The sequence below is a fragment of the Papaver somniferum genome, chromosome 7 (assembly GCF_003573695.1).
Source record: "Papaver somniferum cultivar HN1 chromosome 7, ASM357369v1, whole genome shotgun sequence".
Classification (NCBI taxonomy): domain Eukaryota; kingdom Viridiplantae; phylum Streptophyta; class Magnoliopsida; order Ranunculales; family Papaveraceae; genus Papaver; species Papaver somniferum.
Window position 1 is genome coordinate 38,623,788 of NC_039364.1, and position 72,089 is coordinate 38,695,876.

Below are 72,089 nucleotides of genomic sequence, written 5' to 3' on the forward strand. Positions count from 1 at the left end.
CAATGGCACTGTCAATGATTCCAACTCTGCTTTCTAGTTAGCTCTTGATCAATACATACATGTGTGTGGTTCATTACCCCTTTATTCAGCATCTTCGATACTTCCCCCCATCTCATGAGCACCTTAGCAGTCCCATACTTCGAAGTTGTGAAGAAAGAAATGCCTACTACATACCACATGTCTGACCGTGATTTTGCTCTCTGGCAGTGCAACAAAATAAAGCATGCTCAAGATTACCTCTTGACTTGCCCCATTAGTGGGCTCAACCAAAGCATTGGACCTCGCCAATTAAGTGCAGTCTTATGTTATCGTTAGGCATCCCACTTTTTGAGGCAGGCAATTTATGTTCAAGTTGTAACCGAGAGATGAACATCTATGGTGATCATGCCCTTCATTGTGCTAGTGATGTAGGTCTAAAATTTCGCCATGATCTTGTACGAGATACTTTAGTTGATGCTTGTTATCGTGCATGTGTCCCGACGAGAAAACAAGTGGCTTTAGGCCTCCTTGACGACAATGGCTCTGCTTTACACCCAGCTGACATTCTTGTCCACAATTGGGAGTCTGACAAAGACACTTGCTTTGATGTCACTGATGTTTCGCCATTTAATGGTGGTGGTGTCTGTTCTTTTAAACCAGGTGGTGTTATATCCAACGCAGTCACTCGCAAATGCAGAAAATACTTAGACAAATGCAATTCCCATGGTTATGGTTTTGGTGTTTTGGCCTTCTCTACCCTAGGTGAACTAGGAGATGATATGAAGGTGTTCCTGAAAACATTAAAGAATTGCCTCGCGTGTCATGACTACAAAGTTAAAATTGGCAATTTTTGTTTCATAGGATATGACTTGTCATTCAGAAGGGTGTAGGAGCCCAGCTTATTGCTAGGCTCCCTACTAGCTCCTTGTAATCATGAATTTTGTTAAGTTTGAAATTTATTTTTTGAACAAAAAAAAACAGAAAAATTTGAGGAAATTGAAGATGATCTTTGAAAAATCTGTTTGAAGATTAAGATTAGCAAACAAAATAAACATCAGTTTTTGATTTCTTTCAATTATTGTGTAAGGTCTATTGATGAATAAAACTATCTATTTATGAATAAAATTATTACTTTATAATTTTTCTTGTGATAGTTTTTCGATTATATAGCCTGTGCTTAAATGCTTTATTTTATTGCTATGTGTATGGGATGTTTGATTTCGGTTTTCATAACCTTAATATTCGATCTCATATGATGTGTGAACCCTTATGGTTTGTGTGGCTTTTTGATTTAGCGGTATTAAGTTCTGGCCCATGTTGGTAGGCTTTATCAAAGGATCATAAGGTGTTCCAATTGAAACTCATATGTGAAAAAGTCACAATATGTTGAATTCTTGTTTAACATAAAAGCATATGTGTTTCGGGTTTTCAACTTTTGCTATTTGCATTAGTTAAAACCGTTTCAAGCTTTCTCTGGTAAAGGTTGATGTTGTTGTTGTTGTTGTTTTGTTCTTGCGAGAGGATGACAACATAACGGGGGAGAATTCTAACTTGAACTTGCGCTTAATGATGTATCTTTGTGGGGAGAAGAGGATGCGGAATTTGAGGTAACGAATTTGTTGTTTTTTTCCTGTTTAAGAAAAGCATGAGTTTATTGCATATATTTTGCTTTTGCTTAACAAAATTCGGTACAATTGATGTTTATTCCATTATGTGTGTATGTATGGATGATGTGTATGTGTGATTCAATTGTTTCCGCTTACGAAAATCTGGTTTGATATCTTTCTTTGTTGTTTGGTATCAATTGTTTTAGACTTAATGAAATTTCGGTGCAATTACGGTGCTTTAATGTCTATGTTTATTTCAATTGCTTCCGGTTAAGAAAAACTGTTTTGATATCTTTCTTTGGTATAAATGGTTTTAGACTTAACGAAATTTCGGTGCAATTGTGGTGCTTTAATGTCTATGTTTATTTCAATTGCTTCCGCTTAAGAAAAATAATTGTGCAAGTCAATTTAGTCGGTTTGTATGTATTGTTTATGGCTTAACAAAATACGGGATCATTTGTTTAGTCCAATTCAATTTCGGATAAGATAAACTAATTTAATTTTGATCTTAGTTAGGCTTATCAAAGTAAAGGATTCGGTTATTCAAGTCTAATCGAATGCATTGACAAGAAATATTAGTTAACTAACCTAGTATTTGTCTTGTCTAAAGTGAAAGGTCTAAATTATTGTCTGAATAATTAGTGCCTGATGAGAAAAATAAAGTTAATTCTGATCTTTATTTTGGTCTTATCGAAACAAGCGATTGTACTTGTGCAATCGGTTTAGCAAGGGAACCAAGTTTTCTTAGTCAATTTGTTAAACTATTAAAACCAAATTACTTGTAGTTTCGGTTTTGATATTGGTTATCTAAAATGGTATGTGAAACCTTCGTGCTTAACTCTTATAGGTTGTACAATTCTTTTAGATTGTAAGATCCTTTCGGTTTTTGATATTTGCTCGTACCTTTGTCATTTTGTGACAAAAAGGGGGAGAAATATATGGAGTAAACAGAGTGATTTGTAATCACTTAGGAAAGGACAATTGTGCTTAAACGTTATATCTAACGAAAGAGTAAAGCATTATCTAAGGGGGAGAAACATATCATATGATGATTGTAGTTATTTGGACTATAAAGGGAAATAAAAAAGATGTGCGGATTGAAAATCTACCTATCTCACCTTTAGGGGGAGTATTAGCTTTGTTATTTAAATGTCTTCAACGACATTTATAGATTGAATATATGCAGGGTACTGTGCTGTTGAAACTTGGAATCAAACGTATGTATAATGAAATTTTGTAATTTTTTATCCATATGATTGTAAGAGTTTTGTCACTAAAATTGACAAATGGGGAGATTGTTAGAGCATAGCTCGGTTGAACCCACCAAGCGTTGGTATGTCAAGTTTGGTTGTCATATTTAGTGAATCAAAACTCAATTAAAGAGTCGCTTGATTATGTACTAGAGACAACTTCGTATAGATTAGGCTAGAAAGATTAGCATAATGAGACATACAAGTATTACTCGAAGACTTGAAGAATGTGAATAAGTAACAAGCTATATCGATGACATCATCCTTCCTCTTGAGGTTAGTAATATTTTGACTTGAACTGTTTCATTCCCAACGTATATGTCAAGTCGTGTTATATTGAAACATAAATACGAAGCTGTGAATGATTATACTCTAGTAGACATAGTGTTAAGGAATTACAATACGAAGTATAACGCTTATCTTTTGAACTTCGTATATAAGACATCGACATAATCGTATGAATGCTATTGTGATTATGTGTATGGGTATGGGTGAAGATTTCATCCTAGGAAACAATGTTTACATTCGTTTAAAGGAAGTACATTCATGAACTTGTTTTATGAATCGAAAGTGAAATCTATATGCTTATTGGTATTGTTATTCATTGCATATCTTTGGATTACCAATATGTGTGATTAGTAGAACCGATCATAATTTATTATGTATCTTGGTAAAACTATTCACAGTGCCTGACTTATGTATTGGTATGACTTTTATTAGTGTAACCGACCCTAGGTAATCACCTAAGATGGTATGATCGATATTTGTAATTGGTGTGACCGATCCTAATAATTGGTGTAACCGATCCTAGTAATTGGTGTGACCGATCACAAAAGATGTGTAATCGATCCTTGTAATTGGTGTAACCGATCCTCGTAATTGGTGTAACCAATCCTGGTAACTGGTGTGACCGATCACAAGTAATACCATGAGAATATGGTAACCGGTCCTGATAATTGATGTAACCAATTTGGTAACTGATGTAACCGGTCCCAATAACCATATTAAGGTAGAACCGATCCTTGTGTTTGGTATAACCGTAAACCCATGATTAGTGTGTTGATTTGATCAATCGCATAGTTCTTGGAAATCAGATGAACCGGTTTTAAACTTATTTGGAAGTGTGGTGTAATCGGTTCCAAGATTGTAAATATGAAAGAGGATTTACAAAGAAATAAGATGTCGACATACTTTGAACATGTTCAATAACTCTTATCTTTTATTATTCAAACATATTCCTTAATAACTCAAGGAGATCCCGGACCGAAATAAGTTGAGAATCTTTTAATTAAGGTTGTTAATTTTATATGCTTTTAATTACCAGCAATTAAAATGCATATCTCTGGAAAATAAAAATTGGTAATGTGTATTTACTAATTGGATATTTTCTAGTAGGATTTCGGTTAATATTAGACAGAGCATTTCTAGGAATTATGAAAACCGAATTTGGAAATATATTGCATATCTTGAGAATATTTTCGGTTTTTGAAATTCCTTGGTGTCCAAACTTTCTTGGTCTATAAATACCCTAGTTTTCATTTCGAGCAAACTATCCTAAGAGCCAGCAAACTAAGTTGTTGTGTTGTTACTGGTGGAGTCGTCTATTCGGAGAGGAAAGTACCCTAATTAGGCGAAATCTCTTACGACCGCTCGTTTAAAGACTTCTTTGGGCTCAAGAAGCTCTACGAGTACCGTTGGTGGGAAACTAGATAATTGCAATATTATTAGTTTTCGATTTGATTTGATTGACTAACGCTTGTTGAACTTTGATTGCACCTAGTTTGTTTATTCTTGAGAATCTTCTCTTCTGATATAAGATTCACTCAAACTAGATCGACGGGATCTTTAGAACTGTTCAAAAGGATCATGATACCAATAATATCATTGGGGGAACGAACTCCACTGATAAAATGTGAGGTCAGCTTCGAAATATATGCAACTTTTCCTGCTACCTATTCCAGGTTGAGCCCAAAAATATTGATGAATCTCTAAGTGATCCATCCTGGGTCAATGCTATGCATGATGAGTTAAATCAATTCAAGAGTTAAGAGGTTTGGAATCTTGCCCCTTGTTGTACCAATATAAATATTGTAGGTACCAAATGGATATTGAAGAACAAGCCAGATGATTTCGAAATGGTGATTCAGAATAAGTCAAAACTTTTCTCTCAAGGTTATTCCCAGTTCGAAGGGACTGATTTTGACGAGACGTTCGATGTTGTGGCACGTTTTGAGTCCATACGTTTGTTGTTAGCTCATGTTTGTTTTTTCAATATTAAGCTATATCATATGGACCTTAAATCTGCATTCGTAAATGATTGTCTTAAGGATAAGGTTTATGTTTCCCAACCTAAAGGATTTCAAAGTCCAAAAATTCCCGATCAAATCTTGAAGCTCAATCATGCATTATATGGATTAAAACAAGCTCCACGAGCATGGTTATGGATGAAACAAATGCTTACTGGTTATGGAATAAATTGGAACTATGAAGATCTTTTGTGATAACTCAAGTGCGATTTGAATCACTGAGAATCTCGTTGTGAACTCAAGAACAAAGAACATTTACATAAGATATCACTTCATCAGAGATCTCTTTGAGAACGATGTTGTCAAAATTGAGTTTGTACCTTCTGAACGAAAATTGGCTAATATTCTCTCCTCTCAGTGATTGAATGTTTCACGACCTTTGAAAACGTATTAGCATTGTTCTAGTTCATTAATACGAGCTGGTTTTATTGCCCTTGAACTTATTTATGTACTTTGGGAAATACAATTTGAGTTTTAGTAAAAGGAATTGTCGCCGTTCTTATCTTTTTTTCTTTTGTGTTCGGTATAGCGTGGTGGTTTCTTAATATTTGTATGATCCCTTACTTCAGTCTCTTTCATATTTAAAGGAATATAATTATCATCTTTAAATGTTGAGTCGTGCTCCAAGGAGATTTTCATACGTTCAACAGTTTACGTGACCAATTGAACCTGTAAGTATGATTATCATCATATTTTTCTTCTTCGCACCATTATTAAGTCATAATGGACTTGGTGCTAACACATCGCTAATAGTGAGTCTAAATATAATGACTCGATTTGGGTACCAACAATTTTTATGTTCTTAATATTGAGTTCTCCCTGCCAACCTAACTCATAATAAAGAGACGAGAACATGATCCATGGGAATTCTTACTTAATAAGCTAAGAAGAATATGCGCTAAAATCAACCCATTTTATTATAATGTTGGTATTTAAAATTATAAGGAAATTGAACTTAAGTTACAACACAATATATCATAGGCATTCTAAGGAACATCATTCACCTTAGTCTTACACGAAAACTCCTCTTACAAGAATTGTTTTCGTAAAGTTATTTCAAGGATTACTACAATTTCAGTTCCTGCGTTGGTTATCCATGATTGTGTATACTACTTCTGCTAAATGTTTTCCGAGGAACATGTTTCCTAGTGATCTTCCATCCACTATCATTGTCTAAAAATACTAGTGTATGGTGTTAAGATCAGTTAAAAATCCCTTTTACTTGAAAGGGTCATTGTGTTGTTTTCTTGAGAATGATATCAAATGGGGGAGAGTTCAATTTTAACTTGTGCTAATTGATATATTTTTGTGGGGAGTGCGGCTGTGGAATATTAGGAGATAATTGTACCTTTATCTCTCCTTAATAAAGACGTTAAGTTACTTGGTGAAATCGTCTAAAATAAAAGGTTGGCACGTTATCTCTAGTATCGATAAATCTTTTGTGTAGTTCATTACGGTCTCTTGTTTTATTTATTTTGTTGACAAAAAGGTGGAGAATTATTTAGTTGTATTCTACTAAGACATATGGTTTTTTTTGAGCATTATGTAGGGGGTATTATAAGCTATAGGTTTCGCCTATTAAGTAAAAGAGATTAGGAAAGTCTAAGGGGGAGAATAAATCATTGTAGTGTCGTATCAAAGTTTTGGTACAATTGGACTTCGAGGAAGGTAACAATATTATGCACCGATATAATGACCATTGATTATATTGACTTTGTCATTATAGAAAGTACTAAACGAGTATTCTCATAAGTTTTTATCGCTACATATTTTCAATAAGAAAGGTGTTGAAACGATCATACGCAGAACCATATAAAAACTTGAAGAACGAAGAATTCAAGATGTTGTTAAAGATTCAAGAAAATGAAGCATCATGTATTTTGAGCTGAAAGGTTTATTTATTTTGGATGCATATATATTGATAATCTTATCAATAAAATTCGCAATGGGGGAGATTGTTAGAGCACTGCTTGGTCGAACTCGCAAGTTTTGGTATCTCAAGCTTGTTATCAGTGTTAGACGCACAAAACTATATATTGATTTCTAGTCTGATAAAGGCAAGTCTCAGACTAGGATTAGATCATGGTAGTTAAGTATCATACATCACTGAATAACCCTCAAAGCTTGAAGACCGAATATCAAACAAAGATATCTGGAGAACTTCATCGACAAAGAGGTATGTGAAGACTGAACCATCCTATTTAATCACGACATTTATCTTGTAAGATTATGTCGTATACTTTAGTAAATTTAATATTTCAAAGAAGAAATTTCGAATCAAGCTTGTCTTGATAAATCTCTCGAAATATGATTCAAGAAACGGATTTCATAGATCCTTAGCAATCTTTCTTCAGAACAATTTATTGGCTATGACCTATTTTTGTTTCATGTTGATCATTTGGAAATTTCCCAAGCAATGACATTTATATTTATGGCGATTGGGAATGTTTCGAATTGTTTAAAGAGAGTTTTTAGAACTTACTGAAACATTCTGGACAAAGGGTAGGTATGCGTACCCTAGTGCTCTGAGTTACGGGATCGGATAGCTAAGCATACTCAGTACTCGTGCCTTAAGGTTATGAGTTCGATAATGAGAGGGTGGGGGTACGCATACCCAGTACGTGTATCCCTAGGATATGAGTTCGTGAATGGATACGGGTATACATACCCGTACGCTTACCCCAACCGTCTGAGTTCACACACTGGCCCATACCCAGTAAGCATATGCTCATAAACTATTTTCTCAAGTACGTTTGGCATTGCTAAAACTTTCATAAACACTAAGACAACTTTGTTCATCAAATCACTTTGTGTTTGTGAAAAATTATTTAAGTCTTGAGTGTTAACGAACATGAATTATGCTTGAAAGTTCAAAAGGCATTTTTCCCATATGAACAATCATCGCACACGGTTTCAGAACCCTGGACAATAATGTATATTCTTCTGCGTAATTTCACGGCAAACTTATCACATGGTTACATGAATTTCTAATAATTTCATCTAAACGGAGAAAGTGTTTGCTTGGATCTTAATTTATCTTAGATTGATTTCAACGCTACCTAGATCCTTGAAATATATAAATAGAGAGACTTATGCAACAAGATTTCTTAATCCCCGACGGTTCTGAGTCCTAGTTGCTTGCTAGAGTCGTCCTCTAAAAACCTAGGTTTTCTTTGAGAAACATAATTAGGTTACAACTTAAAGACTTCCCTAAGGGATTCGAGAAGCCAGGTCCGACTATCTTTTACCTGATAATTCGTGTATCCTGATCTTATTCTTAGATCTTCGAGGTTCCAGTTATCTCATTTTAGGAATGAGATAGATAGAAATCGCAAAGTTCTCTTCCTCTCATACTTTGTGATTCCCCAAGATAGTTATCTAATCTCTTCTTCGATTTGTTTAGATTGTTCATGAGGGGTGGTTAGTAATCTAGGATTCTCAACTAACTGAGTGCAAGTATTCCGGATTCGTGAGTTTGCTAGACTTTTTCTATTGTGAAAAAAAGTCCTCACTTAGTGAAAAGGAAAAGGTACCAAGTACACTGCCAACTTTTTTGTTTTGCAACCTGTATGGACAAAACTCAATGCAATTTTAAGCATACCAACTTAATTATCCTTGATTATATGTATATGGAGTTTATACCTCTATCTTTTCTCACTCAGTATGTATAGACAAATGATTCCGTGAACCTGATTGTTAAGAAGAGTACTTGGACGATACCAAAAATCAATATCCAAGATTAATCTAGTCGCATCGAAATAATCCAATCGGAATTCTGCCAAGTAATAAACTTTTTATTTATCTTTAAATATACGAATTCTATAAGAAACAAGTCTCGTAATCGATCACAATTAGATGGACGTACCTACTAAGATTGAATAGTACTATTTGGGTAAATACAATTATAAAGATAAAAAATATAATGCGGAAAAGCAAAAACACAAGACATCATAAGTTTTTTTAACGAGGAAACCGCAACTGCAGAAAAACCCCAGGACCTTGTCCAGATTTGAACACAAAACTATATTAAGCCGCTATAGACAGTAGCCTACTATCATACTTCGGACTGCGATGTAGTTGAGACCGAACCCACCCTCCAAACGGTTCAGTTACAGTCGCGCTCCTTACTTTCCTTGAACCTTGCAAGGCTCTAAGCAATTGATTCTATTATCTGAGCTCTTACATCCTAAGAGTTGTTTCAACCTAAGTGAAGACTTTTGATACCAATATGCCTCTAACAGATAAGCCTATTTGATTTCCCTTTAGATCAAATATCAAGGATTTGAAATATGTTTGCAATAGAGAAATCTAGAAAACCTCATAACTTTAGCCTTACGGTTCACAAACCGTTCCACCAACAGTCCCAATAAAATTAAGCAGATGCTTCGGTTCATGAATAGGGTTCGCCAACCTTCCCTGTATTTATGAAACTCAGATACCTATGGTTTGCGAATTGGTTCGCCAACCTACCCCGAGTAGAAATATCAGAAGTTATGAATTTTTCTCTTATGATGTTTGGAATATTCACAAATTATAAAATCAATTGTATGAGCGCTTTTCATATGACCCACTAATTAATTCTCAAACAATAAATTGTGTCGAACTAATATTGTTAAGGACTTTTGAACATCTATGCTTGAGTCACAGTTCAAGATTTTTAACAAGGCAAACTTGACTTGAATTTTTTCTTTGTAACTCTACTAGAAGTCATACTATATAGTCTCAAAAGATAGAATGGTAAGATAAGTAAAATAGAATAATTCAGTCTTCACATACCTGATAAAAGAAGTTCTCCAAATGCCTTCGTAAATCTTCAGTCTTCGAGGATGATATTTGATACTTAACTATCAAATTCTAACCTAGTCCGAGACTTATATTTGTAGACTAGAAATCAAGATATAGTTTTGATCATCTAACATTAACAACAAGCTTGAGATAGCAAAACTTGTGGGTTCAACCGAATATTGCTCTTACACTTAGGTTGAAGCAACTCTTAGGCTATAAGGATGTCAGCTAAGAGAATCAATTGTGCAGAGCCTTGCGAGGTTCAAGAGACGTAAAGAGCACGACTGCAGCTGAATTGCTTGGAGGGTTAATTTGGTCTCAACTATATTTCAGTTCGAAGTATGATAGCAAGCTAGTGTTAGTAGCGGCTTAATACATTTTGGTGTTCAAAATTGGACGAAGTCCCAGGATTTTTCTACATGTGCAGTTTTCCTTGTTAAAAAAATAATCTTGGGGTGTGTATGCTTTTTACTTTTCACATCTTTTAATTGTTAAAAGTATTAAACAGGTTCATACTTCTATTAAACGAAAAAGTTGGTGGTGTACTTGGTACCCTTACTTTTTCAAAAATCATCAACCCGTGTCGCATCTGGGTATTTGGTACAACATTTTTGCAATGTCCGCAGAAGAAACAGGGAACCCGAGAAATCATGAAGTCACACAATTCCTAAGTCAGGTAATGCACACTAACCGCAGTAGATTGAATGGTGAAACTGCTGATGAAGTGGTACACAGAACTTTAGCTATACAACAACTATCTAACGGAAAACGTTTCATTTACGAATCTTATTTCAACCTCCTTAAAGTGCTTCACAGATTCAACTTATTTTTCGTCCTATATGCTGCTTTATCAGTCGGCCGCTGAAGCAGGACTTTAATTAACGAATTTTATAATTTAGTTTTAACTGATAAATTAGTTTTGACCCAATGTAGTTTTCTTTAATCTAATGTAGTTTTCTTTAAAATAAGAAAGTTCAAATTAGTTCTGATGACACATTGATTGTGCAAATACAACGACATTTTCATTGATTAATCATATGACAACATAACACCCAACTAAAATATAAAACGACGGTGAACTAGTTCATACACTTAATCAGTACACTCCAACATAAAACAAATAATACATTTCCAAAAGTGCTTTTCGTATGTGTCTTCTTCGGTAGAAGTGTGCATGTAGAAGTTGCAACCAGGGTTTGGGCATCCAAAAATTATTTGTGGACAATGCTTTTTTTAGTGATCTTCTTCTCCACAGTGGTCATACTGTAAGTTCTTCAACTTGGCTTTAAGTTTCAAGTTTTTACAATATTGTTGCCTTTTCATCTTTTTTATCCCTGATCACATCATCTAGCATTCGTGGTTTTTCAGACAGTTAGGATCCTAACATTGTAAATACATGATCTTCTCCGGTTGTGATTTAATGACTATTCTGATGCCTGAACAACCTACTTGTGGACACTTAAATACATCCAAGGGCATTGCATCATATTACAGTCATGCATGAAACATAATAGACAAACCTCCTTTGCTTTTGTACATAATATTTATTTTTCTTCGCTTTTAGAAAACATGGTTGATGGTGTTGGTTGAGAATGATTTCAGTATGTTGAGTTTAGAATAAAAAAATTTATATGTGGTATTCTATAGCCATCAATTTTCAAAACATATCTATTATAAATTTAACGACAATTTTCAAAATATAAACGTTCGGACGATGCTCGGCTCAATTTGAACCGGTCGTCTTAATCTTATACTACGACAAACCATTTTTCCACTGCCGAAAACTGGGTTTGCCCATCTAGGCCAATTGTAGAAATTGACGTTTAGTCCCAAAGTCATTGGACTTTGGACGCTCTAGTCCAAGCCTCGGAGGCCTAGTACTGGTTAGTCTTATTTTTGAAACGCGCGAATAGTTTAGTCCAGATTTTTACGAGTTAGTCCAAATTTCTGCCGATTTAGAAAATGCGGTTTTTTCTTATTTCCATAATTATCCTTTTGATGTTTTCTCATTCATTTTTTAGATATTGGATTTTTCGGAGAGATAAATGGAGACAGAGGCGATTGGATTTCTTCATTTCTTCTTCTTCTTCTTCTTCCTCTTCCTCCTCCTTCTTCTTCCTCCTCCTTTTTCTTCTATTTTCATTTTCTAAGGTTTGATATGTTCATCTTCGACTTAGTTTATTCAACTTCATTTAGTCCTCAATCTCTCATTCAATTTACGAAGATCACAAATTTTGTGTTGTTTAATTTCGCTCATATGTAAATCTCAAGAGTGAATTTAGTTACAATTAACCGAAAGAGTTGAACGAAGAAGATATGATTGCATCTGTTAATAAAAGTAAGTTCCATATCTAATTCAACTCTTTCAGGTTTAGGTTCTGGTTTACTTTTTATGTGTTCTAGAACTGTTTTTGTTGAATTTTGTTATTGTTTTGTTAATTTCATCTTTCAATTTCTGATATATGTGAATTTAGTCGCATCTCTATATTTGGATCTATAACTTCTCTGTCAAAATCAATTAGGTCTCAATTTTCATATATAATCGACATCAACACTATCATAAATCCCTAATTTAAAAGCATATGTAAGTTAATTGAACTAAACCTAGTTTTGTTTTTTCCTATTAGGTGTTAATCATTTTTTTTTTGTTTTTTTGTTTTGATCAGAGTGTTAAATTGTATGATGCGAATGCTAACGTATTGAAAGGTGAGTTTATGCATGGAGGCCCAGTATTGGGTTGTTGCTTTTATGATGATTCTTCTGGATTTAGTGCTGGAGGAGATAATATTGTTTGTAGGTAACAACAATTTTTCCTTTTAATTACTTGATTTTTGGATTTTTATATAAATTATTTAGCATTGGTTTTGTTTGATTATCAATTTTATATGATATTGGGCCATCGCGTAAGATTTTGAGCTTATCATGATTTTTTAATAAAGTTAGGTTACTCTTTCAGAATCTTTTAATGAATTTAACACCGGCTATAGTGCTGGCAACACAACCACTTTTGATAATTTAAATGCTAATACACACTTTTAGATAATTATTTGTTTGGAAGTTTATTAACATTAGATGATTTAAGTAATGGGTGAACATTTATCAATGTGAATTCACTGTTTGGCTTTGAGATGCACAACCATTGTTACATATACTGATATTGATTGAAGCATGAGCTTTTTTACTGTGCCATTGATATTTCGGTTTCGCAGATGTTGATCCCACGACATTGAGGTTCATTTCGGTTTCGCAGATGTTGATCCCACGACATTAAAGCTGGTCATTTAGCTTGCTTTTGGGGACTCTCGGCGTATAAAGCCTGGTATGGTAATGGTTTGCGGGAGAGTTAATATCAGTGGTGTACCAAGACTTAAAAATTTGAAGACGCATACTCATACAATAAAAATGTAAGTGATAGTCTTGGATAGATCTCATCCAAATGCTATCGATGTCTGTTTCCATAGGTAAGTCAACACGATGTTGCTAAATTATCCATAGTGGGTGTTTCAATGTTGATAAATTAGAATTGCCACTATCCTATTTTACCCAAACTAGAAGTTGTCAATGTATGTTGTATATGTGCATGCATTTCTTTAGAATTATTATACACAAAACACAGTAGGGTCCAACATATTTAAACTATAAAATTTGAGGGAATGGAATAAAATTACGCACTGCTACAGATAATCAATATAGTTTTGAGGTTACGGCTATCATATGCTAAATGTGAATTCTTTATGATAAGTTATATGTTTGATATGAATTTAATTTTTCATGAGAATATATCTCAACATTGTTGTAAGTATAAATTTTCTATATTAAGTTCATGGGTTCACCTGTTTTCACTCTTGAATTTAGTAGCCACTACATATAACCATGAACAACATAGGCAACTTGATTAGGTAGTAGAATCCAATTACGAAGGTTATAATTTTTTTTAAATAAGTAGTGGCTGTGTATATTTTATAACTATGCTTCTCAAGTTTGAGTATAAGTATGCTTCTAAAGTTTGAGTAAAATCCATTAGGAGGAGGAAATGGAACCTTAGCCTTAGTACTGTGTAAACATACATTCCTGTTTTAAGAAGAAAATGATATTGCTTGTCTACTTTGGCTTTTACTTTATGTGGTCAGCTAATCTGTTTCTTAGTTTTATTGTTTACCATAAGCTGGTACATAGTAACATATGACAGAAATTACATGTGTACATATTGGCACACCTGTAATGTAAGTGTACATTTTTGTGTACATGTGACAAAAATTACATGTGTACATATTAGTGCACCAATAATACAAGTGTACATTGTTGTGCACTTTGTAATACAAGTGTACATTGTTGTGCACTTTATTTTTTTAATTTGGTATGATATGTAGAAGTAGGGAGACTTAATGTGTACATAATTATACACATGTAGATTCTTAATGTGTACATAATTGTACGCATATTGATTTTGACTATGTTTCTACTGGTATTGTGTATATGATACTTCTACTATGTTGGGATCCACGTCAAGTTGAGAGACACTTGGATGCTATGCTGAGAGGAGAGATTTTGACTGCTCTATACATTTTGGACATGATCTGTCGCTAAAAAAAGCAGTTTGATGTTTCCGTGCATTTTTCAGACGATAGAAACACACTTCTCCCTCACGACTCAAGAAAGGTTAGTGAATCAGAAGAGTCGCTTTACTCTGCTCTTTGTGTTCCTCTTGTCAAACACATAACTAATTTGTTGTTACCAAATATTTTTTAGGCAGCGTAAGTTGCAATTGTGCAGACCGTTACCGCATCAGATAGATGGGGCTATGATTCACTTCTGAAAATTATCTTATTAACAAGATGAGATTTAAGATGATACCAGGAAATTACATCTACTTTAGGCCATAGTTATATACATGGTAGTAGTTTCTTATCTCTTTCACTTCAATAGTTCTATATAGAGCCTTATGAATTGCTTATTGGCAACAGTTCACAGTAGCAAACTGGATTCTTCTCGGTAGTAATTTTTATAATCACTTTAGCCTGTTTCCTTTGATCACCAATTGGAGATAATATTTTACTATGTCAGTAAGACGAATCCGAAGTGAATATTTGGTATGTGGCTATTAGGTAGCTCGTACTATTTAGATGTTGTAATTGTTAAGTAAAGACATTGCTTACTAATTCTAGTTTATTTTACAAGAGATGAAACCTTATGATACCTTATTGGATTTTTTGGACATTTAACATATTCAGTAGTCCTGATTATTTCTTGTTAAGATTTGTATTCTCATGAATGTTTGATCTACTTGGTGGTATTTTACCACATATTAGTGGCAGCTAGGAAATTTCGTATTTAATTGGCGGCTAAATGTTGATTTCAGAACTTAATAATAACTTGACGAGGGTATTTTGCATCTGAATTTAGTTGTGCTTGCTTAACAAAGAAAACTCGTTTAGTTTTGATCAAGGTTTGAAAAACCGTCATTTTCCAGTTTCAAGTTTCAACATTCACCGTCATGTTATATGATTTGAGCGTCGCCTATATATTTAATTCTGGCATTGATTAGAGACTCCCATTACGATTGTTATACTTGCATTCTGTGTCTTTTTTTCCCTCTTGGTTGTTATAAACCTTTAATTTGTCAAACTCATTTTTCTCGAACATTTTTTTGCCAGAACCGTTGAAGTAGTAACAATCATAGTCCTCGATGAGTTATACTGTTGAAACAGTTCAGCTGGGATTTTCTTTTCCATCTTCTAGGAGAATGTGCACAACTGCTTATGTCTATGCTTCAGCTAAAGGAGTAGAGTTTATAGTTACAGTGTGTACAAATTGGTACACATGTATTTACTTCTTCGTTGGTAAATGTTCCGATTATATATATTTTAGTGCATCGTAAAATTCTTAAGTACCTGATTATTACATATTTTAGTTTGTTAATTTTTTATTGTTGATGTCCATCAACAACTTTTTTTATTGATTGTATGCTACTGCAGATTTGTCAAGGACCTTGTGCATAAGGCTGTCAGCGAGACTGATAAGTTCATATTGATTCTTAATGTGTACAGAATTATACACATGTTGTTAATGTGTTCATTGATGTACACATGTTGATTGTTAATGTGTAAAATTATGTACACATGTTAATTTTATATGCTCTTAGTACTCACGTACCCATACCCTAGTATATTTAGACCTGAATCTTTATTTTTTTCATGATCATCTGAATTGAAAATGATTCACAATTGAACAAGAGTGCAGTTGAGGTTGTTTCTCCAATTGAAATTGATTGTTGTTTAAGATTCGAGAAGAACTGATGAGTGATTTGTGGTTGTATCTGTGGTTTAAAAAAGGATGCAGTTTATGGTGGTACATGAATTAGAAGATGTGGTTGTCTATAGTGAAGGAAAGATGTGTTTGGTTTTATTACGAGTTTATGCTTGCTAGAGTCTGGAAGAAGATGGTGTTATTGAGATTTCAAGGGTGTTGAACTGTGGATTTGATGAATATGAGATGGAGATAGTGATGTTACTTTGTGTGATTTAGAGTCTGCAGTGAGTAAGCTGAGAACGAAATGAAGAAGCGTCGTGTATTGTGGCTGGCTGAGTAATTACAGGGTATGAATGAGCTACAACTGGTTATGAAGCAATTGTAGGTGATGTTATGGTCAATTTGGAACATTGGGTTTGCTTCTGTGTTGCAGTTTAGAAAATGGTGGTGCAGCTGAGTAACTGGTGCTGTTGAGATGGTGAAACTCTGAAGTGGTGATTTGGTGAATAAATATGAAATGCCGATGGAATTGCAGAGATGAAATCTAAAATTTGTGTTGGTGGTACTGAGGAGCAGTAATTTATGTTGTTGAATGGGTAGTGTTATTGCAGAGAAGTGCAGCTGGGATTGGAAAGCTACATAAACGGATAGAAGATTTGAGTTGAATGTACAAAATGAAAGCTACCAGTGTAAACTAAGATTTTTAAAAAATGAAAATTATATAGTCATATGAGTACTCTTTTTGTAGATCTCGAAAACAACTTTCCGAATATATAAAGTTTGCGAATTTTGGACAGATTGTTCGAAGGATAAATTGTCTTTTAATTATTTTTTATTATTCAAAATTGGTGACATCATCATGATCCACTTTGGACGAAACTGTAAATATTTGGACTAAATTGTAAATCAGAAAGGTTGTATATGTATTTTTCTTCTTTTAAATAATTTTTGCACTAAATTGTATCTAGTTAACTCAAGATGGACTAATCTGTACTTTTTAACGCGATTTTGGACTAAACCGTTTTTCTTTCCAAGCCAATTATCGTGTTGCATGACTGGAAGCATCATGCACGATGATGTGCATGAGAATGTAATGAACTGCGTAATGATTTTGCTCTATGGATTGAGCGTTGAACGTGCATCTTCACTTGTTTAGAAATAAAATCCTATTTTAGCAAAAATAATCTTTGATACAATATTTTTCTAGTCTTACGAGCCAATGTTTGTGGTAACAGAATAATGTCTCTGTTAGACTAATTTTAAAATTTAGAAAACAATGTCATGAAGATAAGTGGTTGTTTATTAACAATCTAAGTAAATTAATGACTTGCAAATTAGAGATAGTAGAGAGATAATGGTGTTTCCAATAATTACAAAATTATTATTCTGTGCTTCATATCTTCTTGGGAAGGTTCATGTGTCCCGAACCCTAGACTCCATGGTGAGGAGGAAGCAATCCTGTTTTCTGCAAGAACTGTTAATCAAAAAACAAATAACTTTTTTAAGCTAGCACACAAGGTCGTGAGTGAACATTATATTGTTCTCAAGCTATCCTGGATGCTGACCTGTTATGCTGAATATAAAAAACGATCTGCAATCTTAGAAAAACATTGAAAGTACAATTTCAAGATGGATCTTTACATTGATGAAATTGTTAAGTAAAAAGTGAAAAAAGCTTAGATTTAAACTAAACTATATCAACACTAAGCATGATGTATTAATAGGAAAACGATGTACTTCTACGTAAGACTAGTAGTAGAGTAGGCCAAGTTCCAAGAGAGAAGCAGCATGTGAGGGAACTAAGAATGTCTGGAAATGAGGAATCTCAGAGTGTCTGTCCAGAGTACGGAAACACTTTGAGGAAATACATACATAAATTAAAAAATTCCGACATTATAACCATGCACTCTCTAAAATACATCGTCTTCCTTTCCCCAACTCAAGAAAAAAAACATAAACACAAACACAGAGAGACATATTGAGCATAACAATGAGGTTCAAAGTTCAAACACACAAACGCAATAACTTTCCAGGGCTTGTGCTCCATTTCGTAGTAGAAGTCTTTTCGTAGTAGAAGTCACGTGGTGTTAAAATTGCATATATATATTTTTTTTTTAATTATGTTGATTGTTTGGGCTTATATTTGCAGTAAGAGCTGGTAAACAAGATTCATCCAACATTGTATATTAAAAACTGATACTGCGAGAATGTACGTGATTTCAGGGTCTGAGTTCCAAATTTCCTATAATGGTACACATTTGATTGTCTTCTAAGATATGGAAAGGATTCTCTTGGTGGAAATCCAAGTAGCATGATCTGAAATTACTCCACCACCATATTATACTTGGGGGTATATACTATTTAACTAACAAGTTAGGTAGTCAGTATATATTCTCATAGAATCCAAGGCTAAACTAATTGGAGACAGAAAACACAGAATATTCTTTAATTATTGAGTAACTAGCTATATATATATATATATATTTAAAATGGGACTTTGGATTCCATTCTCTCTTCTCTTGCATGTGTAATTATCCAGGCCAGGGTGTGGGTTAATTATCCAAATTGTATTTATCCTCCTAGTATTAAGTTTTGTTTGCATAACATTTTTAGAGAGCATAAGTCCACATTAAACAGACTTTAAACATGTGCATCACATGGATATTATAGAGACAGTAGATAAGAAGAAGAAGAAGAAGAAGAAGAAGAAGAAGAAGAAGAAGGAGAGAGTACTAGATGAAGATGAAGAGATTGTTTCATGGATAAAGCTGGTCACATGGGGGGCAGCAAGCAATGAGAAAATGGCATGATGAGAGTGTGAGAGCCTGATAGGACTTACTTGCCATCATGGTTGGGCTGTTCTTTTGTCTTTGCTAGGCTACTATCTTCTTACAAAGTCTATTTTGTTTTTCTTTCTGGTTTTTTAAGAGTTTTGTATATCTTTGAGTCTCTCAAAAACGATAATAGCAATAAGAAAATAAAACTCTTTGGCAGACTTTGTAACAAATCAGAGCAGAGGAATCATTTCATCTTTTCAACAGAAAGTCCATACCCATAGTCCTATTCCTCCTCCTCATTCATATCTCTGATGATGTCTAGAAATGAGTTTGTTTTGGATATAATAAGCAGAGACAAAGATATATATCTTAGGTTGTTGCTAAGGAGCTGCTAAGACACGTGAAACCCATCTGATTGTTGTAAGAAATACTGCAACATGATGTATGCAATGCCATACTAGGATTCCTTTGCCATGTTAATCTCTGTAATCATGTATAATGTTGGTATTCTCTGACGGTTCTACAGGTTAATGATAACTTCCTCAAAAGCCCATACATTCACAACTCCAAAACTCTTTTCCTACTTCTTTTTGGGTACAGAATACATTTTTTATCTTCTTTTTCTTTTTACCGAATTTAAGAATGAATCTGAAATTTAAAAGATGTTAGTTAACACTTAATGGTGACAAGTCATTGGTATAACTGCATTACGCAACACTGATGGCAAATGTAAAACCAACTTTTATTCTAGAAGTGTATCCATGTGTCATAGGAATGCAGTTTGCCAGTTAACCTATCGAAAAGGCAACTGGAAGTCTGGAACCCCAAAAAACAGCTTAAAAATACAAAAACCAGTGCACAAGAACATGGAGTGATGGAGAGATCATGACAAAGAATTTATCTCCTCTTTAGCAAGCATACATACTTAGTCCGGGACCATTCTGTTTCAGGACATTTAACCACATCACAAGTTTGATTTAAAATGTCAGAAATTTCTATCGACTTCTGACTGGGTAACAGTCCAGAGCCATGACTGAAAAAGATCTACGCCTGAAGATGGTACTCTAGTTTCAAACCACACTGTGAATCATCTTCGTGGAAGCCCAAAAGTGACATGAAGGATAAAAATGAGAAGGGGTTAAGAAGTACACTACCTTCAGACTTGAACATGCATATAAAGTCGTAGAACTTCTTTTTATTATGTCGTCGCTCCAAAATTATAGAGCTGAGGCGGTCCCAATGAATACACATTTGAGGAATCTTATCCCAGCACAAAACCAAATAAAATACATACATAAAAAAGATAAAAAGGAAAGCCCGAGAAAAAGAAACAACAAACACTGGGGCAAAAGAAAAAAATCCTCAACTGATGGATATTTGTGGTTCAGTAACTGTAAATAATAATAGTTACAACATGTAAATTGCAAAGCCTCACTATAGAACATACAACTCCGGAGAGCCATATAGGTTGTTGACAGATAGATGATGAACCAATTCAAGACATTGACCAACAACACACTCGAGGAAGAGCTCTGGTAATTCACAAAGGCAGAACCTCAACCTGTTTCTGGAGATGCTAAAATTTAAGCATCAACATATTATAGCAAATCAAGAAGGGGTGGCTGCTCAGACGAAGATGGTTTAGGCTTACTAGACCGTGATCCTTGAGTCCCCCTCCCTCTTCCTCTTCCCACAGCTGTTAATGGAGGTGGAGCAAGTCTCAACCCAGTATTTTCCGTCTTGTTAGAGGAAAATATGGATCCAATATCCGTTGCATTTTTTTCAGTATATGAACCTGCTCCATAAGCACTAGGGTTACTCATTCCTGGTGCCGAACTCCCCTGATTCTGCCTCATGAACCCAAGAGAGCTTTGGTTGTTCAGCCCCCCACTATTTAGTATGTTTGTGCTCGATAGTGAATTACCCTGATTCTTTCTCGAGAACCCTGCAGAACTGTGCGTCCCAGTGCTCTGATTATTTGTACTAAAGAAAGAGTTCCCATTATGCTGGCTGCTCATTCCCATGGCACTATTTGAGGAGGCAAAGCCCCAACTAGTTACTGAGTTACTAGATCTTGGGGGCCAATTGGCGAAGGGATCTATTTCGTCAAAACTGGGGCTTGACAATTCAGTGTTTGGTTTCGGTTTCTCAATGTCGCCCAAGTGAGATGAAGCACCTGAAGTCGATCGAGGAGGCCACTCTAAGTCGACTGAGGGACATGATGTAGGAATCTGTTGATTTGATGAAGGAGATACCACAGAGGGCAGGGGAGTGGTATTAACTGGCTGTGAAACCCGGGTTTTCTGCACGGAAGGTAAGCTAGTTTCAGATGACTGGCGGGATTGAGGTCCTTTTGTTATGGGACCCCAATCTTCATCCCATGCTGGTCTGCTATTTGCCGCAGAAGAAACGGGTTGGCTTGTTTTTACAGATGGTTGAGATAGTGTCCCATTTAGTACAGGTGTTACCCTAATTTCTGGAGTTCCAGAATCAGTCACAGAAACACCTCGTTTTTCTTCTATTTTCCTGCGAAATTGAAGGGTGAAACAAGCAGACATTTTCTCCAGCTCAGATGCGTTGGCCATGTTGAATAAAGTGAGAGAGAAACCCAGACAGGAAAAGGAAAGAGATACAAAGTAATGTCTTAGCTGAATCACCTGAGTATATCTTTCACAAAGAGCATGTATTTAGCGAACTGCTGAACATTCAATTGTTGCGCAATGAGAAGTGGCATAAGTAGTGGAAGAACGTGCTCAGCAACAAATTCTATGCCATGCTGAACAAGACAAATTGATCAGAAAAAGAAAAAAAGTCGTGACTCAAAAGCATGACTTTCCTCAACCTTTCTAAACTGTACTAGATTTATTTACTTTTACTTTCTTCAACATTTTAACAAAAAAAGCATTTTAAAGATCTGCGAAGGAGAACGAGGAATTCCTTGCATTTAACGAAAGCATAAAAGTGGAGATGAGAGAAAGTACCTGCTTGAGAATCGAGTTTGCAACTCCCAAAGTACACATGAGTGTGGGAGCTGAATGATCAACAGCGGTACACCGTTGGATAGTCTGCAAAATCTCCAACGTGGCATGTTTGTCCATGGTGCTCACCAATTCTCCCAGGCACAATAAAGCATTCACTCTTACCTGATAATGATTAAATATCATCAGATGGCAACCCAATTTTTTTTTATTTCTTACAGCAGTAATTTCAAAAATGAATGCAGTCTAATGGCGCTTATCAAACATATATACACACGGCTCAAGACTGACATAATGCATGCCTTCTTACAGATAAATAATCTTACATTGGTCAAATAATTGTGCAGAACGAATGTGTATCCCTATTCTTACTGAGGCCATTAACCATTCTGATTTAAGTAATTGATGCTGTATGGTCTGACCATGATTCTTTCAAAATAGATGTCATTCACAAAACCAGCTCATTTGAGATTATTTTCAGCGTGCATCTACACAAACTAACTACATCTATAAACGCATTGCATTTTTAATATCTTTCATTCAGGCTTGCCAAGAACAGATTATTCTTCTTATGTGACTATGATGTGCCAAAATGTAACACGACGCTAAATGGTATCTGTATGCTAGTTGCTACAAGGTAAGCCTGCAGCAGTTAATGAACTACAGCATAAACAAGATTAACAAATACATACGTACCGCAGCCACCGTTGTCTTAAGTGCTAACCCGTGAACACGAGGCAAAACTGCCTGTTTCACCAACTGCACAATATTTTGCCAGCCAAAAAAAAAGAAGAACGAAAAATTAGTTGAATGTTCGAGACTGATAACAAAGGGGAAGTGACTGGAGATTTATGAAACAGAATTGAACATACTGTTCATTGTAATGGAAAAGCATCAAGCATCTCTTGAGTGACAAATTTAGTGTCATCAAATTGAGTAAATTCTTTTCTGTTTTAAAGCATAAATGTTTAGCAGGAGCGATTTGAAAACTAAGTATTACAACTTTGGACAACACCAGTGAGGAAACGAATCGGAACTCGATAGATCCAATACCAGAATTTTAAATAAAAAAAAATTAGTGACAGCAAAGTGCACCTGAACGTCAAGCTGCTTCGTGAGGGCTGCAGTTCTTCGTAAAACTTCTTCTTGTATGCGGGCATCATTATCGTCATAAGCACGCACGAGCAAAGGGAGCACATGGGATATTAAGTGCTCCTGACTGGTCTAGAAATATTGCAGAGAAGGACAGGATTAATATTAATATGACGTAGCATAATCCAGTGCTTCTGTAACCAAAAGTCCACAACGTAACACTATCAAATTTACTAAAAATCGAGTGTGGCAGTTAATGTTTTTTCGTACTAACTTAATTTTAAGTACTTATTTTGTACCCTCGGTCTAAAAAAAAGTAACAATCTACTGTTCTGGAATACTGAAATAGCTCTAACATGTTTGTGATTTTATATCAAACCAGCAGTATAAACACCGACTAGTTAACTGTTTTTTTTGAACCTCAATTGCACTGGATAAAAGAGGACAAGATAGAAAGAAAATGCAGGCAGGGTGCAAGTTATTTTTAATCAGAAAATGTTACATTAAGTACCACCTACGATGAACCATTAAGATGATCAAGACTACTCATTTCAGCTTAATTACGACATCAACACAATTGTGATAACTGAGGCTGCACGAACATTCCATAATACCATTCTTCTGCGTCATATGTGGACGCGGAAAAATTATATTCACCCTAGAACAGGGACTACCAAAATTGTTATAAATATATGTTCTGTATTTTCTACAACTGGATTCTGAAAAAACAGGTAGACTTTTCAAACTTTGCACTAAGAATACTAATAAGTCATCTTCAAAATATTTAAGAGATATTTATTGATGTCAATGTTACACCTTTTTCTTGTGGAAAAACAACAAGTGTCATTTAACTGGAGAAACTTAAGGACTCTATCAAGATTTACATTACCATTATATTCTTATTACCTTGTTTATTATGAGTTCTGCATGCTTAACAATTAGCAACAACGTTTCACCTGCTGCTGTACTCAAGACAGGAAATAGTGCCGGCAGTGTTGATACTTCAAAATCATTTTTGTCCTGCATCAAAAAAATACCTGTTAGTAACAACTTAAGTCATAATGACAATTCAAGCACCAGCATCCGTAAGCATAAGAGGTAGACCAAGATTTGTAATGAAGACTCATATCCAACCTAGCAAAGGCATGATTATTCAGCCAATGTTTGATGAGATTTCTATAATTCATAATCTAACACTGAATGACGAGGTCTCAACGAATATTTTAAAAATAACACCTCAGAAATTGGTAACTTTTCCCTATTCGTTAGAGCAAACAGAAAAAGTGAAAAACAAATTTTAATACAGGTAAAATGGGACGTAAGCAAGCCAACTACAACCTATTATGCACCTTGAACTAGAATACTGGACCAAAATATAGTACCTGAGACTCCGCTATCGTGAGAACCATGGGTAAGATCATTGGCTGCAAAACCATATTTCGAAGTTCTGCGCAAAGAGGTGGGAGTACCTGCATTAAATCATATCGTGAATTTCTCAAATATTTATTGGTCAGCTATCAAAGCCCTACTCTCTAACGTAATGAATGAAGCAAGCAGATGCTTTTGAGTAAAATAATTGAATGAAACACTCAAAGGGCACAATTTGCATTATGATTTAAAAGCAGTCATAAGTAGTTATATTTTCCAGTAAAATATAACTGGAAAATGCATGGTATATGACCTACACGTAATGCCCTAAGTAGGCCAAGAATTTGGCCTTGACCATCTAAGCATGCCTTTTGTAGGCCAAAACTGTTCTAACGAAAAGAAAATCAATTCACAAACTGTTGACATCATAAAAAGTGTTTTGAACAATTGTATGCCAGCAATACTCAGGGATGAAAGTTCAGTACATAAATAAATTCATTAAAGGGCATAGTAACTGGTACAAGCTGTAGTTCAAACCTTATACCGCAGTACACGAGAATCAAAATCTTTCCACATATCAGATAATGCTTTTAGAAACTCAGACTTCTGCATGTTATCCCTTTCCTGCAGGAAGAGGAGACTCATTGTTAATGCAATACCTGGATATGCCTATGTATGCAGGAGGGCAACTCTATGTAATTTTAATTTAGTTAATAAAGCTCCTTTCTTATCAAAAAATTAATAAAAATTGTTAAAGAAGTCTGTCAAATTCTCAATTGAAGTGCTCCAGAATATCTCTATTTCAAATGCATCAGACAAGTTACTTAATACGTACAAGCATGTGGTCCAGGAAGCGAAGAGCACGCAATCTAGTGTCGTCGCGGAAAAATGGAGAACCTGAAACATCACATTAGCAAATAAGTTGCCTAGAACATTGAAAGTTAAAGTTAGAAGAACCTTGTGGAATAAGCAAGCCACGAGAGCTAGTACCTAGTAAGATGACCAAGAATATGAAATCAGAGATTACGAAATACACAGTATTCTATGATACTGGAGTTCAGTTTTACGTTCATAGTATGACACTTATTACCACCTAAAGGATGTTACTGACACTACAAATCTGAGAATAAGCATCCAAGAGGTAACAATTTTATACAGCTGAACTTAAAATTTGAAAGTGAGGAAAATTTGGTGGTACAAGGGATTTGTAGGAAGGTAAACCATCAGTTAGATAAAGTAGAGGGTGATCAAGTCTCAGAAGTGTATATCTTAATCATCCCAATAATCCTTCTTGGTGGAAGAAAAAACAAAACATCGACAATTCTTTAAGCAGTGATAGTTGGCTTTTTGGGTGCAAAACTCCATGTATCCCAACCTTGCATATTGTGCTGGTGGGCTGGTGGCTAGCTATTAAATACACTGTCTGGCTGGCCGACAGTCCATCTGATGGTTATCTCAGATGTATTCTTTCCTAACCATTAGCTCGTACTGAAATCTTGAAATTTGTATTGAATGTGATAACCAGCTCAAGTTCTTCCTATACTGGCCTTATCTTCTATGTACGCTCTTGGAATAGCTTTTAAACAATATTAGTCCCAGTGCACCCATCACCAAGTGCCAATGATAGATCAAATGAAAGAGGCCTTTAGCTAGCACACTAAATATGTGAAGACTGAAAACAGGTTATCCCTGATTATGTATATAATTCACTTAGTTAAACTCGAAATTCTGAATTTTAAAGAGACTAACAGCTTTAGAAGAAAATAGAAAATACGAAATACGAAATACTTTTCCCCTTTTTCTGGGATTTGCTATATATTTCAAAGCTGAAAACCTGCAGTCATTACCTGTAAAATCCAACGCACTTGGTCTAGAAGCCTCATTCATAGAGAGCATCCTTTGTAAATCAGTAACTACATCTGCCGGCATGCTTGAAAAAGACTCATGTTGCAAGTATGACAAGGTGTTCATGTACTGCATGAAAAACAAGACATGGCTACTTTTAACTGAAGAATAACAGTTAAGCACAACAAAAGAAAAATGTTATGAAACTCAAATACTCCACAGTTTCTAAGCATTCTTTAATGGAACAAAGGTGTATAGTCCCTCGTGTATGGTTGCACAGAGATGACTTGTCAAAATCTATGTATTGGTCAAGCAAGGTTTTCACAATTACCTCCTTTCAGGTTTGTAGAACTTGATAACATACTGATTCAAGGAGAAAGTAAAAAGAAAAATGTAGAACTTCCTCTTAGTCTTACTTGACTATTTCCCGGTTCCAGATTCATGTTTCATATGAAATTCCTGTGGCGGCATGAGTACAAAATAAATCAACTTTTGAAGAAGTCTATTAGAAGTTTACCATCTTTACGTTGTTGTGGCAATCCAAGAGAGGCTTATGAGCAATCAAGTGGTAGGCAAGGCATCCGAAGCTGAACATATCAGTAGACCATCCAGCTTTGGGTGCTTTACTCCTAACCAGTTCAGGAGCAGTATAATTCAGTGATGGTTGAAGGGGCAGAAGAGAATCATCAACGTCATACTCCTGCTCAGATTACAAAGAATCAGTAAGCATTAGGTTGAGATGATCCACTGATGGTTGCAGTGGGTATAGCTGCAGTACAGGTGAATTACTTAATGACATAATCCCAATCGCAATCCAGAGTAAGTGTGATTGATTCACAAAATATACATATATAGTCATCTAAGTTAAAGCTACCATTTTCCTTTAATCCATGTAACAACTAGAGTATATTTTCAACATTTATATCTTCTAGTCCTGCATATTTAATTGTCAGACACTTCAAATGTCTGATAAATAGGTAACAGCATAGCATCAACCTAAGTATCCATTCATTCTTGTATATTTAATATGGAAGAAAAAAGTTTGAATCAAGAATTTCAAAATCTGATCCAAAGTTACACCATTCCCATGCATCATGGAGTCAGCATGAAAATTAAAAACAACTTCAACCAACTGACATGAAGCCAAAAACAAGGGAACCCCAAGTTCCATCAACCAACCTGTACTTCATTGCAAATTTTGATAGCAAAAGCAAAATTTTACATGCTTATACATAGAAATAAGCATGGCGCAAGAATAAAAAAACACTTAGGATCAAAACAACGGCTAAGAGATGCCCAAAAACTTCTTGCTGCTTTTGACAAGAGTTAATGAAAGTACAGACAGGAAAATATAAAGGTATCATACTAATCTATCTATTAGTTTCACTTACTGAATAATGGAAGGGCTGCACGCTAGAAAGTTCTCCAGAGTTTTGATCTGCAGGAATAGCGAAACCAAACCCTCCAAGCTTCCAAGCTCCACTGGAAGTAATAAATATAGTCTGTAACAGCAACATCTTATCAATATGCACACACTATATAGCAGAAATCCATCCAAAATATCAGTTGTGGCTTTTAGATGAGAAAAAAATATTACTAGTGTTTAACATTGTTGTACATATGATTCATTATTAACTAAGTTCTACAAATCAAGAGTGCAATAAGGTCTTCCCCTTTACATAACTCAGATTCGTATATTCCTTCATTATCAATACTTCAATTATTTGTCCTAACTAGAGTTAAGCGATCAAATTACACATAAATATCAATCTACCCAGCAAGTAATTTTGAATTTTCCATATTTCTTAAAAATAGAGAAATGGCACACGTAAGATGAAGAAGAGTAAAACCTCAGGTGATATAGCCCGATGAATAAGATGTGCATTGTTATGGAGAAAATCCAAGGATTCAGCAATCTGGAGCAAACCATGTTTTACCTCCAACAACCCCATTTCCTGAAGTAAGCATTAATGACTTCAGATGATCGATAACCGTACGAATAAGTAAGCAGGAAAGCTACTGAAGTATAAAATCTCATCTCGACTGAATATACCAGTAAGTTTAACACCTTTAAATGTTCCAACAATTATTCTAGCTAATACATGGATAATACCAAATTGTTTCATGACATGAGAATCCACACCAGAATGAAGATCTGCTATCCTACTAAATACAAGTCAATTTGGAGTATAATAGCAACCACACCAGAATGGTCTCTAGCCATATATACTGTTCTTCATCAATTTAAGGGCACAACTATAAGAAACAATAATCAAAGTAAGCAAGATGTGCTCATGATACTATTAACTGAATGTTGTAAAATAAAGCAGATCTTGTCTTGGCAATTATTTTAAAATGATACTATTATTCTCATGTTGGTACAACTGGGAGGGCTTTTGGTTATGATCCAGCCATCATAATTTATTTATTTTTGAGAGATGAAAAGAACTCACTTCAATGATCCCAAGAAGAGGAACAAATTGTTCATAACTTTGTTGTCACGGCTCTTGCAACGAAGTGGGTTTAAATTTTACTAGCACTTCTACGTGGTGAAACTCATCAACAGCATTCCCTACTTGACAAGGCACTAATCATGCTACCCTAAAGAAAACTTTAAGTCGTGCCCTCCCCCATTATCTCCTAGCATAAAAACTAAAATTTTCTAGATTCTTTCTTTTCTAACATTAAACCATCCAACAGTATCTAGCTAGCCCACCCTTTCAAAATCTGAATCTTGCTTTGCTTGGTTTAAACTAGATCAGATCTTACAGTAACAGCTCCCACATTTCTCTAACTACGTTCTTAGCTTAGTATCCAAATTCTACAATATCCAACCCTAACAAACAAATTTCCTAATTGCATGCTCCATGCAAAATAGCAATCAATAATCAATACTAATCACAACAAACAAACACAAAATCACACCAAATTCATAATCTAAAAAACTAAAAAAGATCAAGATGATGATAAATGACAAAAATTAAACTACTCACCATTCCTTTAAGCTCCTTAGGCACTTTCCCGATATTCTCAACATTCCCAAGCGTATTTGCCACAGAAGCAAAAAGTGGTTCAGTAACCATAGCCATAAAATTCTTATTCTCATCTAACCCTTGTACAACATGAACAACACCAGGATGTCTAATCCGTACCAAACGTGCAGCATCAGCACGAATTATATCATAAAATGCATCTTCTGTTGCTTTAGACAATCCAGCTTTAGAACGTGCTTCAGTAATTGCCTTTTTATCAAGTACCCAAACACAAACGATTGGATATTGTGAAAGTGTAGATCCACTACGTGCTTTAGCTGAGTATAATTTCCATACGAGACCAGGACCACCAGATCCAATTTGATCCAAAAGTTCATAATCTTGTAATGCTTTTGGTCCTGTTACTTCTTGAACTGTTGTCTGTACATGTTTTTCTATTACTGCTGCTGTTTTTGCAAATGCTTGTGTTAGGGTTTTCATGTTCAGAGACATCGTCTTCGTCGTCGATTTTAATTTCCGGAGGTTTGAATTCCGATTTGATTTGAAGAGGAAGATGAAGATGAAGAGGTGGAACTTCGATTTATTTGGTTTTTCCACCCACCTCTCTCTTTCTCTGAAAGACTTTCTTTTTTCTTTTTTTGTTACAGGAAGGAGTTTTCCGTGGGAAATTAATTTCTGAGTTGGAAATTCATGTTTCAAAAAGAATCTGATCAATGAAATTTGTTTTGTTTTTTACAGATTGTTGTCTGAAATGACGGTACTACCCCCAACCGACGGGGGTATCGGTAAGTGCAATAAACGTAAAACGTCGTTAAATCGCGAGGAATCAGAATCAGAATCATGAGTTAACAGATGGGTCCTCGTAGAAATCAGATTCTCTCATCTAGGTTTAGATCCTCGGTCATGCAAACTTTTGATCATCTCATGCATCCTGATAATAATTGTTGTTCTGCCTTTTTTCTCTCCCATTTTCTCTGTGAAACAAAGAAGAAGAAAAAGAAAAAAAAAACTACTTTCTTCAAAACTTAATCCCTGATCCGTCTGATTTAGGTTTGATTTTCATATCTACCGGACGGATCGAGTTTGTTTTTTGTATATATTTATCTTTCAATAAAAAAAAATTGTTTAGAAACAATTTTTATGGTTTTCTGATCGGTCCGATGATTTCACAATACTATCAGGACTTGTTTTCTTATTCTATTATTAGGGTTTTTTGGTGGATTTGGATTTGCATTGTTCTCAAGCATGTGATGGATGAAAATGATCTACTTCGCCAGATATGGAGATCGTTTCTAAAGAATCTAATTTGGGCATATTACTTCCCTTTTATGGAAGCATCTGATAAATTTAATGGGCAAGAAACAAAATGGTTTGAAACCATTATTTCAACAGGCTGCAGAAGTTTAATACGATTTTTTTTATCTCATTTCTTTAAGTTTCGATTGTAAATCTTGTATTATCTGTATTGTCATGTTTATTGATGTAATTGATCAATGTAATCCTTCAAACCTCAATTTGAATGAGGTAGTCATAAATAAAATTTAGGGGCGATTCAAAGCCCCTGTTTCCATCAAAAAAAAAAGAAGATAATAATAATAATAATAATAATAATAATAATAATAGTTGGAATTATGATACTCTTAACTCCTATATTTGATAGTGATATAGTTAGAGATACTTGTAAGATAAGAATTACCTTTAAGTAGGAAAAATAGGCTTATATGAATTCATGTGTAGCGCCACCTCTGAATTTCACAAAAATAAACTTTGATGCTTCATTTTGTATTGATACTAATCAAATGGGTTCTGGTTTTGTGATAATTGATGATGCAGGGATATGCAGGGGGCAGTCTGCAAGACAGCAGTAGCGCAAGATACAGAAAAGGCTGAAGCACTAGTTACTTTGGAAAGTATCAAGTAGACTAAGAAGAAGAATATTAGCAATTTTTATCTAGAGGGTGATAGTTTAAATGTAATAAATGCCATAAATGGCAAAGTAGGTGATGTTAGCTGGACTACAAACAACATTATTAGTGATTGCCAATTTTTGCTTAAGTCTTTTAATCACTGGGTATGCAATTATGTACCCAGGTAGTTGATCTAGTAGTCAAGGAGGCTAGAAACAACCAAACCAATGTAGTGTGGTCTCAATCTCTGGCAAACTGGGTAGAAACTCTCATTAGTGAGAGATTGGATGTAATCTCCTAATTTGATTAATACAATTCCGTTCTTATTAAAAAACATGCGTATAGTGACATGTTTTCTATGAAAAATGGTTGTAAAGTTTGTAACTGCAAAATATTTGACGTATACGTGGCATGATCTCAGAGTTGGAGTACGATATTCAAGATACCTGAGAAGTACTGGAACATCCATCTCCTGCTTTTACAGATTACTAAACGGATTTGAATGAACGGCCAGGACGCTTCCACGAGTTTATGATGTGATGGGCCAGCTGTAAAGAGCCGTTACACACGTGTAGGAGGAGTCTACTCAGCATTAGATACGTTCAACCTCCCCACCTAACCATATCTTCGATGTGTCAAGTTGTCATGGAAGCAGACGATCCCAGGGGGATCGAGGAAACGAGAAATAAGATAGGAGGAGCTTAGCGGTCCCCGGTCCTAGGGATCGATGTAGAACTCACGGGCCCCAGCCGAAGCTTTATAAATAGCAGCTTTGTTCACTTGAAGAGGGGTGGGACTTTTTTAACATAAGGAGAGTTAGAAATAAAGGGAGATACCCAGCTACACATTGAATTTTCCTTTACTTTCATTGGTTCCTTGAACCTTGTAACAATCAACATTCATAGTAAGATCTCAAACTCATTATCCCCGTGGATGTAGGCTAAGGGTGAACCATGTTAAATCTCTCGCGTCATTTACTTATCTAGCACTTACATTTACAGTACATTTATAATTATAATGTTCACTTAGTTAAGTGTTCATGCTTGATAGTAGAATTCATACTTACTGGACCTCATACTATGATTTATTAGTGCGTATTTCGAACCCAGCTATACCCACCAATTGGGTTTCTAGCCCAATCTTCACTTTACGCCACGCCAACTCTCTGACGTGGAATTAGACCGGTTACAAAGTTGTTAATGTTGTAGGTTTGTTCAGGGTATTTCTAATGGACCAGTAAATTTTCCTTGGAGTTATTTCAGGAAGTTGGATTTACCACCAAAAATCCTCTATTTTCTATGGAAATGTGTGCACAGCTGCATGTCTGTCAAGGACAAGATTGCTAGATATGTTTCAAATATAAATCTTATTTGCCCTATATGTCATAATGTTACAGAAATTATCGATCATTGCTCTTACTTCTTTTGATCACAAGACAGTTTAGGGATCTTCTTTTGAAGAGAAGTAAACGATTCATCAGAGATGAGATAAACCCAGATCATCAGTGAAACCTCATGATCGTGCCCCTCCTAAAACAGGGACACCGTCGACACTGATGATGATGATATGCCACAGTGCTTCAAGTGTAAATGTTTTGGTCATTTTGCAAATGAGTGTCCAAATCGTGGAAAATACACTGGAAACAAAGGTCTTGCTGCAACCCTTGATGAGATGTCGGATCACTATGATTCAAATGAATATGAGAGATCAAGTGTTGCACTCCTTGGTGAAAATATTAATTTTGATTATTGTAGCAATACCTAAATCAATCTTGATATTCTTCCTGTAGAAACTTCTTCAAACACCGTGGAGAATAAAATGGGCATATAGTGACATGTTTTCTATGAAAAATGGTTGTAAAGTTTGTAACTGCAAAATATTTGACGTATACGTGGCATGATCTCAGAGTTGGAGTACGATATTCAAGATACCTGAGAAGTACTGGAACATCCATCTCCTGCTTTTACAGATTACTAAACGGATTTGAATGAACGGCCAGGACGCTTCCACGAGTTTATGATGTGATGGGCCAGCTGTAAAGAGCCGTTACACACGTGTAGGAGGAGTCTACTCAGCATTAGATACGTTCAACCTCCCCACCTAACCATATCTTCGATGTGTCAAGTTGTCATGGAAGCAGACGATCCCAGGGGGATCGAGGAAACGAGAAATAAGATAGGAGGAGCTTAGCGGTCCCCGGTCCTAGGGATCGATGTAGAACTCACGGGCCCCAGCCGAAGCTTTATAAATAGCAGCTTTGTTCACTTGAAGAGGGGTGGGACTTTTTTAACATAAGGAGAGTTAGAAATAAAGGGAGATACCCAGCTACACATTGAATTTTCCTTTACTTTCATTGGTTCCTTGAACCTTGTAACAATCAACATTCATAGTAAGATCTCAAACTCATTATCCCCGTGGATGTAGGCTAAGGGTGAACCATGTTAAATCTCTCGCGTCATTTACTTATCTAGCACTTACATTTACAGTACATTTATAATTATAATGTTCACTTAGTTAAGTGTTCATGCTTGATAGTAGAATTCATACTTACTGGACCTCATACTATGATTTATTAGTGCGTATTTCGAACCCAGCTATACCCACCAATTGGGTTTCTAGCCCAATCTTCACTTTACGCCACGCCAACTCTCTGACGTGGAATTAGACCGGTTACAAAGTTGTTAATGTTGTAGGTTTGTTCAGGGTATTTCTAATGGACCAGTAAATTTTCCTTGGAGTTATTTCAGGAAGTTGGATTTACCACCAAAAATCCTCTATTTTCTATGGAAATGTGTGCACAGCTGCATGTCTGTCAAGGACAAGATTGCTAGATATGTTTCAAATATAAATCTTATTTGCCCTATATGTCATAATGTTACAGAAATTATCGATCATTGCTCTTACTTCTTTTGATCACAAGACAGTTTAGGGATCTTCTTTTGAAGAGAAGTAAACGATTCATCAGAGATGAGATAAACCCAGATCATCAGTGAAACCTCATGATCGTGCCCCTCCTAAAACAGGGACACCGTCGACACTGATGATGATGATATGCCACAGTGCTTCAAGTGTAAATGTTTTGGTCATTTTGCAAATGAGTGTCCAAATCGTGGAAAATACACTGGAAACAAAGGTCTTGCTGCAACCCTTGATGAGATGTCGGATCACTATGATTCAAATGAATATGAGAGATCAAGTGTTGCACTCCTTGGTGAAAATATTAATTTTGATTATTGTAGCAATACCTAAATCAATCTTGATATTCTTCCTGTAGAAACTTCTTCAAACACCGTGGAGAATAAAATGGATTTTTCTGTCTACTGAATATTCAATCTCACATGTTTCGGGTACTTCATATTGTTTAGCAGCATGCTCGTGTATGGTGCCTGAACTGTCTTCCACATTGACATGTTCTTATTGTACTTTTAAGGGTCATGAACTCTCAAATTGCTTCAAGTACAAACATAAAGTAAGATATTTCAGCGAACTTCAACGGAGAGCAAATCGATTAGTAAACAAGCTTAAACTTGTTCTAAAGTCAAATTCATTTGAGGTATGTAAATTTAACTCATCTCCGAAGACGTTAATTTCTAAAGAAAAAGTTAGACCTTTACAGAAAAGAACTAGGTCTAAACAATTTATGATAAAGGGTATTGAGAATTCCGTACAAGAATCATATGGTGAACAGATTATTGTTCATCCCAACACAGCTTAGCTATGTTGAAGGTGCATCTTAACCCATGTGCCCGGATTCAAAGAAGAGTTATGCACAATCGGGTTTTAGGAAAGATTTTTTTTGTTTTTTTTTTATACTTTCTGGAATCATGTTGATCTTTTCATGGTATTGAAAAGGTTTACCATGTTTTGATCATTAAAAGAGGATTAAAATCGACAATTCTACCTTTTTTAGGGTTAGAGTTGGTCGTACGTGAATCCTACTTACTTTGTATATAGGTTCTGTAACCCTACATTCCTTTTTCCTTCTTTGAAACTCTTTTTATCAAAAGATTGCTTGTGGAGCTAGTTTTGTGTAATTCTTTCACAATCCCTTATTTCGATGGAGACTTCAAGCATCATATCTTCTGATGGAAAAGATGTTAACATGATTGTTAAGCCATCAATCATAAAGGAAAAAGGTAAATCCCATTCCTCTACAACTTTAAAGAGAAAAGGGAAAAATATGAAGAAACCAAGGGCTAACCCCTCAAATCTTAAGAAGTTCTCTGGTGTTCTTGAAGAGTTGAAAGAAACAATGATGGAGATGCAACAAATAAAGGCTATTGTTCTAAGATCTCTTGAAATTCAGAAGGCCCTGGTTCGGCATCAATCAAGAAGGTTCGTTGGAATTGACTCCTTTTCTTCATGAACCTTATGTTCCACGATCTGTTGACGACAAGGAGCTCGGGGACGATAAAGAATTTTAAAAGGTATTAATGTCTAGGAAACTTCTTATGAGAATTTATTCCTGTGTTTTTAAGAAGGATAACTAAGGTTTGGAATATCAAATATTGTGATTACACATAGCTTTTGCCAATGATTTTCATCTTGCAATGTTTTTAGATTTATTTATGTCAGAGCACTGCTCGGTCGAACTCGCAAGCGTTTCTATCTCAAGCTTGTTGTCAAGTTTAGTTGCCAAAACTATAAGTCTTTATGTATGGTCTACTTAAATCTAAGTCTCGGATTAGGATAAAAAGTGTAGTTGAGCTTTAGACTTCACGGCCTTCATCGATTGAAGACGAAGAACTACTAAGGGGAGATTGTGGAACTTCATTAACAAAAGGTATGTGGAGACTTGAACTCATCCATCACTCAAAAGTCTATCCACTCTATCTCCTATTTGAGACAAAAGTCGTATAGCTATATAGATTCCGATAATACACATTTGATATTTCGAGCTGAGTTTAACTCGCTTACATATTTCTCGAAATATGTGTTGGTAAGCTTTCGCTTCAACCAAGTTCATCTTATATTCTTGACGAAAGTCAAAAGATGGTCATGTGAAAATCGCCTTGTAACATCTTACATGATTTGTGTTAGACAGTCATTTGATGTAGACTCAGAATGTTTCGTATTGATCATTCGATCACTTGAAAATTGCTTTGAAGCTAAGAATGTTTCAATGATTGAAATGGGAGTTTAGAACACTTAACCATAATTGGATTATGTGCACAGTACGCGTACTTGCATATGTGTTGATCCAACATCGGAATACGGTATGCATACCCGTATGCGTACTGGCGAGGTCAGGTAAAGTCCGGGAGCTAGAGTATGCGTACTTGTACACGTACTGGCGAAGCCAGTTGAAGTTCGGGTACTATAGTATACGTACCTGTACGCGTACGGAATTCAACTGAAGTTTGGAAGTGTTTGACAGTATGCATACCCGTTTGCATACTGGCGAACACAGTCCAAGTCCGGCTACTTAGGTATGCATATCCGTTTGCATACTTGACTGGGTTATGTTCTAAAATCGGTTTGTTCATGAACTAATACATTTTTTTAATAAGGAATGCAATCAATTGCAAACCGTGGCTATAATGTTCATGAATTGATTCGAGTGAATCAAAATTGATTTTGCTTTAATTGTGTCTTGTATACTTCTATGAGAATATAAACAATTAAAAAACTATAGAACTAGTTTCATTTGAGTCATTTGAACTAGTTATGGTTAAGATGAATAAGGTTGATATGAAAGTGTTCATATGACTAACTTCGGTTAACTATTGTTGAGCCTACAAAGGTGCACACGTTTAGGTACGGTTACTCATATCTAAATGAAGTCACTTTTCATTTGTGTTTTACGAGATAAGTTCGATCTAACGGTTGAAAGATATTAGCTTGAGGGTAATCAGGTTTTCATCCAGCGGTGAATATTGAATGCTTTGTTACCAAGGTAGCATTGATTGCAAACCCGGATTTGAAGACTATACAAGGGAGAACTCTAGCAATTGGGAAACCTAATCCCCACACCTCCTGTGTAATACTAGTTGCGACTAGAGTCGATTCTCCTCTAACCTTAGGTTTTTCCAAAACCCTGTAGGTTAACGACTTGAAGACGTCATTGGGATTGTGAAGCCAGACCCATCTATTTTCTCTATAGTTGTGTGTTCTGATCTTGTTGTTTTCTATCGTGATTGAGTATTATATTCTCTAAGATTCGCTCGAGATTTAATCTCCGATAGGAAAGATAAAAATTAGTCACAAACATCTTCGTCTCATCGTTTGTGATTCCACAATAACTTGTTTCGATATCATACTATTAAGATTATTGTGAGGTGATTGATATTTCTAGGTTGTTCTTCGGGAATATAATTCTGGTATATCAATTGGTTCCTGTTCACCTTGATTTATCAAAAGACGGAACAAAACTCATAGGTATTTCTGTGCGAGACAGATTTATCTATTCAATAGACTTTTCTGTGTGAGACATATTGGTTTATCAAGTCTTCGACTTTGGGTCGTAGCAACTCTTAGTTGTGGGTGAGATCAGCTAAGGGAATCAAGTGCGCAGAATCTGGCGTGGTTCTAAAGGCATAAGGAACACAACTGTACCTTGATCAGTGTGAGATTGGTTAGAGCTCAACTACATTCCAGTCTGAAGTTAACTTGGAGTAGGCTAGTGTTTGTAGCGGCTTAATACAGTGTGGTATTTAAATCTGGACAAGGTCCCGGGGTTTTTCTGCATTTGCGGTTTCCTCGTTGACAAAACTTCTGGTGTTTGTATTATTTCTTTTCCGCATTATATTTTCTATATAATTGAAATATCACAGATTGTGCATAAGTTCAATCAATTGTGAATCCAACCTTTGGTTGTTGATTAAATTGATTGACACTCGTATATTGGTTTTTGATACCGTCCAAGTTATTTTTTATATTCAATTGGGCTCGCAAATTCCTATTTGTTTGATTGCGGATTGAATTGAGAAATTGGGATATAACTCTTTGATATATTTTTCTTAAGATTGAGTCTGACTATCTAGTTAATTCTCTTGAAAGTATATTGGAGTTAGTCCATACAGATTCTTAAGCGAAATATTGAGTGTGGTTGTTAGACCCCCGCTTTTTCAATTGGTATCAGAGCAGGCAAACACGTTTAAAACCTTATAAGTCTATGTTTGTGGCGATCTGAATCTATGGAAAATAGTGTAATCTCTGACAACGCAACACCAGTTCAGAAGCACTATGACTTGGTTCAAAGTCTTGAGTTTCCTTAGAAATCTCTCATATCTTCTCCATTGACTGAAATTGTGATCAACTGGGAGAAATGCCTAGATGAACAGTTGGATGATCTTTCAGATGAAAGTGATTCAGAAGAGGGACAAGGTGTTGATGAGGAAGTCTCACAATATATCAACCTTTTTACCATATCTTAAAGAAAAAGAAGTCAACAACTTGCTTGGCTGAATATCTGAAACCTCTCTGTCAAGAAAACAGAAAATTGAGAAAACTCTTTAAGGGATATGATTGTGGTTACAAACTATTACAATCAATTCTTAGAGATCGTGAAGAAGATGTGCGTTCAAAAAATTCTGAATATGATAATCTTCGTCGAAATCCCTTTATGCTGAAAGAAAGACTTGCAGAAACTGAAGCAAGATGTGAATCTCAACAAAAATGTTTTAACGACAGAGAAATCAGCCTTCTCGCCAGAGAAAAACAATTGGAGGTTGATCTAGCTGCCGATCTTGATAAGGTCAATTCACTGGAAGAGAATCTGAAAAGATTCAATGCTAGCTCTACAAAATTATCCACTATGCTGGGAGCATGTAAAGAACATCGTGATACACGTGGTCTGGGATATAAAGGAATAAACGCTCCAAGTACTAGTAAGATCAATTTTATCTGTGCTAATGACAAGTTCCTAAGTGAAAATCTCACTGCCATCAAAAGTGAAAAACTTCCTTCAGCAGCTGATGTTCCTATGAACAAAGATTGGCCACCTTTGATAACAGCTCGTATGAAAACAGTCAAAAACATTCCCTACAACTGTTATTATTGTGGGAACAAAGGTCACCTTGAAAGGAGATGTCGTTTTCGACTGCGGAATAAAAAACTTCATAACATTCTTGTATGGGTGTCTAAAGAAGTAATCAAGCCTGCTTCTCATATTTCTCGAGTAAAAGATCTTGTCTGCAATCAAGAAAAGTGTTGTGATGAGCCAATTCTTGATTGTAAATATGACGCAAAACCTGTTTACAATTGTAAAGGGAGGAATGTCATATGGACAACTGACTCTTCAAATTACCTTGTGAAGAGAAAAAGTCATCGAAGGAATAAGAAATCTTCAAGCTCCTTGCCGCCCACTGAAGAAAGTCTTGAATCTAAAATGTCTGTTCCAGATTACATTCATATCAATAATCGTGCCTCAGAGCTCAAGAGAAGTATAAATAGACTCAAACACAGCATTAAGAAGGCAGGGAAGGCGAAAGTTTCAGGTATCTCTTTCCCTATGTTTGTTAATTCTTTTTTGACTAACTCTATTTTTTTCTGAAAATACTCAAGAAAGTAAAAGGGAAAATGCCAATATCCTTGATGAGCAATGTGCTCATCAAAATACAACTTGACTGCTCAAAAGAGCATCCTCCTTGAAACTGTGTGAGGAAGCTCATAATTCTCAAGAAGTTATTTTTTCTTGAGAAAGTGGTCTTTGTAGTATTATTATTATTATTTTATTTTTTTTAAATGATCATTTTACTGTTGAGCCATGTTCCAGTATATTATTACATCTTGTAATATATTTGATCAACAACTCTTGAGAACATTCTCTTTGTTGCTTACCTTGAAAACTCTTGTGTTCTTCCCATTGACGGGTGAGTTGTTGTTTATCAACAATTATCTTATGTTCTTTTGAGCTAAGATTGTCTGTCAATGTGTTTAGAATTTGTCTTTGATTTTTTTTTATCAAAACTGCTTCTAAAATAGGCTCCATTACTCTCTTGGTTTTGAACCTGGGTCGCAACCATGAGTATACGTGCATCCGACTCTTACCGAACGTATACGAATAACCCTAGGGTTTCCCTATGAAGCACTCATAAATATGTATCATGTTTTTTCCTCTCCTGATACATACACGTTCAGTAACGTCAAAAGTTCTCTTGAATTTTTGTGGTGTGCACAATGGATGGATGCAAAAAGGAAGACAAAGTTGAAAAGGGCAAGGTTATTGAGTTTCACGAGAACCCTGTTTTCATAACTTGCTATCATGTTGTTGATCATGAAAACAAACTTCTTGTTCTGATGTCATCTCAATTGGTAGGAAATCTTCTTCGAGATTTTGATGTCGTACGTGAACAACTTGGAATTGCAACAAATAATCTTGAATTTCTGAAAAACGAACTGAAGAAAGCAACTGATGAACTTGTCTATGTTCGATCTCTGGTTGCTGGTCATGTCCGATAATATTTGGTTGTGTTTTTCCTAGGAGTTATTTTTCTTATTTTGTCTAGGAAACTTCTTATGAGAATTTATTCTTGTGTTTTAAGAAGGATAACTAGGGTTTGAAATAGCAATTATTGTGAGTACACATAGCTATTGCCAACGATTTTTCATCGTGCAATGTTTTTAGATTTATTTATTTAAATTCTAAAGTTTATTTGGAAGATGATTTTGCAGTATTAATCTTTATGGTTTTATATATTGCAACTTGTTATGGGATATGTGTGTTTGCGTCTGTGAACTATGATTGTCCCATATATGTGAAAAGTTAAGCCTATTCTGTCATTATGCAAATATTGATGAAGATATGATGAACTTTTGATTGCAAAGATTAAGTCTATTATATGTCTTTATGCAAATATTGATGAAAAATAGAATGAACATTTGAATATTCCGTAGTATCGGTCTTTTCCTGATCCACTTCTATGTGAAAGTACTGTGTGGCTCCGTAAGTTTTCTTATGTTGAGCATTTCCGATTAAATAAATCATGGGATCTCTTGTGGTTAATTTAATTGAGTACTTTGGATACAAATTCATGTTTCATGTGATTTGTTAATGTCCAAAGAAATCCTTCTTTTCTTGTGAAAGTAAGGTCGCTCTTGTTGTTCTTTTGGGAATGACATTTTATAGGGGAGAGTTCTTATTTGAACTTGTGCTTAATTGCAAAATCTTTGTGGGGAGTACGGCTGTGGAATATTGTAGGAGTTTTCTTGTATGTTTATAAACTCCTTGATGAATACACTAAGTTTCGACTATGTGAAATCATCGAAACAAAGTTAATATGTTCTATTTTGGTCATGAAGTATCTCTATGAAAATTTCATTAGGATCCCACTAGTTTTCGTACCTTTGCCAAATTTTATTGACAAAACGGGGGAGAATTAATGTGTAGTTCACACTACAAATACATATGGTTTACGTATCATTATGTAAGGGGGAGTGGTTTTCATGTGAGATGAAGTATTGACTAAGGGGAGTGATACATATCACCATAGTATTGTTGTCAAAGTTGTGATATAATTGGACTTTGATGCTGTGTAATAATACTATGACATTGTATAACAATAATTGAGAGCTACTGTTTTCTCATTGTTATAGCTACGGATCTTCAACAACTACGATGCTGAGTCGAACACATTCAGAATCACTGGAGTACTTGGAAGTGACGAAGATTTCAAGTAATGTTGAAGAACCAAGGAAATCAAGCATTTGGATTGAGAGCTACAAAGTTTATTTATTTTTTATTCCATATGTATTGATAGTTTTTCACTAAAATTGACAAAGGGGGAGATAGTTAGAGCACTGCTCAGTCGAACTCGCAAGCATTACTATCTCAAGATTGTTGTCAATTTTAGTTGCCAAAACTATAAGTCTTGATTTCTAGTCTACTTATAGCTAAGTCTCAGATTAGGATAGAAAGTATAGTTGAGCTTTAGACTTCACGGACTTCATCGATTGAAGACGAAGAACTACTAAGGGGAGCTTGTGGAACTTCATCAGCAAAAGGTATGTGGAGACTTGAACTCATATGAAAAAGTGGGGAACAACAACCACACCCAATATTTCGCTTAGAAATCTGTATGGACAAACTCCAATATACTTTCTAGAGAATCAACTAGACAGTCAGGCTCAATCTAGATAAAAAGTATATCAAAGAGTTTATATCTCAATCTCTCGATTTGGTATATACTCAAGCAAATAGAAATTTGCGAGTCTTTATCAAATACTAGAGAGATAACTTGGATGGTACCAAAGACCAATATCCAAGTGTCAATCAATTTAAAACAACAACCAAAAGGTCGGATATTCTAATTGATTGAACAACGCACAACCTGTGATATTTCAACTATATAGCAAAATATAATGCGGAAACGAAATAACACAGACACCAGAATTTTGTTAACGAGGAAACCGCAAATGTAGAAAACCCCCGGGACCTAGTCCAGATTGAACACACACTGTATTAAGCCGCTACAGACACTAGCCTACTCCAAATTAACTTCGGTATGGACTGTAGTTGAACCCAAATCAATCTCACACTGATCCAAGGTACAGTTATGCTCCTACGTCTCTGATCCCAGCAGGATGCTACGTACTTGATTCCCTTAGTTGATCTCACCCACAACTAAGAGTTGCTACGAACCAAAGTCGAAGACTTTAATAAACAAATCTGTATCACACAGAAAAGTCTACGGTTATAGATAAATCCGTCTCTCACGAATATACCTACGAGTTTTGTTCCGTCTTTTGATAAATCAAGGTGAACAGGAACCAATTGATAAACCGAACTTATATTCCCGAAGAACAACCTAGTATTATCAATCACCTCACAATAATCTTAATCGACGCAGCGAAAAAAGATATTGCGGAATCACAAAAGACGAAGTGTTTGTGATTTCTTTTATATCTTGCCTATCGGAGATATCAATATCAATCCAATTATTACAATTGTACTCGTACGATAGAAACAACAAGATCAGATCACACAACTACAAGAAAGTAGTATCGGTCTAGCTTCACAATCCCAATGAAGTCTTTAAGTCGTTAACCTGGTTTAGAAGAAGAAACCAAATGTTAAAGGAGAATCGACTCTAGCTTAGCACAACTAGTATCACACAGAAGGTGTGGGGATTAGGTTTCCCAGTTTTTAGAGTTTTCCATTATATAGTCTTTCAAATCAGGGTTTGCAATCAATGTTAGCTTGGTAAGCATTCAATATTCACCGTTAGATGAAAACCTGATTAGATTCAAGCTAATATTTCTCAACCGTTGGATCGAAAACTTAGCTTGTTACACACAAATGAAATGTCCAATTTTGGGTTTATGTAGTCGTTCCCAAACATTAACATTTGTTGGTTCAACAGTAGTTAACCAAATGGTTATCCATATGATTACTTTCATATCCACCATATTCTTCTTCACCGTAACTAGTTCAAATGACTCAAATGAACTAGTTAGAGAGTTGTTCAATTGCTCAGATCTTATGTAACGACACAAGACACAATCGAAGCAAAAACGGTTTGATTCACTCGAATCTGTTCATGAACTTTATAGCCACGGTTTTCAAAAGCATTCTCTATTTTATATAAACATGAGTTCAAGAACAACCGATTTTAGATATAACCTGCTCAAGTTCGCGGACTGGGTTCACGGACTTAAGCTCACGAAAGGAGTTCACAAACTCCAGCAAAAATTCTCGGGTCGAGAACTTTCGCCAGTTAGCGGATTGAGTTCGCGGACTTGGCTCACGCCACATTCCGTTTCTCTTGATCAACAAAGTTCGCAAACTTTGGTTCAAGGAATAAGGACTTATACATATATGTGATTCCACAACAATGCTTATATCCTACCAATGGTTATGTAATCTAAACTCTCATTTCAATCATTGAAACATTCTCAGAGGACGTTATATAACCGTTATTCACAGACCATTTTTTGTCAGAGCAATTTCCAAAGTGATTGAAACATAACATGACATTCGTCACTAGGTAAAGATGAATTTGGCTAAAGCGAAAGCTTACCAACACATATTCACTACAAAAAACAAGCGTTTTTGCAACATTCTGTTTGCAACATTACAAAAAACGTCAAAACAAATATACATTTGTGACATATTGTATGTCACATATATATTGTGTTAGCTAGGTACCGAAAAAGTGTGAACCTATTCATTTGCAACACTCTTGTTGGCGTCGTAGTTAAAATTAAAATTAAATAAATTTTTAAAATACACAAATGATATTTTCGACGTTTTTAGGTGTGCAAAAAATATTCCTCAAACTATTTTAAGTTAAAACGCATGTTCCAAAAAAAAATCAAGTTAAAATGATATTTTATAGATATTCTCTGCTTGCATTTGTCCCACGAAGACAGAGACTGTTAGACGTCAACAATATTTCCTCTGATCCCGCGTTTTTAGTTTACTTTTTATAAAAATAATCTCGACCATTTAGTTTGGTGAATTTGGTCCACGAGATTTTATCCCACGTTTAGTTTGGTGAATTTGGTCCACGAGATTTCATTCCAAAAAAAAAAAGATTTTGGTCAACAAATACCATAACCGACTACCACTTACCATTGTTATCATGCAAATCAAAATTATAAAATAATAAAATAAATATAACCTCCCGAATATTTTTTTTCTATATATTTGTTTGATAGAAAAATTGGCTTTCCATATACGTGGATTAACCCTAAAATTTAACCCATCTTTTACTTCTCTTTTTCCTTATTCTGAACAGATCGATGCTATGTCATTGAAATAAGCCGATATTACCACCACCAAGCCTTGTTTGACGTCTCTATAGATTCAAAACATACATTACGTATGGTAGAAGGTAAATCTTTTCTATCCATTGTTTTTTGTTTTGATTTTATATATCTTGTACGAGCATTCTCATTCCTAGTGTGACAGAAAGATTTGACTCATATCTAGAAAGGTTAGTGATTGATATAATCACACCAATTTTTTAATTTTTGATGATGATTTTTTTTTTTAATATTAGTTTCTCTGTTACTTGGAGTGTTTAGAGTTTGCGAATTTTTTTTTGATCTAGTAAATATACAAGGGGATTTATACCTATCAAAGTAATTAATTATTTGTGTGGGATTTTCTTTTCTTTTACTGTCTGTAGGTGGAATTTCTTTTACTGGTAAGCAAGGCCCTAATCCTCTATCAAGAGTAAAAAGAATTTATTTGAGTCTCACTGTTCAAGAGCCAAAATTTCAACCTGAAGAACAGATTCCAGATTCAGGGCAACAACAACTGCCATGAGGATTGAGATCAAAAATTTGGTTGTCTATTAAGAAATCACTAGATCTAAAATGTATGAATGTTTTTGGTATTCCTTTTACAAAGTTTTTTTTTCTTCTTGATGGAATTGTACAAAGTTTGCTACTTTGTTTGTAATGTTTAAATTGTATTTTTTGTTTACTGGAAATTATATGATCAGTTTCTTATTGATGCTCATGAACATTAATAATTTTTTCGGAATATAAAAAAAAGTATTGTACATGTTTTAATTATTTTTGCAAGAACAACAAATTATTGTAAATATTCATATTTCTCACAATGCATTATTATAAAAAGAAATTGATAAAATAAAATTAATTTTATTAATTTTTTATTGATAAATAGAGAAAAAGCTTCTCTAACGCATAATTATTTGTGACGCAAAAAGTATAATTATGATAGAAAATTATGCTACAAAAGCCACTCGCCATATGTGACGCTTTTAGCGTCGGGCAAAGTATTTGAAACACCTCTTATTGTAATGCATTGACCGACAGACAAAAAACGTCAGAAAACTGTTTTTCTGACGCAAAATCCAATATTTGTGACATTATTTTTTATTGCAAAAACCACGTTTTGTTGTAGTTTCGAGAAATAAATATGCGAGTTACAATCGGCTCGAAATAACAAATGTGTATAATGAAAGTCTATATATCAATACGACTTTTGTCTCAAGAATAGGAGATAGAGTAGATAGACTTTTGAGTGACATATAAGTTCAAGTCTCCATATACCTTTTAGTCGATGAATATCCACAAGTTCCTTGAGTAGTCTTTCGTCTTGTATGATGATTACCATGAAGTCTTGAGCTCAACTACACTTTCTATCCTAGTCCGAGACCTTTAGCTATATAGGCTATAAATCAAGACTTATAGTTTTGATCACTAACATTGACAAACATGCTTGAGATAGCAACGCATGCGAGTTCGACCGAGCAATGCTCTAACAATCTCCCTCTTTGTCAATTTTAGTGACAAAACTATTAATACATATGGAATACAAAAAATAAATAAATTAACTTTTGTAGCTCCTATTCCACATGCCTAATCTTCAACATTACTCGAAATATTCGTCACTTCCAAGTACTCCAATGATCCCAAAGGTTGTAAGTTTAGTATCATCGTTGTTGAAAATCCGTAGCTATAACAACAAGAAAACAATAGTCCTCAATCATTGTTATACAGTGTCATAGTATCATTACACAACGTCAAAGTCCAATTGTATCACAACTTCAACAACAATATTATGGTGATATGTATCACTTCCCCTTAGTCAATACTCCATCTCACATGGAAACCACTCCCCTTACATAATGATCCTAAAACCATATGTATTTGTAGCGTGAACTACATATTAATTCTCCCCCTTTTTGTCAATAAAATTGGCAAAGGTACAAGAACGGGATCCTAATGAAATTTCCGAAAGATACATTTCTTGACCAAAAGAAAGCAAAAGTATATCATCTTTTTTAGATGCAATCATAAAGCCGAAGCTAAATGCATTCATCAAGTAGTTTGTAAAGATACAAGATAACCCCTATAATATTCCACAGCCGCACTCCCCACAAAGATTTGGCAATTAAGCACAAGTTCAAAAGAACTCTCCCCATAAAATGTCATTCCCGAAAGAACAATAAGAGCGACCTTAATTTCGAAAGAAAAGAAGGATTTATTTGGACATAACAAATCATATACGAGTATGAATTTGAATCCAAAATACTCAATTAAATTAACCACAAGAGAACCCATGATTAATGTAATCGAAAAATGCTCAACATAAGTAAACTTATGGAGACTCAAAAATATACAATTAGATTAATCACAAGAGAACCCATAATTAATCTAATTGAAATACACAACCAAACTAATCACAAAAGTAATCAATTTAATTGGTCATGCTCATCATAAGCAAACTTACGGAGCAACAACTAAATAACGAAACAACATGATTAATTTAGTTAAAAATTCTCGACATAAAGTATCTCGCGGAACAACAACTAAGCTAATCATAAAAATAATCAACTTGGTCATTTTAATGCTCAACATAAGACACTTTACAGAGCCTCACAGTAATACATAAAATATGGATCATGGAAGATCAATACTGCGAAATACACAAGGATTCATTTTATTTTCCATCACTATTCGCATAACGACATTCAATAGACATAATCCTTACAAACAAAAGATTTTAACCTATCTTCCATCAATAACTGACATAATAGGCTTAACTTTTGTATTTGTCAAAAGTCTATTCATTCTTTTATCAATACATGCATATCGACATACGAAAGACTTTACTTTTGACAAGGTACGGGACAATCATAGTTCACGGACGTAAACACACATATCCCATAACAATATTGCAATATATAAAATCATAAAGATTAATACTGCAAAAATCATCTTCCGAACAAATTTAGAATTTAAACCAATAAATCTAAAAACATGAAGATGAAAACGTTGGACATAGCAATGTGTAATCGCAATAATGGCTATTCCAAACTCTAGTAATCCTTCTCAAAAATAAGAATAAATTCTCATAAGAAGTTTCCTAGGCAACAAGACAAACTCGTAATGCACATACAAGATGATTTGTCCTTATAGGGTAGAATCAATTTTTTTCGCATGGATTTACGCCAATAATAGCTACCAAAGGAGTATAAAAAGATTTTCTTAACAAAGAAGAACGTACAAAGTCAATAACGACTATGCACCATAGTTCACAAAGGATGATTGTGAACATTCAAGAATTCCATAGCACTGCGTACTACTTTCCATTCTTGAACTTCCTTCTTTGTGATTCACCAACAACATTCTTGTAAAAGCTAAAAATTAGCTTAGAAGATTAGTACTCCAAGAATCCAAGTGCCCAAGTTCAAGAGAAGTGGAACAAGTGCAACGAAACGGAGAAAAATACTCAAAAACAAAATACAGGACAAATACCAATCTTAATTCATCCAAATTCAAGGTTTCTTATCTCTATTTTGAAGAGAATCCAAAGAGGAAGAGAGTGCAAAAAGAATGAGGTTAATCCTAGTTCGGACGAAGAAGTTACGGCCAAAACAAGTTTACCGAATATCGACGTCAAGTATGCTTACGGGTTTGCAAACGAATTTTTGTATCCTGGAGCAGTATGCAGACGGGGTTTGCGAACTTAAACCCCTGGATTTTGGTTTTAAATGATGTTATGCATACTTGGTATGTGTACCATGAAGTCCAAACATCCCGAACTAATGTTTTCAAACCTACATTTAAGAACCTTAAACACATATCAAGTTAGGTAGAAATGAACGATAAGCAAGGTACACGGATCATTATAAGTACTCAAACAAGTAATAAAAACATAAAACTTGCTCAAGTTTATAAACATACCTTTTTAGAAAAGTCCAATTGAATTCTACATCCTTACCGAATATAATCTGTGCGCCCCTGTTGCTGTGCTTCCCTCACAGTATACATAGCAGGGCATTTCCTGGTGAGGATGCACTTTCAACACAAACAAGTTGTGTTGAGGTGAAAAATGTCTTGATCACCATGGCACCAATAAAGAGTTTCTTTCCAACAACTCTTAAATCTTGTAGTGTTGAGAAACACCCAAGGAACTGTTTTTATAAGTCTATCAAAGAACTTCAAGAGAACCCAAAAAGATTTGTGTTTCTGATTTCTTGTTTTCCAACTTATGAAAAACAGTTTCTGCGGATAGTTTTTAGTACTGCCAAGGGAAACTCTTTTGATAAAAATAGACGTCCCAGATTCTTCATAAAAGAAGACAATACCACTATCTTGATAGGAAGTATCAGGAATTGAGCAACGAATCAATTCATGCTTTGAGGTGATACACTCAGATAACTGAGATTTAAACTCCTCTTGTAATTCGTTTAGTTTATCACAACTAATTGGATTACGCAGAGGAGGAGCATTGCTCTCACTGATTAGTAAATCAATATAAACCTCAACTTGAATATTATTCATCATAACTTGATTTAGCCTGTCAGGAGATTCTTGATCTTTCTGGAGGTATAACTCAACATCAAGAGATAAGCTCTCAAGCTTCTTTTCAAGCCCTGAAAACACTTCAAGGGATTTTAAACCTGGTGGAGGTTTAGATAGAATTTCTTCTACAAATTTTATTAAATCAGTCATGGAAGAGAATTATGAAATCCCTGGATCTGGTGGTGCATTTAATGAGATAGCACTACTGTCCATAGAGTCAGATCGCTACAAACACAGACTTGTAAGGTTTTGAACGTGTTTTCCTGCTCTGATACCAATTGAAAAAGTGGGGGTACAACAACCACACCCAATATTTTGCTTAGCAATCTGTACGGACAAACTCCAATATACTTTCTAGAGAATCAACTAGACAGTCAGACTCAATCTAGATAAAAAGTATATCAAAGAGTTTATATCTCAATCTCTCGATTTGATATATACTCAAGCAAATAGAAATCTGCGAGTCTTTATCAAATACTAGAGAGATAACTTGAATGGTACCAAAGACCAATATCCAAGTGTCAATCAATTTAAATAAACAACCAAAAGGTTGGATATTCTAATTGATTGAACAACGCACAACCTGTGATATTTCAATTATATAACAAAATATAATGCGGAAAAGAAATAACACAGACACCAGAATTTTGTTAACGAGGAAACCGCAAATGCATAAAAACCCGGGACCTAGTCCAGATTGAACACACACTGTATTAAGCCGCTACAGACACTAGCCTACTCCATATTAACTTCGGTCGGGACTGTAGTTGAACCCCAATAAATATCACACTGATCCAAGGTACAATTATGCTCCTACGTCTCTGATCCCAACAGGATGCTACGTACTTTATTCCCTTAGATGATCTCACCCACAACTAAGAGTTGCTACGACCCAAAGTCGAAGACTTTAATAAACAAATCTGTATCACACAGAAAAGTCTACGGTAATAGATAAATCCATCTCCCATGAATATACCTACGAGTTTTGTTCCGTCTTTTGGTAAATCAAGGTGAACAGGAACCAATTGATAAACCGGACTTATATTCCCGAAGAACAGCCTAGTATTATCAATCACCTCACAGTAATCTTAATCGACGCAGCGAAAAAAATATTGCGGAATCACAAATGATGAGACGAAGTGTTGTGATTTGTTTTACATCTTGCCTATCGGAGATATCAATCTCAATCCAATTATTACAATTGTACTCGTACGATAGAAACAACAAGATCATATCACACAACTACAAGAAAGTAGTATCGGTTTGGCTTCATAATCCCAATGATGTCTTTAAGTCGTAAACCTGGTTTAGAAGAAGAAACCAAAGGTTAAAGGAAAATCGACTCTAGCTTAGCACAACTAGTATCACACAGAAGGTGTTGGGATTAGGTTTCCCAGTTGCTAAAGTTCTCCTTTATATAGTCTTTCAAATCAGGGTTTGCAATCAATGTTAGCTTGGTAACAAAGCATTCAATATTCACCGTTAGATTAGATTCAGGCTAATATTTCTCAACCGTTGGATCGAAAACTTAGCTTGTTACGCACAAATGAAATGTCCAATTTTGGGTTTATGTAGACGTTCCCAAACATTAACATTTGTTGGTTCAACAATAGTTAAACCAAATGGTTAGCCATATGATTACTTTCATATCCACCATATTCTTCTTCACCATAACTAGTTCAAATGACTCAAATGAACAAGTTAGAGAGTTGTTCAATTGCTTAGATTTTATGTAACGACACAAGACACAATCGAAGCAAAAACGGTTTGATTCACTCGAATCGTTTCATGAACTTTATATCCACGGTTTGCAAAAGCATTCCTTAGTTTATATAAACATGAGTTCAAGAACAACCGATTTTAGATATAACCTGCTCAAGTTCGCGGACTGGGTTCGCGGACTTAAGCTCACGGAAGGATTTCACAAACTCCAGCAGAAATTCTAAGGTCAAGAACTTCCGCCAGTTAGCGGACTGAGTTCGCGGACTTGGCTCACGCCACATTCCGTTTCTCTTGATCAAAAAAGTTCGCAAACTTTGGTTCAAGGAATAAGGATTTATACATATATGTGATTCCACAACAATGCTTATATCCTACCAATGGTCATGTAATCTAAACTCTCATTTCAATCATTGAAACATTCTCAAAGGACGTAATATAACCGTTATTCACAGACCATTTTTCGTCAGAGCAATTTCCAAAGTGATTGAAACATAACATGACATTCGTCACTAGGTAAAGATGAATTTGGCTAAAGCGAAAGCTTACCAACATATATTTCGAGAAATAGATAGGCGAGTTACACTCGGCTCGAAATAGCAAATGTGTATAATGAAAGTCTATATATCAAAAAGACTTTTGTCTCAAGAATAGGAGATAAAGTAGATAGACTTTTGAGTGACAGATAAGTTCAAGTCTCCACATACCTTTTAGTCGATGAAGATCCACCAGTTCCTTGAGTAGTCCTTCGTCTTATATGATGATTTCCATGGAGTCTTGAGCTCAACTACACTTTCTATCCTAGTCCGAGACCTTTAGCTATATAGGCTAGAAATCAAGACTTATAGTTTTGATCACTAACATTGACAAACATGCTTGATATAGAAACGCATGCGAGTTCGACCGAGCAATGCTCTAACATCATATATCACTCAAAAGTCTATCTACTCTATCTCCTATTTGAGATAAAAGTCGTATAGCTATATAGACTTCGGTTATATACATTTGATATTTCGCTTCAACCAAGTTCATCTTATATTCTTGACGAAAATCAAAAGATGATCATGTGAAAATCGTCTTGTAGCATCTTACATGATTTGTGTGAGACAGTCATTTGATGTAGACTCTGAATATTTCGTATTGATCATTCGATCACTTGAAAATTACTTTGAAACAAATAGTTTGTGTGATAAGCTATTGTCGTCTTCTAAGAATGTTTCAATGATCGAAATGGGAGTTTAAAACACTTAACCATAATTGGATTATGTGCACAGTATGCGTACTTGCATATGTGTTGATTCGAAGTATCCAACCTTGAGGCAACCTCCAAAGAATCGTCCAGCCGATGACGATCGACCTTAGCAGAAAAGGGGCCCTTTGAATCCCTCAGAATGGCCTCAAGGATAGCATCTTCATAACTCCCAAGGCTCAAGCTCTCAGGTAACTTACCTTTCCCAAGATCCATGGAGACCCCACCAGACGTTGGAGAATGAGAATAGGTCATAAGCACTGAATCCTCACTACGACGAACAGACGGCATGGTGGATGAGCTGGTAACGGAAAGAAACTCTTGGTTATAAGAACCACTCAAGTCCATACGGTATGCATACCCGTATACGTATTGGCGAGGTCAGGTAAAGTCCAAGAGCTAGAGTATGCGTACATGTACGCGTACTGGCGAAGTCAGTTGAAGTCCGGGTACTATAGTATGCGTACCTGTACGCGTACGGAATTCAACTGAAGTTTGGAAGTGTTTGACAATATGCGTACCCGTTTTCATACTGGCGAACACAGTCCAAGTCCGGCTACTTAGGTATGCGTACCTGTTTGCATACTTGAGTGGGTTATGTTCTAAAATCGGTTTGCTCATGAACTAATACATTTATATAATAAGGAATGCAATCTTTTGCAAACTGTGGCTATAATGTTCATGAATTGATTCGAGTGAATCAAAATCGATTTTGCTTCAATTGTGTCTTGTATACTTCTATGAGAATATAAACAATTGAACAACTCTATAACTAGTTTCATTTGAGTCATTTGAACTAGCTAGTTATGGTTAAGATGAATAAGGTTGATATGAAAGTGTTCATATGGCTAACTTCGGTTAACTATTGTTGAGCCAACAAAGGTGCGCACGTTTAGGTACGGTTACTCATATCTAAATGAAGTCACTTTTCGTTTGTGTGTAACAAGCTAAGTTCGATCTAACAGTTGAAATATATTAGCTTGAGTCTAATCAGGTTTTCATCTAACGGTGAATATTGAATGCGTTGTTACCAAGGTAGCATTGATTGCAAACCCTGATTTGAAGACTATATAAGGGAGAACTCTAGCAACTGGGAAATCTAATCCCCACACCTCATGTATGATACTAGTTGAGACTAGAGTCGATTCTCCTTTAACCTTAGGTTTTTCCAAAACCCTGTAGGTTAATGACTTGAAGACTTCATTGGGATTGTGAAGCCAAACCCAACTATTTTCTCTATAGTTGCGTGTTCTAATCTTGTTGTTTTCTATCGTGATTGAGTACTATCTTCTCTAAGATTTGCTCGAGATTTAATCTCCGATATGCAAGATAAAAAGTAGTCATAAACATCATCGTCTCATCGTTTGTGATTCCAAAATATCTTGTGTCGCTACCATACGATTAAGATTATTATGAGGTGATTGATATTTCTAGGCTGTTCTTCGGGAATATAAGTCCGGTATATGAATTGGTTCATGTTCACCTTGATTTATCAATAGACGGAACAAAACTCATAGGTATTTATGTGGGAGACAGATTTATCTATTCAATAGACTTTTCTGTGTGAGACATATTGGTTTATCAAGTCTTCGACTTTGGCTCGTAGCAACTCTTAGTTGCGGGTGAGATTAGCTAAGAGCAACTGCAGTGGTGCGAGCATAACCAAAGAGCAAAAACCAAAAAAGACTAAAAAAAATTGGTTTAATCCGTGGTGCTACGCTATGGTGGAGGAGAAAATTTGGTCAAGCGCATGTATAAGGTTCGTCTGTTGTAGGGCGGAGGTATAAACATCGTTTGAGTGGAGCGTGGATTATAACAACGCCTATTATGGGGCGTATGTATATTTGACGCCTGCTGTGGAGCGGGTATATAATCTACGCTTGAGTGGGAGACGAAGATTATATCAACGTCTGATGGGGCGGAATTAATACCCCCGCCTGTCATCAAACGAACTTTATAAGTTCTCCTGCTTGTACATACTCATTATCAGTTTGTTGTTACGCTAGTAGTTGACATTTCATACAATTCCGTGATCGATGTCCTTGTCTCGGTGATATTTTGATTTTTCATTTTGTTACATTTTCATTTTCAGCATAACTACATGTGCCTATGTTATGGTGCAACTTTTCAAGTTGTCATCTCAAGAGGCTTCACAAGATCCTATGTATTACGTTTTGCTGCACTATAACAACAAGTAAGTTTAATTAGCTAGTTCTTCATTCATTCAAATTGAAGAACATATAGAAGATTTAGTGAGGGAATGAAATATCAAGAATAAAATACATCGGTATATGGGGCGTTGGTATAATGTACGTTTGATCCCAGCGCAGTTTAAAAGTTCGCATGTCAACGGGCGTACATTATATCCACGCCTCATCAGGCGCATTTTATACGCTCGCCTCAATCAAATGTAATTTAAATTTACGCCTCACTAATCGCACAGAAATTATATATCCGCCTCACATCAAACGTAACTTATACGTACGCCTGTTATTAAACGTACTTTAAACTTTCGCTCGACCAAATATGGTTTTGGTCCGGATTTCAGACCAAATATAATTTGATATTTGGTTTTACTCTGGTTTTTAATCTCTACTCCATTGTGGTAGGTTTATGGACCAAATTTTTGGTTATGGTCGTCCATTGTGGACGCTCTAAGGGAATCAAGTGCGCAGAATCCGGCGTGGTTGTAGAGGCGTAAGGAACACAACTGTACCTTGATCAGTGTGAGATTGGTTAGGGATCAACTACATTCCAGTCTAAAGTTAACTTGGAGTAGGCTAGTGTCTGTAGCGGCTTAATAAAGTGTGGTGTTTAAATATGGACTAGGTCCTGGGGTTTTTATGTATTTGCGGTTTCCTCGTTAACAAAACTTCTGGTGTATGTGTTATTTCTTTTCCGCATTATATTTTCTATATAATTGAAATATCACAGGTTGTGCGTAAGTTCAATCAATTGTGAATCCAACCTTTGGTTGTTGATTAAATGGATTGACACTTGGATATTGGTTTTTGATACCGTCCAAGTTATTTATTTTATTCAATCGGGCTCGCAAATTCCTATTTTTTTGATTGCGGATTGAATTAAGAAATTGAGATATAACTCTTTGATATACTTTTCTTAAGATTGAGTCTGTCTGTCTAGTTGATTCTCTTGAAAGTATATTGGAGTTGGTCCATACAAATTCCTAAGCGAAATATTGGGTGTGGTTGTTAGACCGCCGCTTTTTCAATTTATTTAAATTCTAAATTATTTGGAAGATGATTTTGAAATATTTAATCTTTATTGGTTTTATATATTGCAAAAAATATTTTATGGGATACGTATGTTTACGTCCGTGAACTATGATTATCTCATATATGTCAAAAGTTAAGTCTATTATGTCATTATGCAAATATTGATAAAAGATAGAATGAACTTTTGAATATTCCGCGATATTGATCTTTCCTTGATCCACTTCTATGTGAAAGTATTTTATGGCTCCGTAAGTTTTCTTATGTTGAGCATTTCCGATTAATTAATAAATAAGGTCTTCTAGTGGTTAATTTATTCGAATTTTTTGGATACAAATTCATGTTTCATGTAATTTGTTAATGTCCAAAGAAATCCTTCTTTTCTTATAAAAGTAAGGTCACTCTTATTGTTCTTTCGGTAATGACATATTATGGGGGAGAGTTCTTAATTGAACTTGTGCTTAATTGCCAAATCTTTTTGGGGAGTGCGGCTGTGGAATATTATAGGAGTAATCTTGTATCTTTATAAACTCCTTGATGAATACACTAAGTTTCGATTATGTGAAATCATCGAAACAAAGCTGATATGTTATCTTTTAGTCATGAATTATCTCTTTAAGAATTTCATTATGATCCCGTTAATTTTCGTACCTTTGCCAATTTATATTGACAGAAAGTGGGAGAATTATTTTGTAGTTCACACTACATACATATGGTTTACAGATCATTATGTAAGGGGGAGTGGTTTTCATTGTGTGGTGAAGTATTGACTAAGGGGGAGTGATACATATCACCATAATATTATTTTCAAAGTTGTAATACAATCGAACTTTGATGTTGTGTAATAATAATATGACATTGTATAACAATATTTGAGAACAACTGTTTTCGTATTGTTATGGCTACGGATCTTCAACAACAATGATGCTGAGTTGAAAACGTTCAGAATCACCGAAGTACTTGGAGTGACGAAGAATTCAAGGAATGTTGAACTCACAAGCGTTGCTATCTCAAGCTTGTTTGTCAAGTTTAGTTGATCAAAACTATAAGTCTTGATTTCTAGTCTACTTATAGCCATGTCTCGGATTAGGATAAAATGTGTATTTGAGATTTAGACTTCACGGCGTTCATCGATTGAAGACGAAGATATACTGAGGAGAGATTGGAGGAACTTCATCAACAAAAGGTATGTGGAGACTAAAACTTATCTATCACTCAGAAGTTTATTCTATTTTATCTCCTAATGAGACTAAGTCGTATAGCTATATAGACTTTTATATTATACACATTTGATATTTCGAGCCGAGTTTGTCTCGCTTATCTATTTCTCGAAATACGAGTTGAAAGCTTTTTTGCTTTAGCTACGTTCATCATTATTCTTAACGAGTTTAGTTGGAAATAATTTATTTGTTGGAAACTAAATAATAAGTCAAAAGATGATCATGTGAAAATTGTTTTGAAACATCTTACATGATTTGTGTGAGACAATCATTTGATGTCGACTCGGAAAGTTTCGTATTTATCATTCGATCACTTGAAAAATACTTATAAGCTGATGGTATGTGTAAGACAGTCATTGTCGTCTTCCAAGGATGTTTCAATGATTGAAATAGAAGTTTATAACATATTAACCTTTGTCTGGATACAACACAGTATGCATACGGGTATGCAAACTGTTGTGGCATGATTCAGATCCGGAAACCTTGTTTGCGTACCAGTATGCGAACGGTTATACCTAAGTTAGGTCCGGGACGGCTGTTTGCATACCCGTTTGCAAACGGCTGGACAAGACCAAGTCTGGATACTATAGTTTGCGTACCAGTTTGCAAACTTAGTTGTTTAATTTCTAAAATCGGTTAAGTACGTTTTCATACTCATTAACAAATACATTAATAAATTAAGGAATGCAATATTTGCAAACCGTAGCTTAATGTTCATGAATTGATTTCTGAATAAGTACTTTGTACGATTACGAATCAATCGGATTTTGTTTCAATTGGTTCATATATATATCTATGAGATAGTGAATAATTGAACAACTCTATTAGTAAAACAATTAGATTCATTTGATTACCTTTTATGATTGATTGATCATCATATTTGATCTAGAAGTGTTAGATGAATTTGGTTAAGACTAAAGTGTTCATGTGGCTAACTTCGGTTAACTGTTATTGAGCCAACTCAATATAAAATTTTAGGTACGGTTACCTATATCTAAATGAAGGTATATTTCATTTGTGTGTAACAAGCTAAGACCATCTAACGGTGGAGAGATATTGCTTTGGTTTTAAGAAAACTTAGCTTGAATCTTAAATCAGGATTTTATCTAACGGTGAATATTGAATGCTTTGTTACTAAGCTATCTTCGCTTTGATTCTAAGCAAACCATGATTTAAAATACTATATATGGGAGAACTCTAGCAACTGGAAAACCTAATCCCCACACTTCCGTGTGATACTAGTTGCGACTAGAGTTGATTCTCCTTTAACCTAGGTTTTTCCAAAACCATTATAGGTTAACAACTTGAAGACTTCATTGAGATTCGTAAAGTCAGACCTAACTATTTTCTCTGTAGTTGTTATAGTTTTGAAAGTGGTAGTAAAAGTTCGTTGCTCGGACTTGTAAAGATTTAAAAATAAAAATATATACACAATATTTGTCACAATGGGCGAGAGGTACTGGGACTAATGATTCGGCCAATTTTCATAACATAGGGCTCAATGATTTATTCTCAACAATAATCGCTCTAAACATAAATTATATGGACTCTTATTTTGCCAAAGTAGATTTTCAAAACATTGATTGTAAGTCCTAAGCATGATGTATCAAAACACCTAAGCCAAGCATACATCATCAAATTAAATAACAACCAATTAATTCAAATCATATTTGAATTTTAAATTAATGCAAAAGTCTTAAAAAGAATTAATGAAATTACCCCAAGTATGAAGTTTGGCCTCCTCCGTCGTCCCAGTGTTGGGTTTTAGCTCATCATAGTAAAAATGCTCTCAAAATAATTATTTATTGCTCAAAAAGTGGTTTACAAATGATGAAAAGGTGTAAAACAATTGAACAGAAAAATCGCAACAGAAATAACTGTTGCAAAGGCGCTGCTCAGCTGTTGCAAGAAGAACGATAAATGATAACTGTTGTTGTACGACTAACTACGACCCACGAGTGTGCGTCTTAGACACTGTTGATAAACGACTGCTTCTGCGAGTCCGTTCTTCGTGTTCTTCATCTTCATCAATGGCGGCAGCAGCAGCAGAGAGAAATCATGGTTCTCGATTCTGCAGCGTTCCTTCTCTCCTCCCAACTCTCGACACCCTCTCATTGATGCCCCAAGACCTTATATATACTCGCAATCATCCAAAATCTCATCAATCAATCAAATATATTCAGTTTTACTCTCCATGCAGATACGGGGAATAATCACACCACAAGAGTATTTTCTCGAATTTAAACCTCTTACCATATCTGTTTCGGTTAAACAGGATGGTATAAACTAATTGGAGCGAGAAAAATGTCCCAAATCTTCTCGAGTTTAATGGAGAATATTCTCCCATACAATACGCCCCTGTTTTCAACTCGTGGGATCAAACAGGTTTTCCAGAAAAATTCGATCAGATTCGATACCCGAAATATCTTCCTTAGGATAAATCACAACAGCCTACCAAATTTCAGACATTGAATCTCCCTAGAACACCATCAAAAATCAATCGAAAATTCTGCCAGAGAGTAAAAACATTTCCCACCAAAACAAATTTTGAATTTTGAAAGAAGGTCGCCCCTTACCCAAAGTGTTGGGGTGCGAATAGTAATTTTGGGTGGAAATAGTAATTTTCTGGATTCATCCGGCACATTTCTGGGACGCTTCCGGTATATTTCTGGGGTGCCTACGGTGCATTTCTCCGGGGTGTAAAACACTACTTTTTGAGCCTATTTCGCCGCAAGGGCTTATTTCTCTAAAATTTCCTACAAAGACATAAAATAACGAAATTAGTACAAAATCGAGTGCCAACAATATAGTATTGAGATCAAATTAGACACAAAAATGTGTCTATCACACCCCCAAACTTATTATTTGCTAGTCCTCGAGCAAAATTTATTCTTGAAAAGTGACCGAGTTAATCTCGGGTGGGTTTATCCGAGGTGTACCCACAAAAACCAATACTCCAGACCCTAGCTATCTACGCAGAACCTTGGAAAGCACTAAAGAACCTCCTTGGTTGGCATACAATTATTGACTCTAAGAGGAAGAACCCTGATGCGAAATTCCAATTGTTGTACACGAGTTTGCACTCAAGCATACTAAAATTCATATAAGTGACAGAGCTCTACTAAGATAGTTTCACGATGGACATCATACTTGGAGTCAGACTAATCACATGAAAATATTAAGAAGATGGAAAGAAAAATGTAGATGGTTGAAAAGCGAACGGTGTTTCGCATATCTGTCTGAAGGCCTCTTCCAAGATGAACCTAACCTAAATGACTGAGATACCGGTCTGACTAATATTAACACACTGGCATATACAAGGGAACCAGTGGTCAATAACTTAAATCTAGATCAACAAACTGGCAAATACAAGGGAACCAGCAGTTGACTACACATAACAATAACCTTTTTTTTTTTTTTAACGGCATGAATAGATCTTTTGGATCCAAGCGCATGCTTCTTGTCAGCAGATTACACGATAGTTCCCACGGGTCCTGCATTCCACGCTTGCTTAAGCGACGGAAACAGGGAGAACACACGCATATTGCTATCCAAGTGTTAATACTTATTCCGATTGGTCTAACTGGTCCGGTCTTTTTTTTTTTTTTTTTTTTTGTAAAGGTAACTCAGTCACTCTATTTCACCCTAGCAAAGGTAACAACTTGAATTGTGTGCCCCACCAAATCACTTGAAATAAAAGAAAACTAAAAATAGAAAGTGAAAAGGACTCGACGAGATATGGCGAAACTATCATGTTATTTCTAACACCTGAGCTCTGTGCTTTTATGAATAGACTCTATAGATGTTTCCATCTAGTCAGATTGGTCCCTCAACTCCTAAAACAAAAATGTTTCCATCCATTTAGATTGGTTAGTGCTATCCTTAATAGGCGTAAATTTCTAGGCTCTGGAGTTTATTTATTGCAACTAAAAAGTTTCTCCCGTACCCCCAAACTTAAATCTAACATTGTCCTCAATGTTCTAAAGATGAAATTAAAAGCATGAACAAGGAGAGACAGTTACTATTTGAAGCGGAAGAGTTAAAGAAAGATATTACCATGTTGCGTGAGATTGGGTTACCTCCAAAGAAGTGCTAAGTTTAAAGTCTTCAGCCAGACTAAGAAAGGTTTAATCACCTCGAATCATATAGCAATAGCCGAAATAATTGTGGGTTATCGAAACCAAATAGAGCTATCACAAGTAAAAGGAATCTGCAACAAGCCAAGAAAATGAACATGTACTGCATACCCTTATCTAGTTTCCTGATTAAGATACCTATGTCCCATTGTGGTTCAGGTTCAGGTTCTATGAAAGGATCTTGATAGAAAATTTTCATTGGATGCACTTCCTCATAGCTAAGATCCAACAACTCAGGTTTAAAAGTCTGGAAAAACTCAATTAAAAATAATAACAACCTGAATAAATAGGGATCCTTAAAGTCAATCAGATTTGACTTACACAGCTGACCACAAAGAGAGTGGTGGTCTTCCTTAAACAGATGTGTCGACCCTAATCTCCTAAAGTAATTAGGTTTAGTCTCAAAACTTAATAATTGACACATCTGAAATTTATATGTTCCCACAATTGGTAGAAAAGTTTTTGGTGGGAAAACAAAGTCAATCTTGGTATTATTGCCTGGGCTAACCTCATCAACCAGAGGATGGGTTTCTAACAACTGAGCTTCTTTCTGGACATCATTAGGTTCGGGAAAACGTGTATGAAGATAATCTTGTAAGATGGTTGAGGCACAAATGTCAAGTCCTACAAGAGGGTATTTTCTAAGAGTTAAAGCACACGGAGAATGATAATCACCCCCGAACTTAGAGTTTTCTGTGTCTCTAGAAAGACTAGTCACAACTTCCCTAATTTATAGGTCATCAGATTCCTGGAAATGGTCAATATATTCTTCTAAGTTGGGTTCATCCTCACTCATTTCTACGATTTTATCATCTTCTAAGACTAGTGTTTCTAAATCGCTAGATTCTAAAACAGTATTCTCAGGGTAAACTCTTTCCTCTAAACCATCATCACAATCATATAAAGGCTCATAAACTAAGGTTTTAATCATAGTTACCTCCTCCGATTCACTGATAGGCACATCAAATAATGGATTATCCAACATACTGCAGGCTAAAGGATCATGAACTACATCGTCTAAAACGGTGGTATCTCTAGTCAAATCCACATCCTTTTGAATAGGTGAATAATTATTAAAATTATTTGGATTTGTACTAGAAACAACACTATCATTATAAAGCTCAATCGGAGTAACAAGCTCCTGATCACTATGCCTACATATTTCATGTTCTTCATCAATACTATCCTCATCATAATCATCACTATAATAACATGAAAAAGATCGAACCTTATCAAAACAAGTAGTGTTACCAATTCTAACCTTGTTATCTTGATTATGTAAATAACTATCTTCATTCTCAAGGGTATTATTGGATACACTATATTGGCAATTCAAGTAATTTCGAGCAATTATTTCGTTCGTCTCAGCTATCCATTTGAGGTGGTCTTCTAAAGAAGGTTCACTCATTATTGTAGTTCTTTCGTCTATAATTATACTATTCATCTCAGCTAACTTACGCGTCGACTCAGCTAACTTACGTGTTGACTCTAGTAAAGAGGAATTATCAGAAGGATCATAAAAAGGACTACTTTTCAATAGTTTGATTGTATCCTCTAGAGACGAAGAACTAGTACTATAATCTTCTTGCTCGTAAGACTGATGCATGTGTGGATAGTAATTGGGCTCACCAGGGTATGACCCATATCCTTCCAAAGGATGGCGTTCCCAACCACTATTCCCAACATGGTCATAAAAAGGATGATGTCCATAATCAAATTCAGGTCGATACTCATTGTATTGGCTTCTATCATACCAGTTCGACATTCTTAATTGCAAGGGAATTCTACACAACCACAAACAAGGCCGACTCGACTCCACCAAAACAAACCTAAAGATTTCTAGCAAACAAAAAGCATGATGGCTCCACTTAGATTGTTTCTAGACCAACTTCTATCTTTCGAAAGGGAATTCGTTGCAATTTGAGGAAACCCCTCTGGAATCAATCAGAGTCAAAGTAAGTTGAATTGAGGCGAGGGAAGCTCAGTGGAGCTTTGATACCCAAGGCCTCACCGCTATCACAAGGCGGCGCAGTCACGCATTCAACTCACAGAAACCATCATGAACTTTGGAGTGTGCTTAAAGAGCAACCAATATTTTTCGAACGAGTTTCCTATTAAGCTCGTTACCCTATCGGTCTCGTTCTATTCCAAATTTTAAGCTTGGGTTCGCGTTAGGTTTCGTTTTCCTAAGGCGGGCAAGAAAGGAGCGGTGATGAAATCCGAACCCTTATCTTGTATTGGCCAGGCCTTGCCCTTTACTAGGAATTTAAAAACAGTCCAAATTCGTCCTCAGTCAATGAATCACCTTAAGGAATACAGTAACTCGCTTACAGGAGATTCGCGAGTGTTTCGATGGACTTACCTCCCGTACCAGACGGGGGATGAACCGTTGTTGTCGACTCGGGCCACGACTCCTATGACGTGTGCGAACCCGAGGGGCCGAGACGATATAGTAATCGTCGTCCTTCCCTGCACACAGTTAATATAATAAATTTTTTTTTTTTAATAATAATACCCTTCCATAAGGTTAAAAAAATAAAGTCCAATTGTTTAAAGTCCAAAGTCCAAATAAATAAAAAAAAAAAAAAAAAACAATTACAGTTTTCCTCACACACTCTAAAAAATTTAAAAATTAAAAATTAAATCCTAAAATTGTCCTTTTTTTTTCTTCTCTTTTCGCTTTAAGATTTTTCCTCTCCAAGTCCTTAGTTTTCACTTTGAACCTGCAAAATAAAGACAAAAAGAAACGTAAAAAGGAACAAACAATTCTAAAAAAATAAAATAATAAACCTAAAAAAATAAATCAATCTATATACAAGTCCGCGTCGGCGGCGCCATTTTGTTATAGTTTTGAAAGTGGTAGTAAAAGTTCATTGCTCGGACTTGTAAGATTTAAAAATAAAAATATATACACAATATTTGTCACAATGGGCGAGAGGTACTGGGACTAATGATTCGGCCAATTTTCATAACATAGGGCTCAATGATTTATTCTCAACAATAATCGCTCAAAACATAAATTATATGGACTCTTATTTTGCCAAAGTAGATTTTCAAAACATTGATTGTAAGTCCTAAGCATGATGTATCAAAACACCTAAGCCAAGCATACATCATCAAATTAAATAACAACCAATTAATTCAAATCATATTTGAATTTTAAATTAATGCAAAAGTCTTAAAAAGAATTAATGAAATTACCCCAAGTATGAAGTTTGGCCTCCTCCGTCGTCCCAGTGTTGGGTTTTAGCTCATCATAGTAAAAATGCTCTCAAAATAATTATTTATTGCTCAAAAAGTGGTTTACAAATGATGAAAAGGTGTAAAACAATTGAGCAGAAAAATCGCAACAGAAATAACTGTTGCAAAGGCGCTGCTCAGCTGTTACAAGAAGAACGATAAATGATAACTGCTGTTGTACGACTAACTATGACCCACGAGTGTGCGTCTTAGACACTGTTGATAAACGACTGCTGCTGCGAGTCCGTTCTTCGTGTTCTTCATCTTCATCAATGGCGGCAGCAGCAGCAGAGAGAAATCATGGTTCTCGATTCTGCAGCGTTCCTTCTCTCCTCCCAACTCTCGACACCCTCTCATTGATGCCCCAAGACCTTATATATACTCGCAATCATCCAAAATCTCATCAATCAATCAAATATATTCGGTTTTACTCTCCATGCAGATACGGGGAATAATCACACCACAAGAGTATTTTCTCGAATTTAAACCTCTTACCATATCTGTTTCGGTTAAACAGGATGGTATAAACTAATTGGAGCGAGAAAAATGTCCCAAATCTTCTCGAGTTTAATGGAGAATATTCTCCCATACAATACGCCCTTGTTTTCAACTCGTGGGATCAAACAGGTTTTCCAGACAAATTCGATCAGATTCGATACCCGAAATATCTTCCTTAGGATAAATCACAACAGCCTACCAAATTTCAGACATTGAATCTCCCTAGAACACCATCAAAAATCAATCGAAAATTCTGCCAGAGAGTAAAAACATTTCCCGCCAAAACAAATTTTGAATTTTGAAAGAATGTCGCCCCTTATCCAAAGTGTTGGGGTGCGAATAGTAATTTTGGGTGGAAATAGTAATTTTTCTGGATTCCTCCGGCACATTTCTGGGACGCTTCCGGTGCATTTTTGGGGTGCCTACGGTGCATTTCTCCGGGGTGTAAAACACTACTTTTTGAGCCTATTTCGCCGCAAGGGCTTATTTCTCTAAAATTTCCTACAAAGACATAAAATAACGAAATTAGTACAAAATCGAGTGCCAACAATATAGTATTGAGATCAAATTAGACACAAAAATGTGTCTATCAGTAGTTGTGTGTTCTGATCTTACTTGTTCTATCGTATTGAGTAGTATCTTCTTTAAGATTTGCTCGAGATTTATCTCCGATAGGTAAGATATAAAACGTAATCACAAAACTCTTCGTCTCATTCTTTGTGATTCCACAATAACTTCTTCTACTACCATATAGTTAAGTTATTGTGAGGTGATTGGTATTTCTAGACTGTTCTTCGGGAATATAAGACCGGATTACTAATTGGTTCCTGTGCACCTTGATTTATCAAAAGACGGAACAAAAACTTCATAGGTAATTTTGTGGGAGACAGATTTATCTATCAGAATAGGCTTATCTTGGGAGACAGATTTGTTTATAAGTCTTCGATTTTGGGTCGTACCCAGCGACGGATCCAGGATTTTATGTCCGGGTGGGCTAAAAAAAAGATCCACCGACGTTCTATTTTGTTTTTCCAATTGCAATAATCATAAACACATTGGAGTATGCAGCGTGACATGCTTCATTTCTTTTCCGTATATCACGTTTCAACGCGAGAGCTCTTGTGTGAGTACCATTCTTGGAGGTGGCTGCAGTTTAGTTGTTACACAGCCATTCCAGTGTACCTGGTGTTTGTGGAGAAAAACAAAAAGCTGATACCAAATAAACAGTGATAATCTAGGTAAGTGCATGGTGTACTGAACTATTGTTAGGCACCTTGGCCAAACGATAACTTATTAGGTAGACTTGAAGAGGTGGGAGTTGTTATTTTATTCTTCACACCCCTAGCTTTGCTAGTCAATAAATATACAGGAGTAGCAAAAGAGTAAAATAAGAATTGACACAAATGTTTATCTAACTGACACATAGTAGGGGATCCCATTTAATACTTGATTTAAAAGAAACAATATAAATACGTATCTTTTTCTTTTCTTAGGCTGAGATGATATTATGAAAGACTAATCCATGTGGGATCGTACTTCCATCTCTTCCCAATGGGCTAATAATGAGATGAATTATTAATTACGTCTGCACAGATTCGCAGAATTATCTCTTGCCAACGGGCTAATCGGAGATTATACCCGGGCTAATTTTCTAGAACGTTGAAAATTACATATACAAAATAGCTTTTTGGAAATTTTGGGGTGGGCTTCAGCGTAGGTAAGCCACCCCTTAATACCGTTTCTGGTCGTAGCAACTCTTAGTTGTGGGTGAGATCATCTAAGGGAATCAAATGAGTCCTGATGGGATTCAGAGGCGTAAGGAACGCGACTGTACCTTAACCGGTATAAGACTTGGTTAGGGCTCAACTACATTCCAGTTCGAAGTTAACTTGTAGTAGGCTAGTGTCTGTAGCGGCTTAATACGGTGTGGTGTTCAAAACTGAGCTAGGTTCCGGGGTTTTTCTGCATTTGCGGTTTCCTCGTTAATAAAACTTCTGTTGTCTGTGTTATTTATTTTCCACATTATATTTGTTATATAATTGAAATATCACAGGTTGTGCGTAGTTCAATCAATTGTTAAATCTGACCTTGTTTGTTGGATAGAAATTGATTGACACTTGAACATTGGTTTTTGATGCCGTTCAAGTTATTCTCTTAACAATTAGTTCAGGGATTCCATCCTGTACTGATTTGTTGATTGATTTGAGAAAGAGATATAACTCTTGGATATCTTTCCTTAATTGAATCTGACTGTCTATTTGATTCTCTTTGAATTATATTGGAGTCAGTCCATACAGATTGCCGAACGAAATATTGGGTGTGGTTTTTAGACCCCCGCTTTTTCAATCTTCTCTAAGATTTACTCGAGATTTATCTCCGATAGGTAAGATATAAAAAGTAATCACAATAGTTCTTCGTCTCAGACTCTTGTGATTCCGCAATAACTTTTTCTGTTAATCAGTTGGGTTATTGTAAGGTGATTGATATTTCTAGGCTGCTCTTCAGGAGTATAAGACCGGATTATCAATTGGTTCTTGTTCACCTTGATTTATCAAAAGACGGAACAAAAACTTAATAAAGAATAGACATATATGTGGGAGACAAATTTGTTTATAAGTCTTCGACTTTGGGTCGTAACAACTCTTAGTTGTGGGTGAGATCAGATAAGGGAATCAAGTGCGCAGAATCCGGCGTGGTTATAAAGGCATAAGGAACGGGACTGTACCTTAATCGGTGTGAGACTTGGTTATGGATCAACTACATTTCGTTCCAAAGTTAACTTGTAGTAGGCTAGTGTCAGTAACGGCTACATACAGTGTGGTGTTCAATCTGGACTAGATCTCGTGGTTTTTCTGCATTTGCGGTTTCCTCGTTAACAAAATTTATGGTGTCTGTGTTATTTCTTTTCCGTATTATATTTGTTTATATAATTGAAATATCACAGGTTGTGCGTTGTTCAATCAGTTGATAAATATGGCCTTGTTTGTTGGATATAACTTGATTGACACTTGGGCATTGATCTTTGGTACCGTCCAAGTTATTTCTCATATCAATCAGGCTCACGGATTTCTATTTGTTGATTGTATTGAGAAATAGAGATATATCTCTTTAATATCTTTCTTGATTGAGCTCGCTTTTAAGTTGGTGCTCTCTGAATTATATTGGAGTTTAGTCCATACAAATTGTCGAACGAATTATTGGTTGTGGTTGTTATACCTCCGGTTTTCCAGCTTTCACCGATTTCTCCATTATTGTTTAGATAGTCTTCTTTTGGACAAGAAAGATATATATATATATATATATATATATATATATATATATATATCATGAAATAGGAGAAAATCAAGGAGCGATATATTTTGGTTTATGGAAACCCAATATATTTAACCCAAAAACAATGAGATGTATCGATCATGAGTTTATTGTTACCTACTAAAATCCTGCCCAAGTTTATGCCTCCTCACATATGAAGTTTTTGGGAAAAATGTGAGGATGCATTTATCAACACAATCAGTGTGTGTTGGGAGAGTTATTCTCACCACGGGTAACAAAAACATCCTTAGGATGATTTATGAACACAATAGATGGTGCTCTTACTTTATGTTCTCCCTTTCTCCCTTTTTTAGAAAAAGAACATAATATCATAATATTTTGAGGAAATATTAATTACCTTTCTTTTGTTAGCTTCTGACAACGCTGGTTGATAAGGAACAAACTTATTATTTTCATCTTTCAGAACATTTGCGTCAACCAATGTTTCTTGCTCAGGCTTTGCCTCTTGAGTTTTATCTGACAAAAGATTTTCTCAAGTTATTAAGTTCCCCTTTTAGCTTTTGATTTTCTTCGGTCACTAACTCAAGTTTTTCTAAAGAGTCCTTTAGGAGTTGACTGGACTCACTAAAATGATCACTGTTAGTTTTGGCAAAAAGTGCATCACAGTTTGATATTCCTTCATAGGGGGTTTTTCCTCAAGAATATCACCCAGGGTAGTGTGATAAGCTTTGTTGCACTTATGATCCCTTTTGATGAAATAATTTTTGGCCATATGTCCAAATCCACGACACTTGAAGCATTGGATTTCTCCATCATTGTTTTTATGACTGAATGATGAGTTATCAGGATTCTGTTTATTTTTCAGTAAAAGATCCTTAACCCGTTGTGTTAGGAGTACAATTGTTGAGTCAAGATCTTTTTCAAAAAATGTTTTATCCTCTTTACAACATTCCTCAGCCCTAAATATACTAACTTCTTTCGAAGATTGTTTAGTATTATTAGTGGCATTTAATCCAACATTTCTGTTTTTCAGCAAAACTTCTTTATCAAAGATCTTTAACTTTCCCACAAGAGAGCTTCCAAAAAGTATAGAAAGATCATTGGCTTCCATTATGGCATGTTTCTTAGACTTTTATCTGGATAGTAATGATATGAGAATCTTGCATACTATTTCCTTTTCAGGTATAGTCTTTCCAAGTGAGAAAGAAGCATTGACAATCTCAGAAAGTTTAGCATTAAACTCCTCGAAGGTGTCGTTATCATCCATTCTAAAGAATTCCCAATCAGAAGAGAGATATTGAGGTCGAGCATCTCTTTCCAAATTATTTCCTTTAAATACAGTATCAAGAATATCCCATGCTTCCTTCGAAGTTTGGTATGTTGATACATGATGTTGTAAATCTCGACTTATAACATCTATAATAACATTCAAACCATCTGAATTCTGCTTTATAAATGCCTTTTCCTCACTTGTGTAATCTACTAAGTTTTTAAACTCAGTTTCCGTTCCTTTTATTTTCGGACGATTATATCCATCAACGACCAATAACCAAGTATTAAAGTCACATGATTGAAGAAAAGATTTCATAGCATATTTCCACCACAGATAGTTAGTTCCGTCAAACCTTGGCGGTACGTTAACTGAAATCGATTCATGAGAATTCAAATTCATCATTATAGGTGGGATCACACCAAACAAAGATTGTTAGATCTTTTCGTGTTTGCCTGCTCTGATACCAATTGAAAAGACGAGGGCACCCAAATACACCACAATATTTTAATTATCCACCTATAAGTCCTTTACCGAATGTGGTCGTCTATGGACAGAGTCGAGACAATGCAACTTATTCGGTTCACACTTCATGTGATCGTCTATAGATACGAGATCGAGACAATACAACAACAAGATCACTTGTGTGATTGATTATGGATACAAGATCGAGACGATACGATAACAAAATGTGCACTTAATAACATGTACGATATTAAAACGAAACTCTATAGGAACAAAATCAAGTGTTACGGAGTTAACGTATGTGCGTAATTTACTTAATGAGGGAGGATCCGTGGACACTCTTAGATGGAAATTATCATACATGATTTGTGCTATTTTCTCCGCAAATCCCAAGCGACAATGAATTTAAATCTAATATTTTGATGATACGTTCCTCTTATAAGACTCTACATTCCTACCAAAAATGAGCACAATTCTAGATACTGCTCTTTGGCATTGAAACAGAACGAATCATGCTATGAATTTTCTCAAAGCTATTCCCATTCATGGGCTTAATCAGGCAGTTGGACCCCGTCAGTTTCGAGCAGTTCTTAACTACAGGTTGGGTATACCATTGTTTGAGGAAAATAGCTTATGTTCATGCTGTAATCATACTACGGATAGATATGGTGACCATTCTATACGCTGCGCCAGCTCAGTCGGCCTTAAATTTCGACATGACTTGGTTCGTGATGTTTTGGAAGATATTTGTTACAAAGCCGGTGTGACTGCCCGCAAGGAGGTTCCTATGGTATTCTTGTCAGACACCTCTCATGCCTTAAGGCCGACAGATTTACTCATTCACAATTGGGACAACGGCCGGGATATGTGCTTTGATGTCACGGGTGTCTCGCCATTCACAAGTACTAGAACTATTTCTTTCACACCAGGACAAGATATTTCTGCTGTTGTTACTCGCAAACGTAATAAAATACATTGACAAATGCTTAACACATGGATATGAGTTTGGTGTTTTGGCTTTCTCAAAACTTGGTGAATTGGGAGAAGACACTTGTGTATTTTTGAGAAGGTTGAAGAACTATCTTTCCAGTCAAGTTGTTAATTATAAAGTAGGAGGCTCTCTTTTTCATTGGATAGGTATTACTATTTAGAAAGGTGTTGGTGCTCAGCTTGTTGCTAGGTTACCAACCAAAACTCTGTATGAATCATAGCTTATTATTAATAAATAATATTATAGATGCTTACATGTTTTCACAAGGGATAGAACCCATACCTTCACCTCATGCCATGTTATTAATGCTGTAGTCACTCGCAAAGTTAACAAGTATCTAAACAAGTGCACAATACACGGATATGACTTCAAAGCATTGGCCTTCACTTCCTTAGGTGAACTCGGGGAAGATACCATTATGTTTCTTAAGCGTTTAGGAAACTGCCTTGCTAGGCATGATGCCAATTACAAAGTTGGTAGTTCTCTCTTTCATAGTCTAGGCATTATTATTAAAAAAGGAGTTGGTGCCCAGCTTGTTGCTCGGCTACCCTCCACCGACATGTAAAGAACCTTTTTGTGATTTTATTATTATAATAATAAAATAAAATAAAGAAAACTGTGTGGGTGGGCCAATCGGCCGGCCGGCTAGGCATGCCGCCGGTTTGGTCGGTCCCTTCCCCCTTTTCTTAATATTTTATTATTATTTTAGTGTTTCCTCTTTCAATCAAAACTCATGAAACTTCCATATTTCTCCTTGAACCATGTGGTTAGCAAAGCAAGTGGTCCCTCAACCATCATGACTTGCATTTCTACCATCATGAGAAATATTAAAATAATATTATTTTAATATTTTTAATAGTGGTTCATCCACCACTATTAATAGTTTCAGTCAAACTCAAATTCTTCATACAAGGATGAAAAAATGCTCTATGGACCATCAGAAAATACCAAAATTCTTTGGATTGGTCCGCGAGCGGCATGACCATGCCACCATGACCGGTCATGGTCGACCCTTTGGCTTGCAAAAGCCGGTTCCACCTGTTTTGATGATTTTTGACCTAATTAATCATCCAGAGTCCATATTTGGTTCAAACTCCTTCCTGCAATTGGGAATGATCATCCACACACCATCAGATGGTCCCACGACCACTAAGGGCCGGTTACACATCTCTTGGTAGGTCCTCCTTTCTCCATGATTAGGTACTACTACCTATTGCTCAGTCAAGCACAATTTTAGCAATGATTAAACAACAATTAGTCATCCTTTCACCAACTGCTCTGCAAAGGAGTTTGGTAATAGGTCAGTCTAGCATCTATATACTACATGGTCGGTCCATCACTCACAGAGGCGGCCCTCTCTCATCAATTGGTTTATTCTCAGTCGATCATCCGTTGATCACCCATTGACCATAATTAGGATTTTGAACCGAATTC

At 35.5% G+C, this 72,089-nt stretch overlaps 1 protein-coding gene across 1 annotated transcript; it reads right to left on the reverse strand.

The window, feature by feature from the left end:
- Positions 1 to 20,124: 20,124 nt before the first annotated feature.
- Positions 20,125 to 29,721, reverse strand: LOC113297031 (SCY1-like protein 2). Its single transcript, XM_026545421.1, has 14 exons — positions 29,230 to 29,721; positions 28,087 to 28,191; positions 27,628 to 27,738; positions 26,754 to 26,936; positions 26,239 to 26,365; positions 25,227 to 25,288; positions 24,929 to 25,015; positions 24,406 to 24,492; positions 23,930 to 24,043; positions 23,027 to 23,155; positions 22,628 to 22,690; positions 21,935 to 22,096; positions 21,611 to 21,729; positions 20,125 to 21,479 (listed from the first exon to the last, which is right to left on the reverse strand). Exons 1-14 carry the CDS (start codon positions 29,719 to 29,721, stop codon positions 20,552 to 20,554), a joined length of 2,769 nt encoding a protein of 922 aa, XP_026401206.1. The 3' UTR covers positions 20,125 to 20,551.
- Between the last annotated feature and the right edge of the window lie 42,368 nt (positions 29,722 to 72,089).

What these genes read in the sequence shown, in the direction of transcription:
- LOC113297031 (XM_026545421.1), bottom strand. Translation starts at nt 29,721, where the DNA reads ATGTCTCTGAACATGAAAACCCTAACACAAGCATTTGCAAAAACAGCA. An exon ending in AAGTGCGTTGGATTTTACAG is followed by an intron (nt 25,289 to 26,238) that starts GTAATGACTGCA and finishes GTGATGTTTCAG; the next exon opens with GTTCTCCATTTTTCCGCGAC. An exon ending in CGAAGCAGCTTGACGTTCAG is followed by an intron (nt 22,691 to 23,026) that starts GTGCACTTTGCT and finishes AATATTGTGCAG; the next exon opens with TTGGTGAAACAGGCAGTTTT.